We start from the raw sequence: 72089 nt of genomic DNA on the forward strand, positions 1-72089 counted from the left end.
GTCATGAAGTAGAAGAAATCAAGAATATGTTTTGACATGTTCTGTGTTGTTTTTCCGGCAAATTCTTATATGGAATGTGACAAGTTTCTGTAAGATGGAACAGTTGGGAGCATAATCAATGCTACTATCAGGGCATGCAACAGTATTGCAGACTTTGTACAAGATAACCCCTTGCAACACCCCTCGGAACACAGGATGTGTAATTACCTGGGGATGATACTATAATGATGTTTTTATTATGTGATGCATAGTTACGAAGTTATGTGATGCATAGTTAGGAACAATGAGCTGATAGGATATGGACAGGGTATAGAGATATAGAGATGGTAAGGATGGGGAAAGTTAAGTGTACACTCACTGAACACTTAATTAGGAATGCCTGCTTGGTAATACAAATAGCCGGTCCTTCCAAACAGCATACCGTGTGGCTGCAATTCAATACCAAAAGCATGCATGATGAAGAGGTTTATTTGTTGTTCGATTGAACATTAGAATTTTGCAAGACTTGATCTTAGCGACTATGTCCGTGGTATGACTGCTGGCAGCAGATGTAGTGGTTCCAGCATTTCAGAATATATTTTAATATTTGTTACCCTTTATTTATACAGGGCAAGTACTCTTTTGTAGCAACACCCTGTTAATGCCCCCCCAAGTAGCGTGCATGTCTTTGTATGGTAGGAGGAAACTGGAGTACCCGGAGGAAACCCTCTGTGCCAGAATGCCCTCCTGGCTTGATTGAAGATTGAAGATTGCAAAAACATTGCCTGGCCTGATGAATCTTGATTTCTGCTGCAACATGCACATAGAAGGTTTCAGGTCTGCTGTAGGACATTCCCCAAAAATGTGCCAGGTGAGGTCTACTAGTTCTTCTGTGCCTTCATAGATAATTACTATGCAGGTTTCTGCCGTACATTTATTTTGAGCATACATCAAGGTTCCTTCTCTTTGTCTTAGTTTATCCATATTTATTTACGTATAGAATACATAATGCGTACGTAGTGGTCTTTAGTGTCTTGTCCTGTAAATAAATTGTTTACCTTTTCACATACGTAATTAAAACTTCCTATCCTTGGTTATTACCAACTGTCATTACCATACATTACTATTACCGTATTGTCATGATAAATCTTTTTCCATTTTTCAGTGCGTCTAAAGTATGTGGCACACTGACCTGGGGTTCAACTCTATGAGAACCAATCATAGTATTGATCTCATAGACGATATTGGGGTTGCCCATTGGGCATATTCATAGTTTCACCAACTAGATGTGCAGCTCTGTGGGATGGCTGTGGGATAGCTTGTTTCAGTGTACGGAATACAGATATATCCTGGTGTTATTTCATAAAATGTTATGGGGGATTTAGACTTTGTACACACTAGCCATACAAAAAACAGTTTTGGCTCCTTAAAACAGTTCGGGCATCTGATCAGGATGCCTCCCGGGCACCTCCATTTGGAGGTTTTCCGGGCTCGTCCAACTCGGTGGAGACCCCGAGGTAGACCCAGAACCCGCTGGAGAGATTATATATCTCGGGATCCCCAGGAGGAGCTGGAATGCGTTGCTGGGGAGAGGGACGCCTGGAATACCCAGCTTAGCCTACTGCCACTGCGACCCGACTCCGGATAAGCGGGTGAAAATGGATGGATGGATGGATGGACATTTGAATTTACTTTACTATAATAATCATATGTAATCTCTATATTATGGCTCCCATTCACAGCTCAACTTGGATGGAGGTGGGGACCTGTTAGATTTAGTACCCGGATGTACACTTTCTACTGGTTAAAGTTGCTTCTTCGTAGCTCAGAAATGTCAATTACAAGATTCCCATATGAGGCCCATACCTCCTTGGATTGAAGGTCTTAGATCTTACTTATAAGAATACCTGGCAGCAGTAGATAGCCTCGCTCTCCGGGGTAAAGGTTCTTGCTGCTGATTATTTAATGTACTGTTAGCATCTACCCTAATCAATGTCAGTATATGCATGAGTCATATACACACATAAATATTCAGCTTACAGGTTTTGAGATGAATGAATTTGACTGAAGTCAGTTTTCCTTCTGAAGTACCAAATTGTAATTCCAAGTAAGAAATTCTCACAGCTCTGATATCTCTGACCTGTCGGTGAAACGACAAAAGCCGCGTAAATGGAGCAAAAGAAATGGCTTTGAATAGCCAATTCAGCTACTACCTCCGCACACTGTGCATGAATAATTCTGGGGCTACTACCAATTACAACTGGTTTGGTGTAGCTGTTAAGGTAATTTTGTTAGCTAGAAATAGAGGGAGCTGCAGTCAGCTAGCTGACAAACTAGAGCAGCCGACTACATTTTTGGCCAGCCTCAATAATTTAGACGATAGCCGATCAAGCATAATTTCATCCTTTTTTCCCCATTGTGTGTCAGTGTTCATAGATACTGAAATGCAACTGTTTTGGGACCCAATCTAAATGTGAGAACACTACCAAGTCAGAGCAATGGGAAGTCCACCCATCCTTCTGTTTTCTCCCATGTGACGTGAGTGCGTTTCCCAGCCTTCATGTCTCAATTTAGCCGAAGCTCAGAGTTCAAGTGAAAAAATTACACGAGGTCTCTATTTTTAGAAGAGAAGCACACAAACATAAAATAAATAGTTGCTTAGATATCTTAGATATTTGTGGCATATTTTTATTACACTTCATTACATTTTACTTCTAAAATTGTTAGATAAATACAGAAGGTAATGCTGACTGAATTAAATCTTCCATATTTCATTCAGTGAGGCGATTATGAAACATGAAATATTAATTGGCAAAATCATGCATACATTTATCATCCTTTGGGGGTGTTGAGGATAAATAAGAAAATAACTTTAGGAAAGCATAGGAGGCAAGAGCTTATTTCCCCAGGAGCTCTATTCATGAAACACGCACAAACACACACAAAACCTTCAACAGAATGAGCCTTCAATATTGATTTTCAGAATTTTGCTGATGAACAGTGAATCAGTGATTTTATCATAGTGGACGCCTCCTTCAGCGATATGCAGCTATAGCCAGATATTGAAAAAGCATTTATCACTCGAAATGACTGAAGGAAGCAATGTCAAACCAGCGTATTTCTCTTGAACACTCTCTCTCTCTCTCTCTCTCTCTCTCTCTCTCACACACACACACACACACTCACACTGGCACGCACACACAATAATGGCCACCCCTGAGCCATTAACCATTAAACTGAATTAAAGCACGCTTGAACCCGGCTCATTTGGAGCTTTACAAATGACCTTGTTGTGATCCAGATGAACAACTGAACACAGAAAATAGTCACTCAGTCTTAAATCGGTGCTGTCTAATAGCCTCTAATTGGGGGCCAAGCAACGAAGTTGTGTAGGCACACAGTTTGTTTTTACCTTTTCTTATTATTCATCATCTTTTTCTTCTGGCTAGGCAGCTCCTAAAACCGTAAGGTAAAATTTATTTCAATTTGGCACACTGCTTATGGACAGTCCTATGATTATTTTCACCAAGATTCATGTCTCAAAATAACGATAAAAACAACGTGAGTCATTTGACCACTGAGGGGCGCCGCAGAAAGTAAAAACGTGTTTTGGCCAATATTGTTGATGTGTTTGCCTTAAAGTAATATTTGTTTGTGGTTGTATGTGAGAAGATCCCAAGGCAGAGACAAAAGCAGTCCTCCATTACAGTCAATCAAAAATGGAGGCAAAGTTGCCCAACAGGAAGTGAGGTCAAAAATCAGTTACACTTTGATGTATCAAAACCAAACTTACATGGTACTTGGACACGGGACCCCATTTTGAGGAAGCACCGCAAATGGAACATTTGTGGTGTTTGGGGCCGCTGCAACTTGGAGCCGCTGCAATACGCAAAAATGCATTTGGGCTAATAACTGGTGATGTGTTAGCTTAAAAAATATATATCTATATATGTCTGGTGATACCGTTAGAGGTCCCAAGGCTGAGACATGGGAACTTTTCATGTCAACATAGTTGATGTGGCCGCCATATTGGATTTTAAGTAAAAAAAAAAAAAAAAAATCATAGGCCACAAAGTTTGCCTAATCTTCACCAAATCTGGCACAGATGATCTTCCAACCAAGCCTCACAAAATATATGAGATGGATTTTTGATTTTCAAAATAGTTTAAGTGCAACCAATTGAAATCGGTAGCGAAGCCGCCAAACCGGAAGTGAGGGCATATCCCTGCAATGCTTTGATGTATTGATACCAAACATGGCATATAGACTCAGGACTCCTGAGAAAGTGGAGAAAAAATGGTGTCATGTCGACCCTGCCTTGCTGGACTGCTTGACCCCCTTCAACCCTGCTTGCAGGTTTAATTATATCAGGAATTTATATATAACTTCCGGGTACAGTGGTACCCATTGTTCTATGAGTTATTAGCGAGCTTTAAGCTCTATGGGAATTGGATTTTATCCAATCTCGAGACTGAAAACGATCTACGCAACGCCATCTTGATGGCCAATCAGGGCAAAGATGCGCTTTAGCGACCGAATTTACATACGGTGGCTATATAAGCGACATCGCAGGCCGTCATTCTTTCTTCGAGACAAATTTTCAGCGAAGGAAAGAGACAGGGCCTGTGAAGCTTAAAGCTCGCTAATAACTCATAGAACAATGGGTACCACTGTACCCGGAAGTTCTATTTCTTTATTAGCTTCACTTTAAGCTCTATGGGAACCCTATAGCCCACGCCCTGTCGTCAACATCAGCCCCCTGATGCAGAACAACAGGTGATGGCAGTGATAGCCAATCAAGAGGGGCTCCCCTCAATAGCCAGCCCTTTTTTATGCATGAAAAAAAGGGGGACTGTATAAACCGAGGAGCCACAACCATCCCCAGCGCTCGGTTCATGTAAACCAGCTACCGAATACCCAAGCCGGGAGATGGCCAATATAAACATGCACGCCTCTAGCCACCGCGTAGAGGCGTTGCACATAATGTGTTTGAGCAGCAGCTACGTCCGATTGGACGCTGAGCTCAGGACTGCATGCGCCACCGACGGTGTCGATGCATCCAGCAGATAGAAACGCACAAAGGCGCATGGCGAACTCCATGACGCTGCTGTACAAATGTCCTGCACACTGACCCCTTTAAAAAGTGCCCGAGAAGCTGCCATGCTTCGAGTAGAGTGGGCGCGAACCTCCGACAGAGGGGGCAAGCCCATACACTCATACGCCCAGTTGATTGCGTCAGTAAGCCAATGGGAAAATCTCTGTGCCGTAACAGGTTTTCCCTTAGCAGCAGCACCATAACAACATTTGTGGTGTTTGGGGCCGCTGCAACTTGGAGCCGCTGCAATACGCAAAAATGCATTTGGGCTAATAACTGGTGATGTGTTAGCTTAAAAAATATATATCTATATATGTCTGGTGATACCGTTAGAGGTCCCAAGGCTGAGACATGGGAACTTTTCATGTCAACATAGTTGATGTGGCCGCCATATTGGATTTTAAGTAAAAAAAAAAAAAAAAAATCATAGGCCACAAAGTTTGCCTAATCTTCACCAAATCTGGCACAGATGATCTTCCAACCAAGCCTCACAAAATATATGAGATGGATTTTTGATTTTCAAAATAGTTTAAGTGCAACCAATTGAAATCGGTAGCGAAGCCGCCAAACCGGAAGTGAGGGCATATCCCTGCAATGCTTTGATGTATTGATACCAAACATGGCATATAGACTCAGGACTCCTGAGAAAGTGGAGAAAAAATGGTGTCATGTCGACCCTGCCTTGCTGGACTGCTTGACCCCCTTCAACCCTGCTTGCAGGTTTAATTATATCAGGAATTTATATATAACTTCCGGGTACAGTGGTACCCATTGTTCTATGAGTTATTAGCGAGCTTTAAGCTCTATGGGAATTGGATTTTATCCAATCTCGAGACTGAAAACGATCTACGCAACGCCATCTTGATGGCCAATCAGGGCAAAGATGCGCTTTAGCGACCGAATTTACATACGGTGGCTATATAAGCGACATCGCAGGCCGTCATTCTTTCTTCGAGACAAATTTTCAGCGAAGGAAAGAGACAGGGCCTGTGAAGCTTAAAGCTCGCTAATAACTCATAGAACAATGGGTACCACTGTACCCGGAAGTTCTATTTCTTTATTAGCTTCACTTTAAGCTCTATGGGAACCCTATAGCCCACGCCCTGTCGTCAACATCAGCCCCCTGATGCAGAACAACAGGCGATGGCAGTGATAGCCAATCAAGAGGGGCTCCCCTCAATAGCCAGCCCTTTTTTATGCATGAAAAAAAGGGGGACTGTATAAACCGAGGAGCCACAACCATCCCCAGCGCTCGGTTCATGTAAACCAGCTACCGAATACCCAAGCCGGGAGATGGCCAATATAAACATGCACGCCTCTAGCCACCGCGTAGAGGCGTTGCACATAATGTGTTTGAGCAGCAGCTACGTCCGATTGGACGCTGAGCTCAGGACTGCATGCGCCACCGACGGTGTCGATGCATCCAGCAGATAGAAACGCACAAAGGCGCATGGCGAACTCCATGACGCTGCTGTACAAATGTCCTGCACACTGACCCCTTTAAAAAGTGCCCGAGAAGCTGCCATGCTTCGAGTAGAGTGGGCGCGAACCTCCGACAGAGGGGGCAAGCCCATACACTCATACGCCCAGTTGATTGCGTCAGTAAGCCAATGGGAAAATCTCTGTGCCGTAACAGGTTTTCCCTTAGCAGCAGCACCATAACAGACAAACAGCTGATCTGCTTGTCGAATAGGCTGCGAACGTCGTACGTATATCGACAGAGCACGCACTGGGCAAAGTTTATGCAGCATAGCATCCTCCTCATCGTCATGAGGAGGGGGCTTGAAAGCCACCAGGTCCAATACCCGTGAGCGGAAGGACGTGGTGATAACCTTCGGGGTAAACGCAGGGTTCGGTCTCAGCACGACTCTGTCAGATCCTGAAAAGGAGAGACAGTCCGGGTGCACAGACAAGGCGCATAAATCGCTTACTCGCTTAGCAGAAACTAGCGCAGTAAGCAGCGCTACCTTAAGGGACAAAGCTCTCCACTCAACGCTCTCCAGCGGTTCGAAAGGAGGGCTGCACAAGGCTTTTAGTACCACCGTTAAGTCCCACTGCGGAACACGGGGTGGTGCCACGGGTTTCAGACGCCGGACGCCCTGGATAAAAGGCTTTACCAGGGGGTGGGCAGCCACCGTAGAGCCACCATAGCCAGTATGGCATGCAGAAATTGCGAAGACATACCCCCTTAACGTGGACAAAGATAACCCCTTATCAAGTAGGCTCTGCACAAAGTTGAGCACTACGGATACAGGGCACACCAGGGGGTCCTGAGAGCGTTCGAGACACCAAGTCTCGAAGGCCTCCCATCTGCCTTTATAAGCCATTGTAGTTGAGATAGCGCGAGCATGCTGTATAGTATTTACAGCTGCCTCGCTCAATCCCATGTTCACGAGCCTGCTCCTAACAGGGGCCAAGCCGTGAGGCGCAGCCTGCTTGGGTGGGGATGAAAAATGGTCCCCGCCCCCTGAGACAGGAGGTCCCGGCGCTGGGGAAGTCGCCACGGGACGTCGGTCAGCAGCAGGGCTACATCGGCCATCCACTGTTTGTGCGGCCAATCTGGCGCGATCAAAATCAGGGGTTTCCTCTCCTCTCTCGCTTTGGCTAGTACCTGCGGTACCAGACCAAAGGGAGGGAAGGCATAAAGGAGGCCCTTGGGCCAGCAATGAGCTAGCGCGTCCAATCCCAGTGGGGGCGAGCCGGTTGCTGTCATCGCAAACCATAATGGGCAATGCGCATTCTGTCGGGAGGCGAATAAATCCACTCTCGCTTTCCCAAAGCGTGACCACACCTCCGCTACCATGAGTGAGTGAAGACACCACTCTAGGGGGGAGGGACCGCCCCGAGACAAGAGGTCTGCGCCGCAGTTCAGCTGCCCCGGGACGTAGAGCGCCCGTAAGGAGCGAACTCGCGGGTATGCCCAAGTCCAGATCCTCACCGCCAGCCGGTGTAGATGTGGACATCTGGTGCCGCCCTGTCGGTTTACGTAAGCGACTGTCGCTTTGTTGTCGCTTCTGATTAGAACGTGTCTGCCCCGAAGAAGGGGTTCGAAACGTTGTAATGCAAGCCATACTGCTGTGATCTCCAGCACATTGATATGAGGCAGAGGAGGGTTCCACAACCCGCTCGCCATCATTCCATTGCAGACCGCCCCCCACCCCTTGGTGGAGACGTCTGTGTATACAGGGACATGAGTGGAGATAGCGCCCATTGGCACACCGACACTCAGCATTCGCCCATTTCGCCAGTGCGAGAGTGCTCTCACAACCGACTGCGGAATGCGAAACAGCTTTGCGCGGTCTCTCATTGGATCGAAATGCATTCGCTTGAGCCAGAGTTGCACCGGTCTCATGCGTAGCAATCCCAACGGAACCACGGCGATTGCTGCCGCCATTAAACCCAACAGGCGCATAATCGTGATTCCACTGATGCAGCGACCTGGGAGAAATCGGCAAGCGTGGCCTCTCAGGGAAGCAATTCTCTCCTGAGAGAGACGCGCCGTCATTGACAATGAGTTCAGCCGGAGCCCTAGGTACTGAACACACTGGCTCGGGGTGAAAACACTCTTGTCGCGGTTGATGGTGAAACCCAATCCTTCGATGTTGGTTATCAGCATCTCTGTGTGTTTCGCAGCCAACTCCCTGGAAGGGGCTAACACAAGCCAGTCATCCAGATACGTTAAAACACGTATGCCCTGTTGTCGCAACGGGGCGATAGCAGCCCACGCCACCATTTCGAAGGTGCGGGGTGCCAGGGACAGACCGAATGGGAGTTTGGTAAATTCGTACGCTCTTCCCAGAAAAGCGAAACGAAGGTACTGCCAATGGCGCTGTACAATGTTCACATGGAAGTAAGCGTCTTTTAAATCTACGAGCGTGAACCAGTCCCCTTGGCTGATTGAGCTCATTACGCGCTTGTGCGTTAGCATCTGAAAACATCGTTTCACCAAATGACGGTTCAGAGCTCGCAGGTTCAGTATTGGTCTCACACCGCCGTCTTTCTTTGGAACGAGGAAATAAAGGGAATAAAACCCTCGCATTTCGTCGTGTTTGGGGACTAGGCGGATCGCGCTTTTTGCCAAGAGAGTCTCTATCTCTTGGGAAAGTGCGCTGTTTAGATGCAGGGGCATATTCGTTTCCCTTACTCCTACAAAAGAAGGAGGGGGGACAGCGAACTGTAACGCGTAGCCCGCTCTGATTACAGTACTGAGCCATGGCGTCAGCTTGCACTTCCGAGTCCAAGCACAAAGGTTGAACGCGGACCTGGTTGAAAGCAGTGCAGACTGTACCACGGGCTTCTGAATCTGCAGAAGCCCGGCTCTTAAGTGGGGGCGGGGTCGAATTCGAGCCAGCGACCTGGTGCTTATCTGTGATAGGCCGACGTAGAGTCCTGGCCGGCTTCGATTCTGAGCCGGCGAGGACTCCAATACTGCCTGAATGTCGGGGAAAAAGGCCCCTTTTGACTGAGAAATCACCAAGCGCTGATGCCAGCTTTGAGGCAAAGGGCAAGGGAAATGTTTGTGTAACAATAGGGGGAGTGTGCTTCGTGACTGTAAGGGCGAAACTTGCTCCCGAGTAGGCGCTAGTAAAGTCAGTGATACAGGAGGGGTGTCCGATCCACTCGACCGCATCGCCTCTATGACACTCTCCCGCGGAGATTCAGGAACGCTTCTGGGCTTTCGATTGAGGCGGGTGAGCCCTGGGTGCAGCAGGGTTGAACGGCTTCGTCCAAGCCTTGCCGCTAGCAATAGTGGTAGCGTCTCTACGGCCACCGGGCTGCTCCTCAATTGAGCGCCGGGCTGACGACACAGGAGTGTGGCGAGTCTTAGACCACGAACGGCGATCCTGGTGTCTTGCATCTGAAGCAAGAGGCAGGTGCTTCTGCAGAGTGGGTCTCTCCTCATCCAGTCGCTTAAACCTTGCTATCGCTTCGGTCACCGCTGGACCGAAGAGACCGTCGAGAGAGACTGGGGCATCGAGGAGGGGGACCTTGTCCGCTTCAGGGAGTGCCGAGTTCGCTAGCCATAAGTGCCGGAGAGAGGCTACACTCCAGCCCATAATCCGTCCAAAATCCTGTGCCAACCCCTGGGTGAGGTGCAGGATTGCGCCCGCGTTCTTCCTCAGCTCGACAGAAACATCATCTGCGAGGGAGGAAGTAAGGGACTCGATCAAGTTCGTCTGTGCTATCGCTAGGATAGCAAGATTGTTCGTTGCATCGGCGCCTTGGGAACCGCAGATAAACGAACGTTCAGACAAGGCAGCTGATATCTGCCCAGACCGAGTGGGAAGGTTAGGCTTCCTTGCGCTCCACCTTGCTGTGGGGGCGAGGAGATGAGTAGCCAAGGAATCTTCGAGTCGCGGAACCCCCTCCGTCTGAAGCTTTTGTCGGCCTGACACCACCGTGAAAGGCGAAAAAGACACTACCGGGGCTTTCGTAGAGAAAGGCTTATCCCAGGTTAGCTGCACGTAGTGCTGTACAGACGGGCAGACGGGGGTCGGTTGCACACCGTGCCTCGGTGTGTCGCGCCTGTACACTGGAGCCACCAGCTGGTTTACAGGCGCTGCAGGAGGAGGGGGCCAGGGGAGCTCCGCTCTGGTCGCCGCCGCTTTCATCACGACCGGAAAGTCTTTCAACAGGGAGGGGTGGTGCTCCAACTCACCCGTCGCCGTTGGGATAGCGACAGAGCCGGAAGGCTCCAAACTGTCGTCTGGAAGCATCTCCTGGTCACTAGAGTGGAGAAGGAGGTCGTCGTCCTCGTCCCCAGAGCTGTTAGCGAGGGTTAGGAGCGCCTCTTCCAGATGGGCCGTGTCAGACGGAACCCTGCCATCGCGCCCCGAGTGCAGCGCAGGCGGTGCAGGTCACCTTAGTTAAGGCCGCGAGAGCATGGGTCTCGCCGAGACACATAACGCAAGCAGTGTGAGGGTCCGTACCCTCCACGGCTGCGTCGCACCCTTGGCACCGCTTCATGGCGAATCTTCGAGCTCGACGTCGTCTAGCGAGGGCCTTTGAGTCGGGAAAAAAAGCTCCTTCCTCACAGCGGCGCGTTTCTGCTCGCAGACGAAGAACTTCGGCGTGGTAGAAACGTAAGTCTCCAGTTAGGTTGCTAACCTTGCGCTGAAAATTTGAGAAGAAAGAATGACGGCCTGCGATGTCGCTTATATAGCCACCGTATGTAAATTTGGTCGCTAAAGCGCATCTTTGCCCTGATTGGCCATCAAGATGGCGTTGCGTAGATCGTTTTCAGTCTCGAGATTGGATAAAATCCAATTCCCATAGAGCTTAAAGTGAAGCTAATAAAGAAATAGAACTTTTCATAGAACAGTCTCTAGGCCAAAAGTTTTTTTTAATGCTGACTTTCTGGAAAACTAATTTGCACTTGCACTACAACAAAAGCATACTGCCCTATATTGGCAATACATTGAATAATACATGCAGTTGTTCATCATGGGAATTGTTAACCGTCACATAAGTTTGTCTCACAATAACGGGAGTACCAGTTGCGCTTCGGGGGCAAAGCACCTTACAGATCCGGCCCCACTGGGCTTTGGTTATATTTGGTTTTGAATTTTAAATAAAGAAATAAAATAAAATCACAATGACTTGGTTGTGTTCTTATTTGTTGAAAACTCCAATGTAACAACTTACCTCACATAGTGTGACAACTTTCCTACTGATGAGGCAAGATCCTCTACAGCACACCTGTCTATAACTCTGTACTGTACATACAATATGAAAATGTAATGAATACAAAATATGTGCCTGAGACTTAATTCTTTCAATATGACAAAATGCCCCTCTCTCCTCTACTGTACAGTTGTACAGTTTACAATTCATCATTTAGTAAATGCTTCAGCCAAAGTGGCTTGAAGAAGCTGTACATAAAGAGGCTGCAAAAATACCACAATTCATGTCTATTAGCAGAAGGTAGTGATTAACTGCACATCATCCCAGCAGCACTATTCAACCTATCACGTGGTTCCATGCCTCCAATCATTTTACAATGGAAGTGAAACTTTTGACAGATTGATTTAAGACCGTAACTTTTATGGACTAATGAACCAAACACTTGTCCACCTTTATGATCATTTATAGTCATATAATCTGATTGTGTAATACACTATTTAAATAGTCTTTAGTTCTAACTCTGGCTGTGACCTGGGTTATTTCACTAAGGCATCTCATCTTTTCCCAGTGTGCAGATCCAGGCCCATCTGAAGCAGGCAGATAATCTGTTCTAAGCAGGGCAAAAAAAAGGGTCATAGTGTGTTCCTATTTTCTTTCCTTAGAGGAGAATGATACAGAAAAATCAGCTTGTGAATTTTGTGCACTGTTGGGATAATAGGATGAACAAAGGGGACTGTGGACTTCATAGAAGGTTGCATGCACTCTGGAATTGATGGAAAAATATGAATATAAATGTATGGATGGAATATATTCTGAGCCCTGTGAGTAACCATGTTTCATGAATATACTCACTGAGATAAATCATTAAAATATTCATAGATTAAATCTACCTGTCAGTCTATGCTTAATTAATTACGCCAAATGAGAATGGAGTGCTCAGTAGACCAACATGGGTAAATAAAGGTCATATTTCAAATGATAAAAAAGTAGGTCACAGTAAGGAAATAGTCTAACAAATGCCAGCCTTTCTCTTGACTAGGGAGAAATCAAATTTAACGTTAATGTTCTTATCGTTTCGTTTATTTGTTTGTTGATTTCAGCAAACAAAGTTGTGTGATAACAAAATAAGACCTGCTGGCTCAAAATTAGGTTTTTTTCAGTTGATGGGGAAATCCGTGACCAAAAAATACAGTATAACTTCACTTGAACATAGAACTGGCTAATGTTATGGCATTGAAGTAACAACTGAGAAGTATTTATTCCCACGGTCTATAGTTTGTTAGGCTTTCATAAAACGACCCAGCATGTGTAACGAAACGGTAACATTTTCAATATGCATGCTGAGACTGTTACACTTTGGCAAAACCTGTTTTCGAGATTTTATGGCCAAAAAGGTTGACGTTTTACAACAAATTTTCGATGCCTACGTCTAAATAGAGGAATTCCTTTGGGGGTTTGCTAAGGAATCTCTCGTCTCAATATTTCTTGAGTGAATATTTCTGAGGAAGACAGTGAAAACATCTGTGGCTCCACAAGAGGGCATTTTCATCATCATAACCCCATTTTATATCAGTGAGCATCAAAATACATTCTCAAAATATTGTATTATTATTCAGTATGCTTATAAATAAAGAGCAAGCCTGCTTTTGAATAATAAATAGCATGTGAAATTGTGGAGTATGTTTGACTTGTTTATGGGGGTTGGGTATTTGAAAAAAGCCTCAATCAATGGACCTAATCAATGGAGCCAAATATATTAGTATACAAGATGTTATTGTTGTGTTTATTATACTTATTTTATACCATCTTCTCAACCTGTTGTATATGAGGAGAGCACAAGGTGAGGGAGAGGGGGAGGGTGACAGGCAGGGGAAGTGCAAACACCTTTTTTTCTGAATAAAAAGTATATTTTAGTAAGCAAAAAACTTATTTTGTGTACTTTTGGAGTCTCCTAATGACCTTTTTGGAAAATTGCCTAGACGTAGCTTAGAAAAAAACTATGCAGAATGCTCATTTTTGGTGATATTATCATCAAATCTGAAAGTGTTTTGGCTTAGCCACTGTTTCGGCTGTGGTTCCATTGTGTTTTTAAGTGCACCAGGCGCCACCACTTTTCAGTGAGAAAAAAATCTTCCATTTCTACTTTGAGCTTCTGTAAATTTGTTTTAGTAAATTTATAGTAATTATGACTCTTGGAAAACAAGGTCAACAACCACATTCTACGTTGGGAGACAATAGAACATTCACAACTGTTGTGCGATTTCAGTCTAGTGACACTATCACTGGATTATAAACTGGCCTTTACACTGCGTAGATGGCTAATGCATCTCTTCTCCAGCTACAGTTCACTTGAAAGTGATGGTTGCACCTCGAGGTAGCCTAGTGGTATAGGAGGCTGCCGGAGGGCTTGCATAACTTTCATACAATAAGGACACAAACAAAGATACTTTTTTATTACTTTCTGAAGCCAGAACAAAAATCAGCTTTGAAACTCATGAAGACCTGTGTTTACAACTTACACACTGCTACTGCTGCTGTGACTGTTCCATACAATGTCCTCAGTGCGCAATTCAATTTATTGCAAAGAAAATTGACCTCAGAGCTTCCCTGAGGGCACGAACTGCTTTGATTGGCTGGTTATTAGGGGGCAGAGAGAGGTGGGGCTTTCAGTATAGCCTGGTTGCACTTCCAGCCTGGATTGCAACAAAACAAAAGTTTTCCTTCAAAAGTTTTTATTTTTTTATTTTTATGGCAGGGTCTGTTTCGATGTTTTTTTATTCATAGCTGTGTATTTGTGTTCTTAAGGTGCAATATATGCATTTTGTATGTCAGAACATACAATAAACAGCTCTTATTTTTTATACATGTTCATATATGTGATATACACTCAGTGACCACTTTATTAGGTAGACCTGTACACCAGCTTGTTAATGTAAATAGTCAAGCAGCCAATCATGTGGCAGTAACGCAGATGTGGTCATGCGGTCAGGATTCTTGGTGCCGGACAGGGTGGTTTGAGTATCTCAGAAACTGCTGATCTTCTGGGAGTTTCTAGAGTTTGCAGAAAATGGTGCGAAAAACTAAAAACATCCAGTGAGCAGCAGGCAAAAACATGTTTTTAATGAGAGAAGTCAGAGGAGAAGGGACAGACTGGTTGAAGCTGACAGGAAGGTGACAGTAATGCAAATAACCGCGCATTACAAAAGAGCATCTTTGAACACACAACGCATCGCATCAAACCTCTAAGTGGATAGGCCACAGCAGCAGAAGATCAATAAGTCTAATAAAAACCTGATAAAGTGCTCACTGAGTGTGTTATGGTATAAATACAAATCTTTCATACAATTGCATGATACAAAATATATGATGGAATCATTCATGGCATTTATGGACTTATCCTGTTTTATAAATTATAATTCAGTTTCACATTGAATGCTGTTCTGACTCTGCTCTGGCTTTTTATCCAATGGTAGCGGCTCCCCCTCTCACTGGGATCGGTCTTATGTGAGTGAATGTTGCTGAGTGTCTCCCAGTCCAGCTGCTTTGGCAGTGACTGAACTGTTTGCTCATTATAGCGGATTCACTCATGAGTGATTAAGTTCCAAACATGGGGTCTGTGCTCGTTCAACAGAACGGACTGTCACAAACCTGAGGGTGAGGACCACATAGTGAACAAAGCACACAGTATAACTCATTTATAATTAACGGCGTAAAATCTCAAAATGTAAATTTAATTAAATTGGATGTGTCCATTTATTATGAAAAACAATACTCTAGTCTTGCATATGAATATGGTCTAATAAGTTAGCCCTCAAGCAAAGAAAAATAAAGTTATAATTACATTTGGATATTAAACTCTGCTATGTTGATAATGGTTTAGGGATGAGATAATTAAATTGGACATAAACTGGGTCAGTGTGAAATATAGTCCATTTCAGCATCTCATAAGTTAGTTCTCAGCAGTATTCCGCTTTGTGTTTGAGTAGGAACTTGTCTGAGGTAATTGCATCTGTATGAAAAAAGTATCAAACAAAATATTATTAAAGATGGAAAAGTCACCAGATATTGGGCCTCATTTATCAATATTTTCGGAAATCCGTGTGCAAATGTATGTGTGATCTGAGACGAACTAAGAAATCCGGCTGGATTTATCAAACACACTTACAGACAGCTTTTTTTTCATATACGTGTGTATGTTGATAAATACCAAGTAATCGTACATCAAAGACACATTCATGAAATTTGTGATTAGCATAAATTGACGCCCCTAAAATACCGTATATGGAATCTGGCTTATTTAAAGAGCGAACACACTCACTATAATTGCCATGCTTTGATCTCCTGTAAATTAACTTTCAGACTATGGATCTGAATCTTCTTGGGCGGCCTGTACCGTAGTGGTTAAGCCACAATAACATCCGCACAGCCATTGGGCCCTTGAGCAAGACCCTGCATTGCTCCAGGGGAGGATTGTTTCCTGCTTAGTCTAATCAACTGTACAAATGCCATTAATGTAATGTAAATGTAATGGGTTTGAATCGGTAAAAAAAAATTAAAAAATTAAAACCCCGCACATCCTGTAGCACAAGAGTTGCCGACCCCAGATCTAAACCATTCTGCACTGGTTCAAAACTACCATTTCTAAAATAAAATATAGCCAGTATGATTTTACTGTATTGCTACTTGTATAAACCATGGCTCAGATGCAAGTAATTGGGAGTCCAAACATTTAAACTGAACAAATGCAAAATTCATATTGCTTTTATTTGCATTCCAAGGGCTGTGTCTTTCTGCCTCCAGCCAAATGCATGGTGGGATAGGCTTCGGCCCAGTTACACTGTGACCAATAAGTGGGTTAGATAAAGGATGAATGTATTTCATGGTTGCTACAAGGGGAGGGATTCAATTTAATACACTTAAATCCAGTTAAAAGCTTGGATTCATCCAATATTTTCCCATAACAAATTTAAGATAACCCTTACATTTGTTTGTTAGCTAGTTTAAAAAATAAACTGCTTTTCTTGCCGTATTAGCAAACCGCAGTGGAAGTGAGAGGTTCTGGCCAATTAAATGAGATTTCACACACTGATTCAATGGGTTGCATCTGATTTATCAGGTAGTAGTAAACATGTCGTGCCTATGCTAAATGTCTGGCTGCTAGCTAAATGTGATATTCTCACAAAAATATAAGCCTATATAAGCTGAATGCAAGTGATGCAGCCAATAAGTTGATCAATTCATCAAATTCTGCAAATTGTGCAGCAAGCTTTCTCAAGCCCAGCATGGTTTCAAAGTTGTGGATTCCTGCCGTGCGTTTTTGTGAAATACCCTCTCAATAGGCTTAGGTTATTCATGAAGCTGTTGTGCATTAGGATTACCTGCAAACACGCATTGGGCCATGTTAGATGTTGAACAGTGGAGCTTTTATTCAGCTTTCCCCCTGCAACACACATTACTCTGTTTTCCCTCAGAAGGAATTTTAAACCATCACCCTTTCTCGTGTTTCCACGTCTTCAAATTGGCATTTTAAGCATGAATCAGTTTAGTTCTTGCCTAAGTCAGTCAGCTGGCTATAATTCCTTTTATAAGAATAGAATAAGCTTTAGCCTGGAGAGTTGGACATTTTTTTCCATTGTTGTTATTTTCCTTGTTAGTCAATGAACGAGAGGGTAATCTACTCCACAATGTACTATTTGTGTTCTCTTTTGTTTTTTAAATGCTCTTTTCTGTAAATTGAACTGAAAACATCAGTATAACTCTTAACCCAGAACCCATCTAAAAAAGGTAAAAATTTAAACAGGTCATTGTTTAGGGTTTTATGGCATGTACAAGAACAAAACTGATGTGACAAAACCACATATGGAATGAAATTCTAGTTTGCAATCAAGTAACACATACATAGAAATATAGCAGATGGATAGCTTTGTATATGTACAGTTTAGCATAAGAAAGCATAAGAAACCTAAACTGGCATTTCAATGTACTGTACTCAAGAATAAATATCTTCTTTTGTCGTTAACTTTAAGGAGCAGATAATGCCTTAATGTTGTTGAGGAGCCTGAAGAAGTATCGCAAAGTGATGGACAGATGAGGGATGGGCAAAACAATAAATGTAGTATACATTCGTTGAAATCTGTATTTCATGTGCAATATGGACCGTTTGTCGTTTCCTGCAAAGCATCCAACACTCTTGTGATTTTGATATTTCTCTCTTTTGGAGCTACTGTATTGGATATTTTGGAACAAACCTTTGCCCACTCCTGAGACAGATTGAACAGAGAAACTGTAACGTGTTTGGCTAAACAAAAGGCATGTTCGGCAAAGAGAGTACTGACAGTTGTGGCACACTGCAGTGCATTTGGCAGGAACGGGCGTGTCAGAGTGCCATCTCCATCCTCATCATGCTGAGCCTGGCCAGCCTGGTGACCCAGCGGTGCGCGTGCGTGTTGGCGTGGGTGAACGTGTGCTCGAAGCCCAGCTTGCGGTAGAGGCCGAGCGCGGCGGTCTGCGCCGAGCTGGTCTCCAGAACAACGCGGTCGAAGCCGCGCTCCTGGCAGAAAGCCAGCGCGGTCTGAGCCAGTTGCAAGCCCAGGCCCTGGCGTCGCCGCGGGAACGAAACCACGGTCCCGATCACCTCGGCGTAGCTCCCGTCCCCTTCGTCGAATCCGCCGTTAGTGCCGTCGCCCCTCTCCTTCTCCTCCCTCCTCCCCAACACCGCCACCATCCCCACCACCTTGGGCCTGCCCCGGACCTGGGCCTCCGCCACCCAGAAGCAGCTGTCCGGCCTGTCCAGGAAGTGGCCCGGGATGTCGGCCATGACCGTGCGCAAGCGCTCCCTCAGGTGGGCATCGTAGATCTCGAAGCAGCAGTAGTACACCAGCCCCGCCCACGCTCCGCCCGCCAGCAGAGCCATGAAGTACGAGCTGCCCCCCAGCACGTACCCCGCCATGGAGATGCTCAACGTCACCCCCATGTGGTCCGGGTTGGTCATGGCCTGGAAAAACGCTGGGTAGATGTGCTCCATCATGCCGAAGCGAAAGAGGGAGATGACGCCGTCTTTATCTGCTGGCTTGTAGAGCCTGATTTCACACTGGACTGGAAGAGAAGGGGGGAGAAGTTATCAAAAGAATAAAATACATAATTGCCTTAAGTGGAAAATACACGTACATTTCACAATTCACATATTAACAAGGTGAGGTGGTCACTGAGCAAGGCAAGAATAACTTGGGTAAAAGCCTAGGTAAAATGTATTGGAAATTTGAATTAGAATGTTTAATGATTCTTAATACCTTTTACGACCATGAAATGTCCCATATATCAAAAACAAATTCTGATGTAATGTCTGAAATGCTGCTACTTGGTTGAAATCCATGCAAAATAAGATTCTGATCTGATTTGATAGCAATTTGATTTGATAACAATCGGAACAAAACCCAAACAACAATAAACCTGTGACACTGACATAAACTGAGTAAAGGGTGGAAACGCTTTATATTCATATTCACTATTCATCAGAACATTATGTGAATGTGAAGCTCATTGGTACTCCTGATGAGACAACAGTTCAGCTGTGGTTAGCCCAAAATATGAGCGACACACAGTAGCTGAGCCTGTGAAACCTTTTTGGTAAAAAAGGTATTTAAATGAAACACTTACCGTTGCTTTTTGACTCCATTCTGTTACTTCTGTCTTTTCCTCTCCCTTTTCCTGGCTCACGGTCCCCCACCTCTCCCTCTCAAGCTCTCTGTGAACTTTAGCCACAGTAATCTCTAAACCGTTCACAAAGTGCCTCAGAACAAGTACCACACAGACACATGCACACACGCAAGCACACACACAGGAATTTGATCAAACTCATAATCCCCCAGTGCCCATGCCATTAGTTAAGGTTTGAAAACCTTAAACCAATACTGTTATGCAGTGAATATGACTTCCTGGAAATAACTGTGAACAGGTCATTTTTATTTTTCATTTTAGATGTGAATACTTCAATGTCGATAATAAAACATACATAAAACATGTGCAAGCAAGGATATTTCATTTTCCAATCCAGTGACCATCTTGGGTGATTTTATCGGTGACTGAATAACTAGAAGATATAGCATCATACTTCTTAAAACCTTTATGCACAAAATCATTTTTTGAATTCCCACATTCAGCCCTAAGCACTATATAACTCCCATACAAATAAAGTTTGACTGAGCATTTTCTGCTTCTATGCGACACCGAAGTACTTCATTTCAAATAAGAGTCAAAGTCTAAACCCTGCGAAACCAATGGTTTCACTTGCAAAGGTGTCCAGCATTCCAAACTAGAGGTCTGTCTTCAACCTGGATGACCCATAATTTCCTTTCTATGTCCACGGTTCAGTAATATCTCCATTAAGCATATGCTGAAATAGGCAGGTACCTTATTAGCTACTCATACAGATATAGATTTGTGGGAAGGGTAGATTAGGACCATTGAGCTGAGATGATAGTGCTGTCACCCTGTTACTGCATGTGAATGCTCAGGTTTGCTGTGTTGAGTTCTTGTGCAGGATGATATCATAGCACAACAGGGCTTTTCTATATCACACTCATACCTCTACTTGTGCTTTACTTAACATTGTAATTATCTAGTTCCTAATCTATTTGTATTTGTGCTTTCCCTTTTCCCCCAGTTCACAGGCCGACCTGCTCATAGTTGATTCCATGATGCATCCTGGAGGCCTGGATGCATCGTCTCATCCCTCGTGATCTCTATATATTAATATACATTTATTTGGACTTTCCATATTACTTATTTTAGCTTTTATTTAAGGTTACAATTTGTCTAATTCCTCCTACAAATTCCCCATTTCTTGTATATTATCAGTTAACGTATTGTTGACTAATCAGTGTGCTTCCTGAAATTTCTTCTCACCCAGAAGTTTTTTTCTTCTCATCTGTTGGATTATCTGGGGTTAGTCTTGCCACATTTTTCATATTTCCATATTTTCATGTTTTAGTAAAGTATCTCTTAGTGTCTCCCTAAAAACAGAGACAAAAACGGAATTAAATTCAGTTACATATGAACTGATGTACTGTAGCCTTCAAAAGTCAGTCTCGGTCTTATTTTTCATGTTAAATTTTTACTGGCTGTGGGACACAGATTATCACTATGAATTTACAGGCAATATACTGTATTTGAGGCTGAACACAGTCTTGTGACATTCTTTTGAAAATGCCTGAAGGATGAAGTATTAGTGGTAAAATTCTACTTTGAGAGAGAGAAGCTTAATATGTTCTTAAGCAGCAATCTGACACTGTTCTGAGGTGTACTGCGGTGGATGAAATAAATAAATAAAAGTATGTTGGCACTCTTGGCCAAAGGAAAATACACCCAGTGAGCACTTTATTAGGAACACATGTACACCTACTTATTCATGTGACTATCTCATCAGCCAATTATCTGGCAGAAGTGAAACACATAGAATCATGCAGATACGGGTCAGGAGCTTCAGTTAATGTTCATATCAACCGAATGTGGTGCCAGGTGGGCTGGTTTGAGTTTTTCTGTAACTACCGATATACAGTACTGTGCAAAAGTCTTAGGCACCTGTATAACATTCTGTACAGATAAGATTCTTTCAAAAATAATTTAATGAAAGGTCCTAAATAAACATACTATAAATCTTACATTACATTTCAATAATTTGGCAGAATAGCTAAAAACTGAATCCAATCAATATTTTTGGTGACCACCCTTCAGCATTAAAACTGCATCACTTCTCTGAGATGGCCAACACTGTCCTGCAGTTCTATAAGACAATCAGCAGGGAGGTTGTTCCAAGCATGTTGGAGAACTTGGTTGGCTCCTTGCTTCTGATCTCAGACAGCCTTGATCAAGTTTTTATATAAAAAGTAGTCAATTGCTTACAGTAATATGTTACTTTTTAAAATTAAATACAAAAATGTCTCTGTAAGATTAAATCTTTTGGAAAAATCTATATTTGGAAATCTCAAATGTGTTCTTTTATACTAACACACACACACACACACACAAAAAATCAACATATATATAATAAGGTCTAGGGTGCCTAAGACTTCTGCACAGTACTATACTTGCATTTGCATCCGGGAATGGAAATCTTTTGGCCCATGTGTCATTTCTGAGATTCTGGTTTGGTCCACTAATCTCAAACATTAGACATGCCTGGTGTAAACCATGCAAGAAAAGCATGTATATGAAACACGTGCATATGTGTTTGACAGTACAGTGTGAGAAAGTTAGTTAGTGTTTGAAATACTGTCCATCCCTTTGTCCATGCCAGGCAATATCAATATCCTACTACTTATTCCAGACTGTTCTAAAGATTCTTTAGGCATAGACAGCAGACCATCAGATTTAGCTTTTTTTCCCTTAATGATTTGGCCAGCGCTAAGACGTTTTTTTGTGAGCTTGGGCCTTGGGGGTATACGTATTTACTCAGGGTAAATTGCAATGTGAGAGTGAGAGTGAGAGAGAAAGCGAGATAGAGAGCTCACAGCCGGGGGTGAGAAGATTTTGGGAGTCTGAGAGTGACTACTAGCTCTCCTCTTTATCAGCAAAGAGAGACACTGCTTCATAGCCAACCATACAGTATGACTGACCAGGGAGTTGAATAAAGGATGCCGTTATACCCATCCTGGGTTCAACAGTTCATGCTGAGGCTTACAAGTTTGTACTCCAGAAACAGTCCTGTAGCTTTCTTTCAGTTGGCAAGCTAATCCAATAGGAAAGCATGAAAAATGTTCTCGGAAGTAAAATAACATTATTATCCAGTGTGATTCACAATTAGTTAAAAAATGTTTACATAAATTCCACTTCTACAGATATGTTTTTCTTAGAGTAATTAAGTATCTTGCTCAATCGTAATGCAGCAATGATCTAAAGTTCCCAAACCATTATACTGCAGAGTCACCCAGTTTTGCTCAAGTTTTACAAATCGCTCCCAAACTTTCTGCAAACATCGCTTGAAAAATTGATTCCGTTTTACAAGATTCCTCAAGCTTCAGAGTGGTGTGGTAAAAAGTGCAAATCATCTATGATCAATTACCAGAATAAGGGCTTCAGCTTGTTTGGGTACAAGCACATTTTAGCACAGGGAGAGGCTTACATACCTCCCCCACCTGTTGTCCACCGTGGGTAACATTAGGTCCTCTCTCTGGTCATATGATCAATTGACTTATTAATTTACAGTACACAATTCATTTTTTTTTTTTTTCTCAGTTCAGTCATTCTCCCCTACTGTAAGGATTGCCCTTCATAAGACCTAAATAACTACAACTACAAAACTACAACTAGCAATACACAGACATTCATAAATGCTTGCAAATAGGCATATGGTGCTCGCTCTATGTACATCATAGCAATGTCTCCTGCTGCAATCGAGGCTACAAAGAACACAGTGCCATAACGTACTGATGTGTGTTTTGTTTTGGGTTCCAGACTCGTTGCTTTGTACATTTATAACAACATCTGTAATTTCACATGATTCCTTTACAGATTGATTGCTAATTAGTTGGGTAACACACCATTTTGTATGGGCGCACATAATTCAATAACTGCAAACTGATAGGTGCAAATTAATTCCTGATTACTGTGTTTATTGCTTGCAGGTGGCATGCGCTAAAACTGTCTTCCTTACTTGAGGAGAGTGGTAGGATCTTGGCGCTGTACAGGGAAGATGTAGATTGTGAAGGGTATTTTTTATTCCATTCATATGTAAGCCTCTGTGTAATGTATGTAAATCATTGAGTGGATAAGACTGTCAAAGTTTGTGTTTTATATTTGCCCCTGTATGACATGGATCACATTAAAGTGAAATGCATACATCTTTAGATTCTATTATTACAACATAAACATAAATGGTTAAACAGGCCATTCAGCCCAACTTGGCTTATCATGTAGTCAGAGTTCAAATGTCACCCTCTGTGGTCCCGGAGGTTAACTACCTCGGTAGCTGGGCGTTGCAACATATCACACCATACAGAACAATATGCCTATTGGCAATTATTGCCATATGCATTTAATCTCTGAGCTTTTGTAGGTTTTTGCAAATGCCTTACAAAAGAGTTGCAAAGTTTTTATTGGGGAGCGGTTGTGGAAATTGAGCCGTTTTTCTCATTGTCAGAACACTTTATCTGTAATTGTGTATCTAAAAGGCACGTCAGTACAAACCATCCCATTTTATTACCAGTTATCAGCCATTTCTTAGTCAGGACAGTTACAGAAACTTTTCACCATGCCATCGATTATAAACTATGTTATACAAACCGTTTGGCAGGTTCTCTGGGTGAAATGTATTGAACATGATTCCATTGTCATTCAGTGTCTGCTTGATAAAAAGGAAAGTCCCAAAAAGAGCTCTGAAAAAGCATATCATAAAATGAAACCTCAAGCTGCGGAAGTGTGACTGGAGAGAAACCCCATCAGTGTCAGAGGGCTGGCTCCTTTAATATTTGTGCATTTTCAACAGAAATCAAAATGGCTATTACACCACTGGTGCAGAAAAGGATATTTCTACTCGCCGGCACAAAACATTTATGACAGATTCAATTCTAACCAGACCACTATCGCCTTGCTACACCAGATCCCTCCAGACAATAAATCACATGGGAGGAGTGAGGACAATGTACTACAGCCTTCTGCTAGACCGTGGTATTGTCTCGGTCTGATTCGAAGATTAGGGTTTATAAAAGTCCACAAAATTGCAAAGCTTCTGGTTGTGTGTGTGCGTGTATGTGTGTGTGTCTGGTGTAACTGAAGAAATGCTTTTGAACAAAAGTTATCTTCAAAACTGCTATATATTTGTTTCATATAAGTACTGTATGCAGCTTATTGCCATTTTCTCTTCTCCACTGCTGAATAAGTTCTCATTAGTAAAATGTATGGCTGTCACCTCTACTGTGTTGATAGTTTCTGTTAAACAATTTTTTGCTACACTAATTCAGGGAGTGTATTTTTCACTGAAGTTCTGACTTACATTGCTGGTTACAGGTTATGAGCAAAGCATCTGGTTGTGTGTATGTGCGTGGTGTCTGGTGTAGTTGAATAAATGCTTTCGAACAAAAGTTATTTTCAAAACTGCAAATTGTTTGTTTCATAGAACTACTGTATGTAGCTTGGTGCAATTTCCTCTGCTCCACTGCTGAATAAGTTCTCATTAGTAATATTTATGGCACTCTGCTGTCACCTAGTTTCTGTTAAACAATGCCTATATATATCACGGAAATACAATATGAAGCTAGGTATTTTGTGGTCTTTTGCTACACTAATTCAGGGAGTGCATATTTCACTGAATATTTGACTCTTACATTGCTGGTTACAGGTTAAAAGGATGCAGAAATATTACATCACTGAAAACTGGCTTTAAGAACGGTTCTATTTACTTGCTGTTGTGGCCTGCCTCTACATAGGGGCATACTATTGGGAGAGACCTGTAAATCTTCATAAAAAACTAAGAATCGTCTGTTCTGTTCCATTATTCGAGGCCACAATATACAATTAGTGAGCAATTTATTAGATATACCTATACACTAGCTTGTTATCCCCTTAGGTATCGCCCCTATTCTTGACACAAGCTTACAAAATTACATACCCAAAATAAAATAGTTACTATTCTTGAACCCTTCTGACAACAGGCATAATCCTAGTCTCTTCTGAAAGGTAACCCTTTGGGGTTTGTCTAAGAGCAGAGAAGGCAAGGTCCCCACACTTGTTTTGCCACCCACATGTTACAAAATAATGAACTGTTGTTGCTAAAGCATTGACATGTTATACAAATAGAACTGTGAGTTTTAACGCTTTTTAAATGGTATATCCTGTTACCATAGTGATTGAAAATTGCAGGCTGAAAAAAGGAATGAATGCTAAAAAAAACCTCATCAACCCAGTGAGATTTAAGGGGTTAATGCAAGTATTTAACCAGCCAATAATGTGGCAGCAACAAAATGCATAAAAGCATGCAGACAAGAGGTTCAGCCCAAATGTCAAAATGTGGAAGAAATGTGATCTAAGTGACTTTGACCGTGGACTGGTTGTTGGTGCCAGACACTGTGGTTTGAATATCTCAGAACCTGCTGATCTCCTGTGATTTTCACGCACAACAGTCTCTAGAGTTTGCAGAGAATGGTGTGAAAAACAAAAAAACATGCAGTGAGCAGCAGCTCTGCAGGCAAAAACATATTGTTAATGAGAGACGTCAGAGGAGAAAGGTCAGACTGGTCGAAGGTGACAATAACGCAAATACAACAGTGGTATGCAGAAGAGCCTCTCTCAACACAGAATGCAAAAGCAGCAGAAACCAGAAAGTCTAAAAGAAAAGTCTAATAAATACCTAATAAAGTGCTCACTGGGTGTATTTTATAGTGATGAAGCCATAGGCTGACTTTTAACAAGTCTGTGGTGAGAGTTGAGGAAAATGGTGAGAGTAAAAAACAAAACAAATGCTGGGGTTCAATCAGCACTTGTCATTTACTTTGACGTTCAATAAAAACAAATGTTTTTTTTTTTCTGCCTCAAACACAGTTTGACAAGTTCAGCCATCAATAAAACAAAAACTTATCAAACTGGGTTTGTGAAAGAAAGTGTAACACTTGCTTTTAATTTGCAAGTCAAATTTAAGATCAAATGTTGATTGACTATCAGCTTCAGGGTGACTGCTAAATCTCATCCATTAGCTTTAAATCAACAAACAAACATCCTTTCCACAGCTGCAGTCAATAAAGATTCTCACTGTCAGTGAAGACCGATGACCTCATGACACTGAGCCTGGGCTACTGAGCCTACAGTGGCACAACTATCCGGGTAAGTTGGGAGAAATTTTACTTGGAATATTTTCCAATAGGGGCGGCACGGATGGTGCAGTGGGTAGCACTGCCGCCTCACAGCAAGGAGGTCCTGGGTTCGAATCCCCGTTGGCCGGGACCTCTCTGTGTGGAGTTTGCATGTTCTCCCCGTGTCTGTGTGGGTTTCCTCCGGGTACTCCAGTTTCCTCCCATAGTCCAAAGACATGCACGTTAGGCTGATTGGAGAGTCTAAATTGCCCGTAGGTATGAGTGTGTGAGTGAATGGTGTGTGTGCCCTGCGATGGACTGGCGACCTGTCCAGGGTGTATTCCTGCCTTTCGCCCAATGTATGCTGGGATAGGCTCCAGCCCCTCTGCGACCCTGTTCAGGATAAGCGGGTTTAGATAATGGATGGATGGATGGATGGATTTTCCAATAGCATAAAACCCCTGTTCCTACCAGGTACCTACAGGTTACATTACATTACATTTTACTTATTTAGCTGATACTTCTCTCCAAAGTGTCTTACAGTTTATTAGACTAAGCTGGGGGCAATCTCAACTGGAGCAATGTGGGGTTAAGCACCTTGCTTAAGGACCCAACAGCTGAATGGACACCAGTGCTCCAACCGTCTGGGACCCAGTCATGCACCGTAGCCACCAGGCATCCCGCCCCTGTTACAAGTTATCTGTTACAAGCTATTGGCTGTTACAAGTTATCACTAAGAGAAGTGTTTTTCTTTGCACACACAGTTTGATATATTGATTTTGGTTATTGCTGAACATGAATATGCTACAATGCATTTTGTGAGTAGAAAGTGTAAGGCGGAAATTATTAACATCTGGCATTGTCACTCAGGGCTGGTCAGCTTGCTGGCTTCCTCTGGTATTGTGGCAAAATGTGGCTGTAAAGTAATTTAACCCCAGGAGCATGCACCATTAACCCCCACTATCTCCGCACCCATATGGGCAGGAGCCTGTGGGGGAAGACTCAGGCCTCCAGCCGTAAAACTCGTTATGAAGGGGCAACATCCTTTATGGCACGGGAAGGTTTCAGAGGGCACGGTCTGTTGGGCCCATTATTCCCTTCGACCCCCTGTACACATCATTTAGTGACGAGGAGGAGGTGCGGAGAGCCAAGCGCGACTAAGGGTGATCCTCAGTAAGCGAACACACAGAAGTGTCCGCCACCAAGACCCCAGGGGAATAGCAGAGGCCGTGGTACAATAGGAGACAGCTCCAAACAAATAAGAGCCCCAAATAACGGCTCAAAAAATCAAGCTACCCATCAAAACCAGGGCGAAGAAATAACAACAAAAAACATTAACGTGAGCACTCAAACCCCGAACCGGGGGGAAACCCAAAATAAACATACAACCTAGTGTAAAATACTAGGCACCGAAAATAAAACACCAGGAGTCGCAGCTCCAGAAAATAAAAGTACATACCCGGGACACAGTCCCTTACCCACGGACTCACACAAGCCGAAAAATAAAAGTAAACAAAGAAACTCAACCCCAAGGAAGGTGTTCGCATAAGGCACACTGCCAGCGAGCAGAACCCCTTCCTTACCTATATTGATAGTTTTGCGATTTGAGAAAGGCTCAGAAAGAACCGATACCCAGCACAATACCCGACTCAACTACCAGAGTCTACCGTGTGCTATACCAGCTTGGGTGACAGAGCGTAAGTGTACACCGAAGCAAAGACCAATGGAAAATGAGAGCTTTGAATACTCTCCCGAGGTAGGTACCTGGCTGGCACTAATGACTACCAGGTGAAGGTAATAAAGCACCCCCCTGGTGACCACAGCCGGTACTCCCTCCCAACCCTGACAGGACCCCCCTACTAAGGGGCGGCCCCAGATGCACCTTCAGCCCCCCGCCTGCGGAACTCGTGAATGAGCTCCGGGTCCAAAATGTCCCTAGAGGGGACCCAGCAATGCTCCTCAGGACCATAGCCCTCCCAGTCCACGAGGTTCTGTTTACCCCTGCCCGCGCGGCGCTCAGCCAAGATGCGATGCACCGTATAGGCCGGCCCCCCGTCAACTAGTCGTGGTGGCGGCGGAGGGGTCTCCGCCGGGGCCAGCACGCTAGTGAGTACCGGTTTCAGGCGAGAAACCTGGAAGGTGGTGTGAATCCTCATGGACCGGGGTAGTTGGAGTTTCACCGTCACCGGGTTGATTTTCTTAATAATTTTGCGGGGAGCGAGCTTACGGGACTCAACCTGTAATGGTAGATCTCGAGTGGATAGCCACACTCTCTGCCCTACCCTGTAGGAGGGAGCTGACCGGCGCCGCCTGTCGGCCAGCCTCTTCTGGGCGGCCATAGCGCGTAAGAGTGCAGCCCGTACTTTGCTCCAGGTGCTACGACACCGCCTAACAAAGGCCTCCGCGGAGGGCACCTCAGCCCCCCTCTCCAGCTCCGGGAACAGTGGTGGCGCATACCCAACTTGAGCCTCAAAGGGGAGAGCCCAGTGGAGGCATTGCGCAGAGTGTTGTGCGCATACTCGGCCCACGCGAGCTGACGACTCCAGGACGTGGGGTTGGCGGTGGCTAAGCACCGGAGTCTGTTTTCGAGCATGGTTCGTGCGTTCCGTCTGCCCATTGGTCTCGGGGTGAAAGCCCGATGAGAGGCTCACCGTGGCCCCTAGCAAGGAGCAGAATGCACGCCAGAATTAAGACGCGAACTGGGGACCGCGGTCAGACACCACGTCCTGGGGTAGACCATGTAGTCTAAAAACGTGATCGACCACCAACCGTGCGGTCTCAACTGCCGACGGTAATTTGGGTAGTGCCAAAAAATGCGCTGCCTTTGAAAACCGGTCAACCACCACCAAGATCACTGTGTTGCCCTCTGACGGCGGCAACCCCGTAATAAAATCAAGGGCCACGTGACTCTAAGGGCGTCTCGGAACGGGCAATGGCTGTAATAGCCCTGAGGGAGGCTGGTGTGAACCCTTGCTGCGTGCGTAGACCGGACAGGCAGCCACAAACTCGCGGACGTCGCTTTCCATCCCAGGCCACCAGAACCGTCTGGACAAGAAATCCTTGGTGCGGTGAACCCCGGGATGCCCTGCTAGCCGGGACGCATGTCCCCATTGCAACACCTGGGACCGAACCCCAGCTGGCACGAAGAGACGATGCGGTGGACCCCCCCCCCGGGTCCGGCTCAAGGCGCAAAGCCCTCCGGACCGCTGACTCCACCTCCCAGATCACTGGTGCTCCTACTTGTTCCCTCGGATTGATAGGTTGGGGAATGTGCTCCCCGTCAGTGTTGTCAAATACCCGAGAAACTGCATCAGGTTTGGTGTTTTTCGACCCGGGACGGTAGGTCATGATAAAAGAAAAGCGTGTAAAAAACAGTGCCCAGCGGGCTTGACGTGAGTTACGTGTTTTGGCAGTCTGTATGTACTCTAGATTTTTGTGGTCCGTCCACACTGTGAACGGATGCTCCGCCCCCTCCAACCAGTGACGCCACTCCTCCAGAGCTAATTTAACTGCCAGCAGTCTCCCACATCGTAATTTCTCTCGGCCGGGGACAGTGACCGAGAGAAAAACGCACAGGGATGTACCTTTTGATCTAGGGGGGACCGTTGAGACAAAACAGCGCCTACTCCCAGCTCAGAGGCGTCGACCTCCACAATAAATGGCAGCGAGGGGTTGGGGTTTATTAAGATTGGTTCCATACAGAACCTTCTTTTTAACTCCATGAATGCCGCCTCTGCCTGGGGATTCCACACAAAGCGCGCTGAAGCAGTTTTCTTGGTCAGCGCAGTGATGGGCGCGACCACCATGCAAAAATTTCTAATGAACCGGCGGTAAAAATTAACGAATCCTAAGAACCTCTGCACCTGTTTTATAGATGCCGGAGTAGGCCAATCCCTGACGGCCGCTACTTTCGCGGTGTCCATCTCAACTTTTCCCCGAGACACAATAAATCCGAGGAACGAAACAGTATCTGCATGAAAAACACATTTCTCCGCCTTGACAAACAGGCGGGCTCCTAACAGACGCGTGAGGACTAGGTTAACGTGCCGAATATGTTCAGAGAGATTGTTGGAGAATATTAAAATATCATCCAGATATACGAACACAAATTTCTCCAACATCTCCCTGAGCACATCATTTACCAGCGCCTGAAATACTGCAGGGGCGTTAGTGAGACTAAACGGCATGACCCGATATTCATAATGCCCGGTGTGAGTATTAAATGCCGTTTTCCATTCATCGCCCTCACGTATGCGAACAAGATTGTACGCATTACGGAGGTCGAGTTTGGTGAACACGGACGCTGACTGCAGGCGCTCAAATGCGGAGTTCATCAGCGGCAGGGGGTATCTATTCTTGATGGTTATCGCATTTAGACCCCTATAATCAATGCAGGGTCTAAGACTCCCGTCCTTCTTTTTCACAAAAAAGAATCCTGCCCCTGCCGGTGACGTAGATGGTGTAATAAACCCGTTAGCCAATGCGTCGTGAATATATTCATTCATGGCCTCGCTCCCCGGCGCCGACAACGAATATAGCGACCCCCTAGGCGGAGTGGTACCAGAGAGTAGCTCAATGGCGCAGTCGTATGAGCGGTGCGGAGGTAACGTAGTGGCCCGTTGTTTACTAAATACCTCCGCTACCTCCCTATATTCCCTGGGTACGTTAGGGGGAAGAGGTAATGTAATGGCCCCTATCATCCGACCCTCATCCCCACTGTCGGAAACACATCTTTCGGAGTCCCGGTCAGTGAAGTCACTGCCGTCCTCCTCGTCCACGGGCGGGTACCAATCGCAGCTAGAATCCCATGCCAGACTCTCCGCCTGCTCCGCCGTGTCCCGAGGACTAATCTGAGAGCTGGGGAACCCCCTAGCCTCCCCTTCGTCTACCTCGGAGCCTATGTCAGTCTCTACAGGGGGAACTGCGGGGGTGTGCGTCTGTTCTGAGTGGTTGGTGCAATACGGACCCCACCGGGACACCGGATGACTCCGGTCTCCCCAGTTTATTCAGGGTTGATGTTTAGCTAACCACCCGTGACCTAAAACGATCGGGTACGCTGGAGACTCCACCAAAAAAAAAAAAAAGCGTTCCCGGTGCCCCCGAAACGGAATCCGCATAACCACCCGCTCAGTCATCTGACGAGCAACCCCGGACCCCAGCGGACGACCGTCAAGCGCCGTGATGGCCTGGGTCTTCTGCAAAAGAATCACAACCCTTCTTTCCAGGGACGCCTCTTAGGACGCGTCAGGTTAGCCTCGTCTAGCTGCATCGGCTCCTCCCCCGTATGTGTGCCTTGACGGCCCTCCGTACTGACAGCCCTGCCCGGAGAAGGCGGAATCGGCCAGTTGAACCCGCCCCTTCTGCCCGCTCTCTCCCTCTCTCGTTCTCGAACTAGGTTATCTATGCGGATAGCCGCCGATATCAGGGAGCCTAAACTCCCCGGTGGCTCCATGGTGGCCAGAGCATCCCTGACCGTGTCTGATAACGCGCTCGAGAACCAGGTAATGAGCGGTTCGTCCTCCCACCCAGTCTCTCCTGCCAGGGCCTGGAACTCCACAGAGAACTCGGCAACACTCCGAGTACCCTGTTTGATCCAAAGGCCAGATTTTGGATTTAAGGACAGTAAACTAAGCAATCTGGGAGAATGCAATCAGACTCCCGTGCACACAGTGCACGTAATTTCTATGTACAGGGTCTGTACCTGCCTGGTAAAATAAATTGTTAAAACTTGATCTGTGTGGTTTCGCTTACTGACACTCAATGTTATACAGGGAATGCTTGGTTTACCCCCTCAAACTGGTCTAGGGAGGATGAATATTTACGCTTAATGTATCACAGCGGATAGCACCCGTAGACCTATGATGGTAAATCCCTCGCCTCTGTAAGGCCGACATCTGGCATTATCACTCAGGGCTGGTCAGCTTGCTGGCTTCCTCTGGTATTGTGGAATATGTGGCTGTAAAGTAATTTAGGAGAATGCATCATTAACCCCCCCTTATCTCCACACCCATAAGGGCAGGAGCCTGTGGGGGAAGACTCAGGCCTCCAGCTGTAAAACTCGTTACGACGGGGCAACATCCTTTACGTCACGGGAAGGTTTCAGAGGGCACGGCCTGTTAGGCCCTGACCTTCTCCTGAACTCCCCTTCATTGCTCTCTCCCTCTTTACTCAGTCACTAAATGATGTGTACAGCATTGGATGTTTCATGACAAAGTCAGTTTAGATAATATTCATGTTTGGTATTATTCTGATTGTTTCAGTGTGACTGGTGCAATGGTTTTATTTCTGCAACAGCAAATCCTGTACATCATAACCAACCAGGAGAAGCTGTGTGGAGCTCTACCCCAGTGAAAGCCATGTGCCTCAACCCCCCTGTGCTTCCTGGGGAGGCGTGGCAGATGGGTTGACATCAAAGGCCAGATTTTGGATTTAAGGACAGCAAACTAAGCAATCTGGGAGAATGCAATCAGCCTCCCGTGCACTCCGTGCACATAATTTCTACGTACAGGGTGTCTGTAGCCAGACTCCCGTATGTAGCTTTTATTACCAGGTATGACTTTTAAGACTCCGTAATTTGGTTTCCGTTGTGATGTTTTTTGATTTGGAACTAGAATGTAATTACGTGTATGTAACCTGCCTGGTAAAATAAACTGTTAAAACTTGATCTGTTTGGGTTTCGCTTACTGACACTCAAAGTTATATAGGGAATGCGTGGTTTACCCCCTCGAACTGCTCTAGGGAGGATGAATATTTCCACTTAATGTATCACGGCGTATAGCACCCGTAGACCTATGTTGGTAAATCCCTCGCCTCCGCATGGTAGTTCATTCATGTCGAGCACAGCCGTAGCTAGGTTGGTCTGCTTGGGTCCCTAGGCTGTAAACAGATATACCCAAGAGTAGCTATTCCTGCGACCTCTGATGACTACAGATAGCTAGTCAGTTCGTGAGACGTGCACATAACACGCGATGTGACATTCGGTGGTACCAGCAGAGGATTGTTCAGATGAGTAAATCTCAGTACAGGATATAGCGATCAAGTCTAAATTATCAATAAGAAATCTACCTAATATGGATAACTAATCTAAATTATTATTCTAAAATATAGTCAGATAAACAAAGGTGAATGTATTGGCCCTATTGTGGAGATTCTTCGTCAGCCCGGACCAGTAAAGAGCGGAAGGCAGAGTGGTACTACTGCTTTTGTATCATGGTTTATTTATTGGCTGATCTAGAATCTCCACATAGGGGCCACTAATTTTTAACCCTATTAGTATTCTTTCAGCAACACCAGAAGGACAAGCACGCTGATACCTTCAGCCCTCGCTAAATTCCGTCGTTGGGTTAGCGTGGGGTTTTACAAAAGAAATGCATGCATGCATTTAATTGTAATTCAAGGTTAAGGACATACTGTACTGTATATTCAATTCAGGCTTATCTGCTGTTAACCTCTTATTGGTCTATATTGCTCTCTTCAACTTGAAGGTTTTTTTTTTGTGTGTCAGCTAAAGGGTTATGACAGTGTTGAGACAAAACCAACCTGATTCAAAAGAGTGTAAAGTTATTTGAATATAAATTTCATGCTGCAAAGAAAACATTTGTCAGTAAAGGGGTAAGATCAACTTAACCTTTTCATAGGACAGAAAACACTTTCTTCCCCAGATAGCCCTGTTCTCTAGCTGCCTCAGTTAAGTGCTGCTGGGGGACCTGAGTCTGTTTCTTTAGTTTACCTTGCACTGAATGAGATGCTATGAATAAAACCCTGCACTCTTCACCAGTGGCTGAGGGGTTCAGTCCTTGGATGAAATAACTGCTATTGTACCTTTTAGCCATGAATGAGAGCCTCACTGGTCAAGAAAAATACCACTGTATTTTACACAAAAATACACAAAACGGTCACGTGATGTGAAATACTTGGTCCACCAGCAGAATGGCAGCTGCAATGTGTGTGGCTCCCAAGGAGGGATAAACCGCCGTTAGGTGATCGGTTTTTAGTTTTCCTTGACCAAATAATCACCAAAATTGAACATTCACTTCTGAAACTGAAGATGCTATGCAAATATGAAATGCGCCTCCTGGCCAACCACCTGCCTTAACTCTGACTACAATGACATCTACAAAAAGCAACTTTTAGAGGGCGTTCTGGTGATTTTTCTTCTCTGAATGGGTTGAAACATTCACAGCAACACAAGAGGATTTCAGAGGGTAAGGAAGGCAAAGCCTGAGTCATAGTCTTGGATCACCGCCACAACTAATCTCTGAGAGGTGTCTGGGAGGGCTTTGCTTCAGCGCTGTGTCAGGAAGGTGTAAATGCGTGTAGGGACATAATTAGCTTCTGTTACAGTCACAGGGTCAGGACAGCCCAAAGCCGGCAGCTAAAAGCCACAGCCAGCCTAGAGCTGATCCTGAATAATGCAGCGAATCAGTACTTAGTGCCTCAGGAAGCGCATCGCTAGACGTGAATTAGCCATGTTATTATTTTTCAGAAAACATGCACACAGACTGAAGTAAGACAGAAAATGCTCAGAGGCAATAACAACAGGCTTTGTTAATAGGGCTTGGCGGTGTGTGCTCTTCACATGCCAGAATGTTCTTGTAGAGATGGTGGGGATTCAGGTTTGGCATCTGCAGTGGCTGCAGTGACCATATTAGTCGGACTATGTCTGGCTGTGTTCAGTAAAATGAAAAAAGGCTGGGTGTATAATGCCTGTTCCCTGGGCTTTCCAGCTCCTGTGGCCTCTCACCGAGTGTCTTCTGCAATAACCTGGGAGCCCTGTGACAAGATTAGATTTTCCCCTGCCAGCCCAGACCCTGTACACCTGCTTAAATCAATAGAAACAGCTCATGAATTGTGTAGCGATGGAAGGTCAACGAACTTTGAAACTTTGGAGAAGGCCTGAAAGTGCTGGCTGAATTTGAATTCCTAATCAGTGACCCCACCCACCTCTACCACTTAATCAAGTCTGATAGGAGGCAGCACTGTTTATAAAGGGACACAACACAAGGGGTGAGTACTCAGAGACACTGCCCCGACTACCTCGTTGTGCCAATATAGAAGCAAACCTTCAAATTTCATGGCAGGGTATATGTTTTATTCTAACTTACTGCATATTCATGTTGAAACAATTTGCTATTGGTAGCTGAGTACACTGTATGCATTTGATTTGTGACAGTGGTCCCTTTGATTGGATTAAAATGTGACTACTCTTCTTTGCATGCATTTTTACCAAATGTCTTAGAGTGGGGCATGCATGAAAGATGTTTTTAAGAGTTACAATTACTGGGGGCATTATCAGAGATACAGGAATAAGCAAGGAGGGTAAATGTGGGGGGAACAAAGACCCCTTGTTCCCCCCCTCTTTCTGCTTTCTGGCACTCCTGGTACAGAACCAAAACAACAGGAATTGTGTCATTGCCCAAATACTTTCATGCATATAAAGTTTTGTATTAATTCTCAGAGACCTAAGCATATTTTGGCTGATTTTACCCTCCTCTTAGTTTTGTACTCATAACGTTAGTATGCCTTTACCTTCACCATTGCTCTTTTTTTTCCAGAACAGGCTCACCTACGTACATGAATAAACCAGTCATTTCATTATGTGTGTGTGAACTGCGAAGAAAAATGTACGTGAATGTTATGTTATATCACGCAGCCAACATAATGTGTTCCAAGGCCTTTTAATTCATATTTTTGTCACTCCAAGGTCTTGGCATGAGAAAACAACCAAAAATAATATCACACATCACAGAAAGCATAAAATATTCATAATAATTCTGCTTAGAATAATTATAAGCAGAAATAAGAAGGCAAAACTGTGCCCAGTATTAAACGCCATACATCTAGGGTAACTTTACAAATATATGCGCAATAGCACTATACACACAATACACTGTGAGTGAGCACTTTATTAGGTATTAGGACTTATTTTTTAGACTTATGTCTTCTGCTGCTGTAACCTATCCACTTAAGAGTTTGGCGCATTGTGAGTTCAGAGATGCTCTTCTGCATACCACTGTTGTAATGCGTGATTATTTATGTTACTGTCACCGTCCTGTCAGCGGATTACGCTGGATTAATTTTTCAACGGAACTCTCCGATTGGCGCTATGGCGATGACGGGCAGTGACCCGGCTGGTCTCAGTGGGTTAAGACCTGCATGCGGTACATTACGAACCTGGAACCCTTCGACACTAAACTGTGTTTTCATTGTGAAATCTCACAAAAACACAAGTCATTTCTGTTCAAGAAATTGTCAAACGGAGAAGTCGCTCTGGCATAAACATTCATCTTCCCGCAGTAGTTAGCTCTATCTGTGAATACCAACACGGGACAGCTTTCATATTTTGAATAATTTAACAGGGGTGGGGGTGGGGGGGGGGTAGGGCTGGGGGAGTAAAATTTCAATTACACGGCCAACAGCGTGCATGAGATCCAGACTGGATAAACAGCCTCAGATGAGCCAGTGGTGAACGGTGGTACAAGGTGATGCGTATCAAAGTGTTTAATAGGTTTTTCTTTTCCATCTGACTTCTATCTGTTACTCATCACTGGCTGTGTTTACCTGTAGCCTGTAGGCTGTGGCTGGTCTAGCTGTGGTCTGTGGAAAGGTCACGTCTTTGCTCTCAAAGTTGCTACCTATATTATGGAAAAGAGTCACACTGAATCAGTTAAATATTTTATTGTTTTTGCCTTGGTGACTGACTGTCTTTCACTGTTAAGTGACTCAACCGGATATGCTTCTATTCTTCTTCTTCTTCATCACATCTTCACTGGGATTTTTGATGAAGCCATATTTTCATCAGGCCCACTCTCATGTCTTGATTCTACAGGTGAGTTGCCATTAAAGGCACATCTAAAACACTTCACAGACTCTTCTAACCTTGGTATCTTCATAATTTTGCCACAATATCTAATTTACATAATTTAACCAGAATTTGAGCCAGTTCCTCTAAAAGGGGGTGGCTACAGTTGATGGACTGGCCCTGTGTACTACGGTATTTCTTTTGCCGACATGAGAAGAATTGATTATTTGAAGTTTTCCGCGATCCTGGAAATGTACAAATATTAAAGTTTAATACAGCTCCTCCAAGGCGACCTTGTTGAACAAAACGGTGAGCGACTATAAATAATTCAGCGCAGTCCCTTAATAACCACATTACACATTCTCTGCCAAGCCAGCATGGCCCCGTGCTCACTTTTTGCCAAAAATAAATAAATAAAAACATCATAGGACACCCCGGTTCACCTTTATGGTGTCTCCGACTTCTGTGAACTTATGATAAGGCTTCCTTGTGCTGCTTGTTTGGCATCGTGGTGCAGTGGGTAGCGCTGCTGCCTCACAGCAAATAGGAAGCCCTGGCCATGAGCCCTGCCCAGGCCTTTCTATGTGGAGCCATGTTCTCCCCGTGTCTGTGTGGGTTTCCTCCGAGTATTCCTGGTTCCTCCCACATGAAAGTTAGGTTAATTGGAGACTCTAAATTACCCTTTGGTGTGCTCCTGCCATTGCCATTGACCAAGGCGCTGGCCTCAGAAGTGGAGTTGGTCCCCAGCTGCTACACTATGGCTGCCCACTGCTCCTTAGTCATTAAGTAATTAGGATGGGTCAAATACCGAGGACACATTTTGTTCCTAAGAAGGCAATGACAATTACGAATAAATAAACACTTGCCTACTGTGATTGCAATTTATACACCAGACAGTAATCAACAGCATATGGACCCCTCTGCTTGTGAAATCACCCTAAAATATGGACGACCTCACACTTTGTGCTCAGAAAGGAAGAGCATCCGTGTGTCCGCATATTCAGCCACGCTGATTGTTCACAGGCGAGAAGAAAATGTATTTATAATACTCCGTGTCTGGCTACCCAGCTAAGAGTGCACAATCCAATTACCACAGGCAAAAGACTGGATCTCCAAAGTTTCAGCCAAGTATTATTAGCTTCTAAAATCTTTTTTTTATTTTTTTTTATAGCTTTTCAAGTCCATTTTGTGAATATTACAGTTTAATTCCTAGGCTCACTGATCCATTCTTCTGAGAGAATCACCCACATGTGCCAATTGTACCCTGGTCCATTCATAAAGACAATCAAGTCTCCAAGAGACCAATTTCACTGGCTGCATGAATCTAATTAAATTTCACTTAATTCAATTTCACTTTTTTCAGAATTATAATTAAATACATTTTGTCATAGATGGGCAACTCCACAGTAATGCCAACCTAACCATGAAGAAATAAATGTAGTAACTTGGCCAATTCAATATATTATGTCCAAAACAGTCGATTGTGACAATTTTGAAATCTGATGAAATGTAGGCTAACAACAGGAAAATGCTTAAACATTCACCCAGTAAGAAAGTGCATAGTCTCCCCAAAATACCTGCGTCACATCCACAACGCAAATTATGTCACATTTCTTCTGGCTTAAAAAACTGTGAGGGATTTTGTTTCCAAATGTCGCATCCATAACACTGGGATTGCCCAGATATATTTCCCTCGGAACAGTCAGTTTTAATAATTCTATACAATTACAGTAAATAAATAAAATAAATTACATGAATGGCATTTGGCAGACGGTCTTATCCAGAGCGATATACAGTTGATTAGACTAAGCAGGAGATAATCCTCCCCTGAAGCAATGCAGGGTTAAGGGCCTTGCTCAGGGGCCCAACAGCTGTGTGGATCTTGTGGCTACACCGGGGGTCAAACCATCAACCTTGCGGGTCACAGTCATGTACCTTAACCACTACGCTACAGGCCTCCCTAAATGTAACAAAAAAACACCTGCTGTCTGTTTGCCTTGTCTTACTGTATCTGATCATGTTACTGAAAACAAGCATAACTTTTATTTCAATGACAGCTTTATTTTAATGCATGCAGCTGACTGCACAATGCATCATTGTTTTTATTTCAGAATACTGTTCACTGTGTGACTTTACATTGGAATATGATCAATTTGTATTTCGTGACATAACAGATATTGGAATGCTTCTTGGAAGCACTTTGCACCCGAACTCTGAGAACTATCCACGGTGTGCGTCTCCTGGCGATGGACATGCATCCAGAGGCCATGATCTCGGTTTCATGGTACAGTGCTGTACAGCGATGGGCAGCGATGGTCACCCACAGAATTCAGACTCAATACAAATCCACAATTTATTAAAACATCCAACAAACTCGCTGCAATTTCAACCCTCGTAGCCTTCAAGAGACTAACCTGCAGCTAGCAACACCACTTCTATCCTTATAGCTCTTCCTTAAGATCAGGACAATCAAGCATAGAGCCTCCTCGCCCACACCGTCATTATGCCTTAAGCTACATCATAAACTTTTTTCCACTTTCTACAGTATTCTAGTCTTGTCTAATATATCTTTCTTTGAAAAAAAAAAAACCATACCCTTTCAGTTTTCAAGACAGCACTTCAGATTGCCCAATAAATCATGCTGAAACAAGTTTTAAATGTCCATATACATGCTGTATTACTGTACTTGCACTGCATTGCTGTTGTCAATGTAAGTGTGATTGTAATTCAAAATGGCTCCATTCATATTCAACCTGTAGTTGTTTTCTTCCTCTGATGGAGTTTTATAGTCAATCTGATATGGCTTCACTCGACTGGGCTCAAATTATATGGCCAACAAAATTAATGCTGCAGCACAGACAGGCGTCACTAACTACAGAAGTCTTCACTGAATTTTGGTTGTCACCACTGAATTACTTGCCACCTCAATTCAATTTGGTTGTGATAACAGAGCAAAGAAGGCAATTGTGTCGTTGCTGGATTTCAACCAGTCTCACTTCCATCTCATGCATCAATGCAGAACACTGTGCTGTTTTTTTCCAGGGCTGTGATGCTACTAGTGTGCTGAGTTTCTTCCAGCTTCCTCCACATTGCTTTCTTGTCAGCTCAATGGCTGATATTGATCACCAGTCACAAAGCTTTTTTTACAAGCTGAAAGTACAAGAGTGGTACGAATTTCATGTTGAGAAAATTAATTAAAATATTCACAGGGATTTGTCCAAGACAGCAAAATAATGGGTCCTGATCTGACTTAACTTACACCAAGTGACAACCTGTGGAGGTTTGGGTAAAAAGTTAAATGGGTCGATGGGAACACAAATGTTTATACGTTGTCTTGTCCTCTTATCAGCAAGGCCAGGATAGCAGGGTGCCCTAGCAAGGCAGCAACTGATTACTGATCTACTATGTATTATTTACATTAAAATTTATAACATATACATTTATTTAAGGGTATAAAACCTGAGAACATGTGAATTGTCTGATTACAAATCTAAAATTGCGGAGTACAGAGCCAAATCCATAAATAAATGTGTTTTTTGTCCCAAACATTATGGAGCTCACTGTATATTTAATATATGGTTTTATATATATATATATATATTTTATAAATGACGTGCGATGCTTCCTGGCCAGGCTGTGCATGATGCATGCGCTGTGACAATTACTGGATTAGGAGACAGCCTCCTCAAGGTGGAGCATCATCAAAGGCACATACTGTACAATCATTCATAAGAAAATCAAGCTATGGCATTGATACACTCCTTTAGTCGATAATGCAGCTACCACATAAAATGAGAGTACATACTGAGAACAGGACATTTTGCTCGACTCCTGCCTACTGGTTTTCATTCATTCATTCATTCATTATCCAAACCCACTTATCCTGAATCGCAGGGGGGCTGGAGCCTATCCCAGCATACATTGGGCGAAAGGCAGGAATACACCCTGGACAGGTCGCCAGTCCATCGCAGGGCACACACATCATTCACTCACACTCATACCTACGGGCAATTTAGACTCTCCAATCAGCCTAACCTGCATGTCTTTGGACTGTCGGAGGAAACCGGAGTACCCAGAGGAAACCCACGCAGACACTTGCAGTCTGTGGTTATGATTGCTGCTTGTGCAAATGGCATATCGATATGATGAAGCTACCCTGTTTCAACCCCAGCTGTGCACCCCTGCGACATCACCTAGCCAGCCTTCCCTCACACTCCCAACTCCGCTTGAGAAAAAGACTTCCTGATATGATTACATGAAATGCATCATTTTTACCACATTTCTGACAGGATCCCTCAAGTTAATATCGTCTTAAACTGATTGATTCAGATCTGATTCAGTCAGAGTAACATATGCTGGACATACCTGCTGCGACCCTTATGAAAAATATACAGTATATGGCCATTAGATTGCACAAATGTATTTCAATAAGTGGCTGACAAAGAAAAGTAGCCTAGGCATCTAGTTTCCAGAACTAAGTGGAATAATGGTGTCCCACTATACATATGAAATTCAAGTTCTGGTATGAAGCTCATTTCTCTGGAAATAAATTGCTCAGATTAAACTTCCATGGGCCTATCCTATACTTACTGTTCTGTTTATTCTTGAAACGGTTCACCTTGCAGTTAGAGACCAGATAAATAAAATTGTTGACAGGAAGCAAATAGTATTTAGAGTCCCTAGCCCAGCGTACTGTTCGTCCTCTGATTATTATTATCAAACATACTGTGGGGTTTGAAATATCCATAAGTATTGACGCGCCTTCCAAATGCCTCCGCTTTCCCACACGCAGCAGTCAGGCAAGTGCGGAAATACAGCCTGCAGCGGATCCAGGAATAAGAGTCAAATAAATGAGCAGATCGCTCGCGCAGATTGAAAGGCGACAATAGTTTTTCTCTTTTTTTTTTCGGTGAGGATTGTGAACAATATTGCAATTTAGACCGATGCCATCCTCCTCGGGGAGTGCTGGTGCAGAAATTGGGGCAGCAGCACAGATCTAAACTCCATCCATCACACTTAAAAGCTGCCCACCTCCACCTATCTACCGATATTGCTGGGCTTGCCAACGATTAAGCTGAAGCGCGGAAAGTTCCGGTGCTAAAAACGATCGAGGCTGCTGCAGAGGCGGTCAGTTTCACGTGGTAAGTCTCAGCTCTGAACAATCCTTGTCCTCCCACCATATTGGTTCATTATTAGCCGACTGCCCGCTATTACTTAAGGTAATTATTGACTGGAGAATGCTGTCAAGAGGATTTTTAAAATAAACTCTCCCTCATTAGTCATGTATTATCTAGCGAAACTACCAGCCACTGCGCAAGCCTGGCTGAGCCTTTTTTTCTACTAATCCACGCATTAAAATGAGTAGCTATCGGACCTTGCTTGCAATATATTGTAATGTGTAAACTCTAATTAGAAGAATCCCCAGAAAATGGGCACTCAACCCTTGAGCCAATAAACCACCCATCGGCATCAGATTAGGCTAATTCCCTCCAATTAGCAATATGAAGCCTCACTTTAATGAGTTTCATGTTTTGCACTTAAACTGACCTTTGGTTTTATTTAAAGCATTCATCAACAGAAAACAAATGGAGGACATGGGCCGGATTACACACCTTCCAATTATTTAAGTGTGGGGATTTTCTTTCAAAATGCAAAAGTGTATTTATGCAGAGTGCATTGAAAAATGCATTTAGTTGTTAAACAAAAGATTGTTTTGAAGAGGTTGAATCTCTTTAATGACTTTACTTAATGACTTTACCAAATTGAGCATCCAAATGACACATTTTTGCATGCCTCTATATTTTATTGAGATAGTACTGATTAAAACCAAGAAGGAATAAAGTAATTAAGGGCCCTGTAAAAAGGTGCTCTTACACAGTGGATTCAGTCTTTACTGTACAGTGTTTGATGTACAACACAAGAACGCATTTTTCACTTCTGCACTATACAGCTGGAGCTCAGTGCTTATTGACAGCCATTTCTCATAATGGGACAGTCATGCAAAGCATGGTTTTCACTGAGACAAATTTCATAAGTTTGAAATATTATCTACATGTTTCTGCATGGTCTGTATTACATGTTCAACACCACGTTGCATCACACAGTGCAGGGCCAATTAAGGTGACTAAGTGCCACTTCTCATATAAAACTTATTCTCAAGATTGCTGAGAACTCACTCAGTTCATTGCGCTAAGGGGAAGCGGAATATGCTAACTACAGTTTAGTGCAGCTTCTTTGTCTAGACAAATTAATTATTCTTTTTGAATCAAACAATGTGTTTTCTGACAATTTCTAGATTAGACTATTCTAAAATATTTAACTGTCAAATAGATTGCTTGCATGTTTCTATAAGTTTACCTATGATCATCAGAAGAAATATATTTCCCCACTTTCAATGCCGAAAGTACTTCATCAGCATGTTCGTCAAGTTCTGCTGTCCCTCGTTCTTCTCAGCAACAACAGAAAAGGCAGGTATGCTTTTTTATTTTTCCATACACCTCTGTCTCCTGCTTTTGCATGGATGTAGGGACTTGTGAAATGAAACTTGGAAAGCTGTGGCAAACTGAAATAGACATCACACCATTTGCCTTTGTCACATTCTGTGCAGCTGAAGTCAGAAAATATTTATTCACCAATACGTGCTGCTGCTGCCCAAGCAAGCATCTTTTCCTCTCCCTAACCTCCACCCCCACCGCCACCATACAAAATAATAAAACACCCCCCTAGAAAAGAAAGACAAAAATAGAAATTGTAGTGTTCTCAATGAATGCTATGTTAATAAGTGCTCGGGTGCTGACACTGTTGGCAAGTCGTCATGGTGATGGCAAACAGCAGATGTATTACACAGAAATCTATGTAGTGGCATATCTTTGGGGTATGTGAACTAATTTAATCCAATTCCCCTTTCACATTGCCTGTTTACAAGATTGTCAATTGCCGGTTTTAAAATAAGAAGAGTAAAACAGATTTAACGAAGTGAGAAAAATGGCGCTGTATTATACAGGTATGCAAATTCAAGGAAAGCATTGAGCATGCCATATTACAAAGAAGGAAATGTATGGGAATATTACATTACATTACATTAATGGAATTTGGCAGACGCTGTTATCCAGAGTGGCGTACAGTTGATTAGACTAAGCAGGAGACAATCCTCCATTGGAGCAATGCAGGGTCAAGGGCCTTGCTCAAGGGCCCAACGGCTGTGCGGATCTTATTGTGGCTACACTGGGGATCGTACCACCGACCTTGCAGGTCCCACTCATGTACCTTAACCACTATGCTACAGGCCGCCCTGTATAATATGAATTGTTACAAACTATGGGCTGTTTTACAGTATATGTATTTTCATATATACTCTGTTAAAATTAAATTAACAAAGGACATTTGACTGTGTAGAGAAGTTAAGAAATGCAAGTTATCACAGTCCTCTACGTAATGTGATGTGGCCCCGGGGGAAGTGATACAAGAGCGGTTAGTTGTTTTGGTGAGGGACCCTGGTCTTGAGCCCAGCGGGCTCTAACCCGCAGCAAGTGAGAGCACGCTGAGAGCACAGCCAGCGGACGGGAACTATCCGTGCAGAGTGTGTTCACTTTACAGCGACGGTTCCTATTAGCGGATGGAAATTATCTGTGCCGAGTGTGTTCAATTTATAGCAACGGTTCCTACGAGCGGATGGGAACTATCTGTGCAGGGTGTGTTCACTTTACAGCGGCGGTTCCTATTAGTGGACAGAAACTATCTGTTCAGGGTGTGCTGGTTTTCAGAGACAGTTCCTATTAGCGGACAGAAGCTATCTGTTCAGGGTGTGTTCACTTTACAGTGACTGTTCCTGTTTGCAGACGGAAACTATCCGTGCAGTCTGTGCTCACTTAACAGCGGCAGCTCCTGTTAGCTGCGCTCTGTCGCGTGCCAGAGTTCACTCTGATGGTTGAGTTTGGTGTGCCACGGCGCTGCGCCTGAACGACGCACGCCTGTCAAACATGGAAGGTCCAATTATGGCCTCTTTTGTTTGCAGATTGTCAGTTAAAAGGACTGCAATCTGTTTGCAGATGTTTAATTATTCCCTCTAAAGATACCTGTCTCCGACGTGTCAGTTGGTCTTATTCGGGTGTCTTTGTCCAGCTGTTAACGCTGTAATTATCCAATCTGAGAGCTCCCATAAGACAGCACAGCCGTGTTTGGGTGAAAGGCTTCCTCTGGGGCTACTGTCAGATGGGCACAGCAAGAGGAGGAAAAGGAGGACGAAGGGAAAAAGTAGTAGACCGATGGTATAAAAGAGTGGCAACCAACGTACGACCCACAGGCCAATAATAGCGCATCGAGTTCTTTGATCTGACCTTGAAAGTGTGGTAATGAAAAAAGAAATCATTTGAAAAAGAAATGCTGTAATGTTGATTGCAAAAAAAAAAGACTCAGTAAGCCTCAAGTCAAACCATAGCATATATATATATATATATATATATATATATATATATATATATATATATATATGTATGTATATATATATAAAGTAAGCTCAAGTCCAGCTAAATACACTAGTAATATATAGTACTGTCTGAAGCACTGTTCACATAAAGATAATTGTGTTTGCAAGGCCAAACTGTAACGACACATTTAGTATCTTTGTAATTGGGGAAATTTATTAAACAGATTTACTTGAAAACTGCAGTGTCTTGTTGTTAACATAAGTGCTGAAACAAACGATCTTGCAAAATTATGTACTTACATTTGCATCTGGGAATTTCAATATTTTGGTGGGTGATTATAGAGATTATGGTTTGGCCTGATATAGAAGATCATTCAGCAGTCTGTTTGAGGATCTGTATGGGTGCATTTTGCAGTGCCTGTAATGTCCTCACCTCTCCCAGACATAAAACTATCATCACTAACACACAAGCATTATGTTATTGCGCTTGTATTTTGCAAAGATGAATGCCTCCTGTTCTGTATTGTACTGTAATGGTCAAGTAACAGGGCCATGCGCAGACATTCTGCAGGGCATATTCCCTTAAAGTCAGGCCTGGCTTTAGCCTTTATGCCACCGTAGGGGAGAGTATAGATGAGGAGGGGTGGGGGGCACTGCAAAAAAGTCTGTCTTCAGAAGTGTTTGTCTTGAAATGAAATTTAATTTTCTACTTTTTTTCAAGCAGAAAATATTATCTTGTTTTAAGTTATTTTTTGGGGGTGTGAAACAAATGGAATTGTTTCACCTCATTGGCAAATCTTGAAATTAGTAAAACTGTCTCACCTCATTGGCAATGTTTTTGTCTTGTTTAGCACAAAAGTTATAGAAATTTAAAGTGTAAATATAGCACTAAAATACTTGTAAAGATGAACTGCACCCAAGACAACGCCTCACCTAAGCCTAGACTGAAAAAAAAGTGCTGCAGCCAAAAGGCCATCTTTGCTGTATCGGGGCTGGGGGCATATGCTCTGGCATGTGTTGGGGTCAAACTGTGCACGTGCCAGTCAACCAACTTCTAGCAGCATTTGATGTTTTGAAGAAGTTCATAATTTTGGCTTCTGTTCATTTTTACTTTGGCCTTGCGCTATAAATTTTCAGCTTGGGCCACTTTGCATTTTAAAGAAACCCGCTTTCATGGTAAAACAAAGCTGAACTCTGTGTTATGAGGAGTGTGGCTGAAAACTGTAACGGTACTGTCTGTGGACTGGCCTCATCTCCCTGGACACTGCAGGAAATTGCTAAGACATTGCTCCTGGGAAATCCAATTCTCCTTGTAGACTGGCTTGTAATAGCTTCACACTGTGGATCCGGGCATTTTTCACCCCCACATCTCTCCTTCCACCATTCCGGAAAAATCTTGTGTGTTGCGGGAAGTCACTTTGCCAACTGTCTCTCGTCCCTGAACTAAAGTCCTGACTTTTTCTCAACTGCATTTTAATCTTATGTCCGCCGGGCACCGATGGTTGCCAGAGAGCTTTGCCATGCTGCGTAATTACGGATGGCTGGCACTGATAACTGGGCATGCTTTGCTGGATAATTGTCAGGTTCTTTTAGCGTGATGCCAGCTGTCAGCATGTCACCTGTGCCAAGCATCCAGTCAGGTGGGTCATAATAAAAACTAAACAGAGAAAAACAGAGACGAGAGAAAGCTCCAGTGCTAACATTTAATGTAGTACCGACACATTTAACATAGGCAGTACAAACACATAAAACAGACACTGCTAATATTGACATACAGTACGTGATATTCACGTGATATAAACGCATACAATACAGACTTGTGTAGTAGAAGCACAGGCAATATAGATACAGCTACAGACACCGGTAGTATAGACACATGTAGACGTAGTACAGGCGCATGTAATCCAGATGCAGGAAATCCATATGTAATCCATACTGACAGGGGGAGTACAGACACAGGTAATAAAGATAACTTTTGCTGTAGTTAATTTTCAGGTATGTGTTGACTTATCCAGAGAGAGGTCAAATCTGTTTTGGTTTCACTTTGACATACAAGGCGCAACATGTTGCCTAGTGGCTAAGATGCATGACCCTTAGGTCGGTGGTTCAAGCCCCAGTGGAGCCACGATAAGATCCGTGCAGCTGTTGGGCCCTTGTGCAAGGCCCTTAACTGTACATTGCTCCAGGGGGGATTGTCCCCTGCTTAGTCTAATCAACTGTAAGTCACTTTGGATAAACGTGTCAGCTAAATAAGTGTAGTGTAATGGCAGCTAAATAACTATAATACAGTATATATTATAGTTAACCATTGACTTGTACAGGGAACATCCTTTGGTTGTCCTGAACACTGGGTTTGTATCTGAAGAGAGGCTGCAGCAGGGGCCTTCCAGCAAACCTACGTCCGTGTGGAGCATCTGGATCGAGCCATGGCTCACACACCTGCCCAGCTGTGTGGAGATCACGTCTCTTACACTCTCTCTCCCTTTCTCAGCCTCAGCCCCACCCTTTAAGGGGCATGTCGGTTACCATGGAAACCCCACCGCCTTCCTCACAGGTTCGCGGGAAACGTCCCACTGGCGGTGCGCCGACTGCCCCCGCAAGACCTCGTCTGCGAGGCGGAAACGCCGCTCCACTCCTGCAACCACGCCGCATCGCACGGGGCCTGTTTAACCGCTCTCTCTCTCTCTCTCTCTGTGCGCGCTTTCCCCCCCTAAGGCCCCTCAAGCAGTTATTCAGAGTGACAGCGAGGTAGCATGGGCTCGTCACCTGACGCCTCCAGTTCAGACCCTCCCCTACCCTTTCCCTGTCTGGAAGACCACTGCGCTCGCTTCGGAACTGCAAGTGATTCTCTCACTCTACTGGAGCTCCCAGAAAAGAGAGAACCCGGAGTGCTGCATCCTGTTGGCACTCTGGCGCCATCTCAAGCCGCTGCCTGGAAGGCCCTCCTGGGTCCTCACACCAGCAGGTGAGCACTGGGGCTGCCTGCCCTTAGGGTCCGCTGGCCTCGCTGCCTGCTGGAGGGCACATTCCTCCACGTTCCACGGAGACCAGTCTGTGGAGGTTCCACTGCACTCCACCCCACCCTCGTTGTAAGGCTAGGTAGCCAACTAGTGAGGTAGTTAGTGAGAGAAAGAGAGAGATCTAGGCAGCTATCTGGTAGCTAGCTAGATTGATATTGAATTAAATAGAGAGATATAGATGTATTGCGAGACAATAGTAATACATAATAATCATGTGTCATGACATAACTATAGAAACTTGATAGGCTACAGTGTGTAATGCCTTTATATTTCTCCTCAGAAGATTGTAGTTTTCTTGCACGAGACAATAGACGACCCAACGGGAACCTCTGCCCCCTCCCTCAGCCTTGTACACTTGAATCACCATCAACCAAATCGCTCACTTTGTAGACAGCGGGAGTTGTTTTTCATTTGATACTCTGATAAATAACTCGCATATGATTCAAAACAGAAAAGGACCCATTTCCATAGTGCAAGGGCAGGGCAGGGCATTGTGGGGAAAAATCATACAGAATAGCTCAATTAAGACATAAAATACTTTTTAGGAAGTAATTTAAGAAATGTGGAATAGTAATATAAATAAATAAATAAATTCTGCACTGACTAAGAATGATGGACACCATTCGTTCAGCATCACTGATTAAAAACCTCTTAACCAAGCACAAAACATTTTAGACTGATTTTTCTGCAGTTTAACTGAAAACTCCATGGAAAAACATTGTCAGCTATGTCACTTGCTAAGTACAGAACAGCAACTTGCTACTTTTGGTTTGGCGTAACACACCTGTGGGAGGGCAGAGGAGATAGGTAGGTAGAAAAAAATGTCGGTTTTCACCTGAGTTTTATTTTGGTCACAGGAGTAAGGAAGGGAGAGAGAGAGAGAGAGCGAGAGCAAACTATAAATAAGCAAGAAGGTCTTTGCCGTCACCCTCACGGGATCGGGATCGGGATCGGGATCAAAACAACAAACGAAAATAACGAAGGCAAGCCAGCCCAAACGGTAGCATTCGCTTTGTTGCTTTCACTCTGTCGCTTGTCAGCGCGTCTGTCTCCCATCATGACTCCTGGGTGTCAGACGCCTACTGCGGGAAAGAGCACAAATTTAGCAGCGCGGACTAATTCCTCATGTAGCCCAGGTGTGTGCCTACTTAACCAGTAGCCGTGGTCCTTGGCTTGCCACCTTCCCGCAAACCGAGCCCCACCTGCCACACACACATTCATGCCAACCACATCACTCCACCAATCCATTCTCCGCCGGAATGTTACAATTATGCAATCAATATCAATCAGACATTGACAATCCCTCAACTTGAAACTGAATTAGATACAGAGCATGAAAAATAATAGTATACATCTGTATTAGCAGAGAACAAAACACTTTTTTTTTTTTCACATTTATTAGTCCTGTGAACTTTGTAGCAGGGCAACTTTGGAAACTTCAGTGTTATCTTATAACAACTGTCGAAGTAAACATTATTTTGATCAATACCTTTAGCCTGCCAGCATAAAATCTATTTTCACATCTTTTATTGGCTACATTTAATGTGCAAACGCATTTGCAGTTATAAACACAGGCACTCTGCTATTCCTTGGGGTTTACGGAATTATGCCACTGAGTTGCAATGCACTGATAAACTCACCCACACTTGGGACAAAATTTGGAAATTCTGTGATTTCTCAGCAATGTCAATAGAACCTTCTTGTCAGTCAGTTATCACATTGCTCTTCTTACTTACATGTCTGTTTAAAAATACATGCTATTTAAGATTTGCCGGAATGTTTGCTCTGAAAAATGTATCTGTCAAATCTCAGATGACATCATGTCTGTAAGGTCTCTTTTTTCTTCCGCTGACGGGATATCCCCGGTTGTTTATTTCAGACTGCGATTGATTTTTTTTGTCTGTCTGTACAAGCCCGTCTTTTGTTGCTCGTCTTGTAACTGTATGGATTCATCACGAGCATTTCAAAATAAAGTTACTTTATTGGTGCGGTGTACCTGGAGTGTATTGTTACGCTCATCCTTTTTTTGTCTTTGGCTGTTGTAATACACTTTAATAAATAGTATATTTGTTCTTACCTTGGAAAAAAAATAAATTATAATAATCCACAGATAAGCAACGAATCACCTAGCTGGAATTGTTAAATCTAAGTCGCAACTAAATGAAATGTTCATTTAAATTGTTCAGCAGTAACTAACGCTGCAAGCATAGCCGTGAACGTTCGCTGTCTTGAATGCACGTCTGGTGTATAAGTTCAAATAATTGGCTTCATGATGGTCATAATTCACAGCAAATCTAAATAATTAGTCAGATGATGCTGCAGTGAGTGCTGTTTGCATTAGGCAAGGAGAGTGTTACATTGTCATTACGAAGTACACCATTTCACACGGCCAAGTGAAAAATGTAGACTTTCTTTTCCACCTTGCCTTACATAGTACCACATTGTTTCATTCCTGTATTTGGTTTCCAGAGTGGCAAATCTCTGTTAAAAGATATTACACACGAATCCGGCTTGATTGTTGCATCATGGCAAAATGCATTGTAATTATAAACAGCAGAAATTGTCCTGTGGTTCCAGACAGGTGTTCAGCCTCGAATCGAAGAATAAATAAATAAAAAAACTGAACTGCCATCGACAAAAGCAACAAAACAATGAAAGCTTTTACTTTTATTCAGGAATAAATGAGGCCCTACCAAAATCATATGTCTGTGCTGAATTAGACTAAGTTTTCTTTTGGGAATGGTGTTTTAATCTGGATCCTGCTGCGATTAGCAAATGAGATGGTAGGATTATGATAGATGAAGTCCCCTCCCCTTTCCAACTCTATCTTAAACATACATCGCAGGGGGTCCCATAATTACTATGCATCTTAATTGACTGCAGTGCACCATTTGCTGACGTACATTTGATAAACAAAATATACAGTCACATGCGAAACTGCCAAAAAAATGGCATTTATTCTATTAGGAAGTGTTCTTCGCTTAAATAACCACTTAAATGCAACGGCAGTTTGGCAGACTGATATCAAATTATAAGAAGTGTTTGGTTGCAAATTATTGCTGCTAAAGGTGGTGGAACCAGTTATTGCATTTCATGGGCGTTTGGTAACTTCATTGAATTAAATAATTTTTAAAAAGTATTTTGTGTTCACTCAGGGTCCCTTTGAAATCATTCAGCTTGACAAATATGCAATATTAGAGGAAATTAAAGGGCAATGCTTTTTCATGGCCCAGTAGATTTACAAGTAACATATTGCATAGGTTTAGTTACAGTACACTGTCATTGTACATGAACAGCACTATAGTATATTGTACAGGTAACAGATAACAGAAACAGGTAAATTATGACTGCTTCTACAACTGCCATCACCACAGCAACCTCCACTACTGCCACAAGTCCTGTTATCAGCACTACTACCACAGGCACCACTGCATCTACTACTATCACCATTACTACCATATAAAATCAAGTACTTACGATACTTACTGGAAACAGGACTATTTTAGCTAACACTTATGTAACCCACATATTCCTTTGGCAAGCAAAGCATTTCCTCTGGATTTGAGGCCAACAAACTTTAAGTGCTTTACAATCTATGGACAATATACTGTATATTCTCTCAGCTGCTTTTAGAAAATATATATTACTCTAGCAATATTTAAAATTAATGTTTCATAAAACACGTTTTCATGAACAGAATTTCTCTCTGTGTAACAGGGTATACAGTATTAGTTAGTTATATAGTTAGTATGAGCCAAGCTTATTTCCTGGTCAGTGTGTTCCAGTCTTACTCTCTATCTTTGTTGCATATACTACACAAATCACAAAACATATTTTTTTGCCCTCCCGTAATCCGATCTGAGCTGAAATGTGCAATAGCAGGATTGTCAAAAGTGAAATAAAATGAAGTGAAATGAAATAAATAAATAATAACTATGTATGAAATGTATAGATATATTTCCCTGCAACTAGTAGCCTGAGCTAAAATCTAAATGCAAAAGTTATTTATTTTCTAATAATGTCCATGCGTAGTTTAAAATGGGCTTCTGACAGAAAGCAAAGATGACATTTTAAATAGAGCTGCCTCTCAATGCCCCGCCATGGGCTGGAATGGAAGGACCCAGGATTAAATGTTTCAGGCTATCAAGCCATTAATCTCTCCAGATGCGCACAACAAACACCAGGCCCACACCGGAGAAGGCAAATAAAACGCAATTACTTACCTTTTCCCTCCTAAAACTGCATAGTATTTTATATTGGTTATTACTGGAATTACATTTCAAAAAGGTTTGCACCTCCTCCAGGGAGTGGGAGCCCGCATTTCCAAACCCTGCATAGATTGTTTTCCTCGAAGCGAGATAAGTTCTTCATATCTTAGGCATTTATTTAATTTCACACGTCACATGTTTTTAGCAGAGATGGGATGTCTCCACCAGCTCACCCCTTGATGGGCAGCCTGTGTTCGAGCCATGAATGCGCGTCAGTCTTGTGGGACTTGGCCCTCCGATATGTGGGTTCAAAGCCAAACAGCATCACCAATGCCTAATGAAGCTTTCAACAAAACACAAGAAAGTGTGTAATATTTCAGTTCTGGCACTGTGAAGGAGTGAGTGTGTGTGTGAGTATGTTAGTGCATGTGTGTATGTGTGCACATATGTATACTGCATTTCAGCACTATTTACTTATTTCTATGTCTTAAATTCTGGTATTTCTTAAATCTTTTGAGATTTATTTTATTTGTATTTTGTGTATGTGCTCTCTTTTATAAAAAAGAAAAAAGTATTTAAGCCAATTAGAACAGTGTCCCTCTTTCTTATTTAAATTGGAATTAAAATTAGAATAACAAATGAGGCGGCAGCTGTTACAGCAGCCCATCAGATGCTCAGTAATATTGAGGTTACAAGCCACTTGACATTCTCGCTTGGTCACTTGTGGGTTTTGGATATGAATATGCAATCTGTTGATTTGAGCTGGTAATAACAGCCATAAAGCCATGGAGCTGCAGCTTTGGCTTTGTCTGACGCAATTGGAACATACAGTCCATAGATATTGAAATGTATTTTAAAAGAGGTAGTTTTTCTTGTGTTTGGGAAAAAAAATAGTTTTCCAATACCTGTATCTGTATAACATCCCAGGCTTGTGAACCTGAATGCAGCCTTGACAAATGAGCATTTTAATACATTTCACATCTGTGCTGTTTCAGTAAGCCTTCCCAATGTCTGCACTAGTAAAAGAAAATTAAGGACAGTATTTTTGTTGTTTTAGTGGCAAAAACCATTGAAATCACATTTATCCCTAGGCGTCACATGTCTAAAGAAGCATTAGCTGTGCAGGAGATGCCTGATTTGTAGACTGGGGGTTCAATATGAGAGACAAGGCATTCAGCTACCGGCCAGCGTGTCTCCCATGGCATTCCTAGGTACCGCAGTTGCCCTCCTATTTTGCGACTGCTTCCTAGTAGCAGTGACCACACCAGAAAAGGGGGGGGGGGGGAGTCCTGGGTGATCAGAGACCCCCATGTCTTCCACCCCCACCAGCCTCACCAGCTTGGCTGAATGAGGCAGAATGATTCAGTTCCAAGCTAATGCCTGTCTGCGGCGCACCAGAGGCATGCAGGTCACCATTCACGGCTCTCCGCTGCCTGCAGGGGAGCCTTGCCCCTGGCACGACACTGCTGCCATCCTGCAGCAGTGGCACCGTGGTAAAACTACTAATTCACCACATCAGCAACAGAAAGTATCTGCACCATGCTGCTAGCTGACTAATCACTGACCTTTAGGCGGTGGTTACGGAACTGCAACTGGGACAGTGGAAATGCTGTTCCCAGTTTGTGGTCTCTTTAGTTAAGATCAGCAGCTGTTAGTAGCAATCGCTACCGAACTGCAGCTGGTTTAGAGCAGAAGCTCTGATCCTGTGTGTAGTCTTTGCTCAGCTCAGCAGCTTTTAGTAGCAATAGCTATGGAAGTTGCAACTGCTTTCCAGCGCACGCATTGACCCCAGTATGTAGCCTTGTTAAGATCAGCAGCTTTTACTAGCAATAGCTACGGAAGCAGTCATGGTCACACTGGATTATAATCTGGTGCTGTGGGCTATTGCCAATAAGTGAAAATAAACATCCACAGGAAAACGCTTACCGGCGTTGGCTACCAGAGGATTGGCTACCACCAGTGAGAAAAATTTGTGACCTGCTTACCATTGTCTGCAATTGCAATTTGTAACAGACGGGCAGATGGTACTTATGAGCCCTGTCACAGGTGACTCCGTTATGTTAAGGTCTCAACCTGCTCACACATGAGACAGAAATAATCCACTGCTAAAGCACCATTCTCTGACAATGAGAAGCAATGAAATAGAACTATGATTTCATGGTTTTACAATTTTCAATTTACAATTTGGTTGGATTATTTTCAGTCAATGAGTTTATCATAGCAAGACAGTTGTTTCTTAGTTGAAATATTGCCAATCAATTGGAACTGTCAAGCTCTTTATTGCAGGTGGCACGGATGGTGCAGTGGGTAGCACTGCTGCCTCACAGCAAGGAGGTCCTGGGTTCGAATCCCCATCGGCCGGGGCCTCTCTGTGTGGAGTTTGCGTGGGTTTCCTCCGGGTCCTCCGGTTTCCTCCCACAGTCCAAAGACATGCAGGTTAGGCTGATTGGAGAGTCTAACTTGCCCGTAGGTATGAGTGTGTGTGCCCTGCGATGGACTGGCGACCTGTCCAGGGTGTATTCCTGCCTTTCGCCCAATGTATGCTGGGATAGGCTCCAGCCCCCCTGCGACCCTGTTCAGGATAAGCGGGTTAGGATAATGAATGAATGAAGCTCTTTATTGCAACTGATGAAAAAAGTTCAAGTTAAAACAAGTCACACTTTCTACTGATAACACAAAAACAATTGAACAAAGGTACATGTTTTAGTGCTATTTCTAAATAACACAACGTGGTAATGTCAATAGAGTTTGATATAAAGGAGAACCTGCACAAATCTGTTTGTAAAAGATGGTAAAAGGTAATGGCTCAATTTCAATGGAGATACAAATAACAAATATGCCAAGGACCTCCTGACTACCAACCGGTTCAACTGATTGTCAACCTGAACTAAATATTCCAATGACAAACGAGAGCAGACTCCTTAGAACAAAGGCTGGTGTGATCAAAGCATATCACTCAAGGTGATGTATTTTCACTACAGGGAGGGAGGCCTGAGGTGTACATGTAGAATCTGGCCAAGATGCAACCCATAATCTCCTAAAATCCTGATCCTGGCAACACTGACGATGGGAGCTATCTGTTTGTGCAAGAAACCTATTGCATAGTCATGAAGCGTACTCTTCTCTGGAGCAAACCTGCAAAGAAAATGATTGTAACAGTTTTTGAAGTGTAAAATGTGCTTTTCCCAGTGTGCTATCGATTTGGGACTAAAAGTGTGAATCTTAACAGGCTGTACATCCTGTATTTTCTTTCTAAATGTCCTTTTTTCCATACTTGTCCTTCAGAATAATGCAATTCCATGTAACGAGGTGGTCTTCATTCCTTGTCTTGGGCAGGTACTAGCTCTCCCTCAGTGAATACATTCCAGGGCTTTTGTTTCCTAAAGTGGTTTCAGAATGAGTCACCCATCCGGGAAGAGTAATGCATCTTTGAAATGTTTTTGAGTGCAGAAATTAATGTTAGGAGCATCCGTGCATGGCTTACCTGAGGAAGCAAATGTAGATTTCGTTTTTCGGGCAAAAAGAGCGGTTTTATCAAGTAATTTCACACATTTCTGGCCTGTACACATTTTCACAATTTATTTACCGGGACATGATTTACACTTAAAGAAATAATGTACAGTAATTTTCTGACATAAATTCATTTCCTTTTTCATACCTTTTATCATCGGCACTTTTTTGGCAATAGTAAATACATTATAATTACCTTATAAATATCACCGCATTAGCTATTATCAGCCTCAGGACTAGGTTGGTGCCAGAGACCGACCCTTCCACCCAAATTGAAGCGCCGCATAGGAGGTCATGTGGTTTACATATTTGGTGCAGCATTCATATGGAAGAAGGCAGCAGATTGCAGGCTGTAGTAAATTACTTACATTTTTGCAAATTACAAAATTACTTGGGCTTACTAGAGTTTTGGGAAGTGAAGCCAAATGTCTGAGCTACTGAAGGAAAGGCCAGTGCCCTGTTTCACAAAGCAGGATAAATGTGTTAGCTGGATAACTGCACTGAGTAAAACCCAGAACCCATGAAATCTCGAACATGGACTGAAGTGAAGAGAGATGTTCCAGGTGTAGTTATCCAACTAGCAAACTCCGTAATACGGTAGAAAACAGATATTGTATAGTTTTGTTTAGTTTTGTGTTCTGAGCCGCATAAGCCCTATTTTTAATTTGCTGTCAAACATGAATGGAGTCCAATGGGACAATAGGCTTTTTGAGCAAAAACATAGGTAGAAGCCTATGACTTCATATCATTAGGCAAAACTGGTAGCCCCAAACTTGGCCCTTTGCATGGGATATCCAGTGTTCACTTCCACTGTAATTACCACCTACCAATGCTGATGTCACTAAAACAACCAAAAATGTGAATCTTACATATTGCCACTTTTAGTTCGGATGATATTTACAGTAGCTTAGGAAAAAAAGATAATTTGCATTTTGAAAACATGTAAGGTGTACATTATGGGGAAAAAGTAAGAATTCTACATTAAAAAACTCCAGGAATCCGCCCTGAACAAAATGATCCCCTGAACCGGTGCCCGTGCTAAAAGTGTGGTCATCCCTGGGGAGTCTTTTGTGACAGCTCTAGGAGTTACTGGGAGTAATTTGCACAGCAATGGATTTTATTTAATATTCCACTCTCCAGTTAATTTTTTCCGCTTTGTGTTAGAACATGCTTTTCACAGCATTAAAGAACCTCACTCTCCCTTTGTGAATAGATTTAAATTACCCACATATGCATTACCATCACTTAAGGATGCTTTTGCTTGTGTGACTGGCATTCAAAGGGATGAGAAATTTCTCTCCTGTCTTTCAATTCCTTGACGTAGGGAAACATTAAACTGCAGTTCAAATTGGAGGGACAGAGAAATCTACTTCACTTCAAGAGGAGGCTTTCCACTGCAATTACAACCACAAAAACAGCCAGGAAGACTGCTCCTTTGTTGTGTGTGCATTGTGCAAGCTTAATAGCACCATAAATAACCTTTTTAATAACCGTTGTCCTGCTCATTTCATGCTGTTCATTTGTAGCCGGCACGCCGTACAGATCCGCTAATCCTTGAGTTATATAGATGTATTAATCCATTTGTGCTAATGATTCAGAAATCAGTCAACCAGCTCAACGTGCCACATATTAACTATTCTATCCGTGAGAACAACCGTCTTGAAAAAATAGAAGCAAAAAATCAGCCAGTGTGGTAAGGAAAGGAAAGAAGAAGGGGTTATTATATTTTGGTAGAGGAAAAAAATGGAAAAGAAGGACTGAATGTAATGCAGCACTGACAAGATGTCCCCCCTCAGCTCTGCCTGTACCGAGCTGGAGGCTCTCTTCAAGCTACTCACTTAATGAACGAGGGGGGGGGGGCAGTGATTCATCAACACACTGGAACAAAGTACGCAACTCCATTTCTTTAAATGACTACTGTTCTTCCAATTTGGCACCATTGTGTGGATATATTACTGTTTGTCCTGACGCTGTTTCATGAAACTTCATAGTAACTTGCAAGTGGATGATGTGCACTTCTTAGCTGACAACTGTGCTGAGTGGTTCTAATGGTGAAAAGATTGCCATTTGCACTGCAGGACCTCTGCTCAATGCATCGCAGATGAATGGCAGGCAGCTCGGCCAACCATAGATCCCAAAGGAAGCTTTCAAACATCCATAGCTACAATACTTCTTTCTGTATGTGAAAGAGCAACACAGCCAGATACTGTACTGCAACCACAGATTCATCTTTACAGAGGGAACTCAGAAGACAAGGCATTCAGCTACTGATAATGCGGTTCCTAGGTACTTCAGTTGCCCTAATATGTCACAAGCAGACACCCCCCCCCCCCAATTATATCACCACTGAGACAGAAACAAAAACTTTTTCATTCATTTACTTTCAGTTTCATGCACGTTTTTTTTTTTACTCATGCAACTTAGCCCTTGATTTTCAAATGCCAATACTGTATAATGAGGGAGACCAGTAATCACGTTGTGATCACTTTGTCTTTTAGAGTGACACTCTTTACACAATTTTTACGAAATCTCTTTTGAGGGCTCATGAATGGCTCGTCCTGGTTGAACACTGTTTAAGAGGGAGGGTGGGTGAGCCCATCGGAGGGTTCCTTTCGTGTTTGTAGTGAGAGGGCTTTCTGAAGTTTGGTGTTCACTCACATTACAGCTTGAATCTCAAGCCCCAGACTATGTTGATAATCGGCAACATTTGAAACAAAGAGCAGGAGTGTTTTTCACCCGTTCTATACAATGCAAAGACATGAGTTTCATATCTGTACCTTGAAGTGAATTGAAACTCCCCCAGTGCATATGCATCAGTGCTAAATCAATGCATGCTGACAGGAGTATGCTGACCAAATGTTTGAATGCCAGTACAATGCTTTGCGTTATTTTTGTATAGATTTGTTTTATATTTTACTGTATCATTATACCGTATATGAATATATTGAACTGTTCAATACCACTAATAATAATAATGCTCCACCATCAATTCTTCATTTGTAATATATTTTAAAAAGATATAAAAAATCACCTGTACTTACAGGAATAATTAACATTAATCATACTGCTCTAGCTTTCTACACTGTTCTCTGTGATTGTACTGTGATTGGGGTTGAGGCTAAAGCCAGTCTCCAGTTGGACATAGACTATATTAAATCGAAAAAACATGGTGTTCTATTCTTTGGTACAAGTAATCTTTTATTAATCCAAATAGAGCCATCCTGTCACATGCTGGTCCCCAGCCTACACCATCACAGACCTGGGTAGATTGGAACCAGCAGCCAAAAGATCATGGACGGAAGCCATCTTTGTTGGGCAAACCAATAAATGTCCCTTGGCACCGGCGAGTGCAACCATAAATGCAGAAAAGCAAAGGTGTTATAAACCTTTTCTATATCACCTAGGGAGGGGAACAAAACAAAATGCTGAATAACCTGAATAAAGAGTTTGCACCCAGATTGGATTCTGTAGCGTGCAAAAAAATAATAAAAAATCATGTTTGCTTCGACAAAGAAAATAATTGTCTTCTATTCTTAGGTTCTTATTCATGAAAACAATTGACAGCATTGATATATATTTTGTTTAGGACCATTCTATACATTGTGCTCAAGGTAGGAACTATTGTTTGTGATGCAAAGCATTAGCCTGAGTATATTGAAGACTTCTGACTTGAATGAATTGCCAATTTGTGTAATATGGTTATGTGCTCTTCTCCCGTTACATTGAATCAGCCTTGCTCATTCATGCAATCCTCTGGCTGACAGAAAGATATTATCGAATTTCAAATGTGAAACTGCTGCTAAATAAACATAACAGTGTAGCAGTCTGTTAAATACATAAATGCTCCAAGCTCACCGGTTTCTACCTGCCTGTTCCTTCTGTTGTTTGTTTTAGTTTTTCATTTATTCTAATTTAATTGAATGTATTTCATTAATGTCGTAAATCTCAATGAATCAACTAGTTTTTTTTGTATCGAATGGCACATTGTGATGATAAGAAATGCAGTGTAAAAACAGAGCTTTAAGTAACAAGTACTAAAGCACCTTCTAAGGAATGAGGTCACACCGTATTTACACGCCCAGCTGAGAATTCAAAATCCGGGAGGCAAATGGAAAAAAATGTTCAAGAAAATTTAGTGTGACTTTTCTTTTTAAAATATGACACTTGCTGACTGTGAACAGTACAGTTATATTATTATCATATAATGCCAGCAAAGAACAACAAAAAAAGCTTTTGAATATCAGTGAGCTTCCAGGCAATACTTAATGAACATAATGAAGAATGCTGAATGCTTATGAATGCTTAGTTTTATTCTTACATGTAAACATTTGCATTTAACACAGCACATCATTGTCACATTCCGTGTTTGCGCTGTTTTTGCGTTTTCTATTTTCATGTCACGTCAATGTTTTGTCTGCACTCCCATTTTGTAGGGCGACCTGTAGTGGAGTGGTTAAGGTACATGACTGGGACACGCAAGGTCGGTGGTTCGCTCCCTGGTGTAGCCACGATAAGATCCGCACAGCCGTTGGGCCCTTGAGCAAGGCCCTTAACCCTGCATTGCTCCAGGGAAGGATTGTCTCCTGCTTATTCTAATCAACTGTACGTCGCTCTGGATGAGAGCATCTGCTAAATGCCATTGATGTAATGTAGCTCCCTCACCTCATTTGGCTTGCTCTCAAGTGTTATTCTGACTATCTGCTCTGTACTGTGACCCGTGTCTGTGTATTTAGACTTCTGATCCCTGAACTCCCATTCTGTACCTTTGCCTCTTTGGATTGTTACTTGTGTATGAACTTTGCTTGCGAGTATGACCTCCCCATTGCTTACCCCTGCTGTAAATGTCTGCTGGTGATCGAACTCTGCTTGTCTGGACTACATATGAAAAACTCTTGTTTTGGCTACTTCTGGGTGCGCTTGGTTTCTCTTTCCCGAACTTTGGCAAACAACGTGTGACCAATTCTGGGTTTGGCCATTCTAATTAACAAATCTCTAACATACAACCGCACATTTCATCATTTGTCACTGCCGTTGAAGGCAATTGACATCTGGTTGGGCATGCCAAAAGTTAGCCAGATGGAACTGTGAATGGAACTTATAAAAATGCCAAGATTGGCGACTGACTGATGTGATGTTGCTGGGTGAATTGGGTAGGTACATTACTGGAATAACACAGGCTCCTGATAGGTTCATGAAACCAGATTACATCACATAGAGATTTGCCTGAATCTAAGGTGAGATTTGAACCCTGGCCCCTCACTCATACACATACAGTACTGTGCATAATTCTTAGGCAGCTGTATAACATTCTGTACAGATAAGACTCTTTCAAAAATAATTCAATGAAAGGTCCTAAATAAACATACTATACATTTTACATTACATTTTAGTCATTTGGCAGAATAGTTAAAAACTGAATCAAATCAATATTTTTTGAGACCACCCTTCGGCATTACAACTGCATCACTTCTTTGAGAACGTTGTCCTGCAGTTCTATAAGACAATCAGCAGGGATGTTGGAGAACTTGCCACAGTTCTTCTGCAGACTTTGGTTGGGTCCTTGCTTCTGATCTCAGACAGCCTTGATCAAGTTTTTATTTAAAAAGTAGTCAATTGCTTACAGTAATATGTTACTTTTTACAAAATTAAATATTTTGGAAAATTAATATTTGGAAATCTCAAATGTGTTATTTCATACTTACACACACAAAAAAATAAACATATATATATATAATAAAGTTGAGGGTGCCTAAGACCTCTGCACAGTACTGTATTTCTTAAACAAATGTGTTACAAGCCAGCTAAAGGCTAAATCACCCCTAGTTGCGTTGTTACGGTAACCTGCTATGAGCTTTCACTGTACTTCTCTGAGGATGAGTGTATCAAACCATGTCAAGAAAGCGCACTCCACACCATTACAGGCTTTAATCTCTCCACTGCGTGTACTCCCAAACATGCATCGCCAAGTGTAATGAGTAGCAGTGCAGCCTGACTGTGGTTTCACGCTCTGTAGAATTCTCAACAGACCATTTTACCAGCATGTTCATTATATTGAAATTGAACAGTCACCTGACTGAAGTTGCTCCTCTGTTCAGCCTTGCACCTCACCCTAAGGCAGGGACACCATGATCTGGGAGTTTGTTTGTCTGTCCACAGTTGCACTTTGTTGACAAAGTTCTTCCCCCAGATTGCCTTGCTGACACATCACTGTTCTTCCTGAAACAAGTTTAAAGGTTTAAAGGTACAACAGGTAAGATTTTTGTGTTAAAACATTGTTACAAGACCATTGTAAATCCCTTCCTATCATTGAAAAAGGCTCACTGACATGGTGACTCACCCTCTGCCCGTGTTTACAGCCCTTAAATTCTGGTTTCAAAATATGCAGTTGACAGGCCGGCACTCTGTACCAAAACATCGTATAGCTGTACAATAATTCAAGCATTGGTTGAAAATTGGTTATAATTGCCTCAGCCAATGGTATTTCAACATCAGCGCATTCACAGAGAAGGGGTGGGATAAACAGTGTTGTTGTTTGAGAGCGTTTGTTGCTGCAATTCCTCGCTTGACCGTTAGAAGTCCAAAATGACCTCTAGGTCTCCTCTCCTAGCCTTCATTACAGGCAATCAGGCCTGGCCGACATTTTGCACATGACCCTGAGCATGCTCAGCCATAAACTGTTAACTGTTGAAATAACTGAAGAATCACACATATATGGAAGCATCTGCTTCCCCTATACTTCCAGTCCCTCATTTACCCATGTGTTTCTTTTCTTTTTGGCCACTATCTCTGTATGTTATTTATGAGGAAAAAAATGCTTTGTATTAGTACTCACATTTCAATAACAGAAACCTTCTGCCAAAAGTGAAGATTGCAGAGTGAACATTGCACATTGCATATTATCTTTGCATGTAAAGAGCACATTCTGTTGCTATGACTAGATGAGGAAACACAGGGCCACGTTCCTTGAATACATTTAGGAAGTTTTGCATAGCAGTTTAGGGATATGGCTTGTTTAGTTTCTGTGAATCATTGGACTTGTTGAAACTACTAAATTTAAATGCTTGAATGAAGATCATTTAATCACAATGAAGTGCCCATGTAATCATTTTTTGCACTAACAGTTGTCAAGTAGGGAAACCCAGTCGAATTCTTCTGTAGGTGTTACACCGATATTAGATTAAAGATTCAATTGCATTTTGCATGCTTGAAAGGTGTCACCAAGTAGAGATAGAACACTGAATTAAACATTTTTGTTCATTTTCATATGTCCTTAAACAGAGCAATTGATTGACTCAGATCAGTTGAAAGGTAATCTCTTGTTCAACCACAATTGCCCAGATTTCTAATACAATATTACTGTCTCAATTGGATGCTTTGCGTTATCATTTGCTATGCCTTTCAGTAGTGGCCACGTGCCCACTCTTTCACCATTTAGGAGCCTATTCAATCTAAAATGACATATTTAAAAAAAAATGTAATTGTTTGCAACGTAGCACAATATGCACACTGTGAATATGGCACTTTAATTCTATGTGTCATGCATAGCGTGATGACATCATGCGGTTTAAGATGGTAAATAATCCCTCTAAACATGAAAAAACAGCTTGTTGGGATCCCAATTGTAGTTGGAACAAAAACCAGCATACACAGCCCTCCTCCCTCTGTGTGCTGTATCTCAGAGTGAGAGATACAGGGCCCCTCCCTCTGTGTGCTGTATCTCAGAGTGAGAGATACAGGGGCCGGGCCCCTCCCTCTGTGTGCTGTATCTCAGAGTGAGAGATACAGGGCCCCTCCCTCTGTGTGCTGTATCTCAGAGTGAGAGATACAGGGGCCGGGCCCCTCCTTCTGTGTGCTGTATCTCAGAGTGAGAGATACAGGGGCCGGGCCCCTCCCTCTGAGTGCTGTATCTCAGAGTGAGATGGTCCTTCAGCACCATGGGCGTTTCAGTGACCCGGGTGAGCTGCAGCGCTGTGGAGAGCCTTGGCCCCTCTCCCAGGCGTGGTGGAGGCTGTGGCTCATTGCCAATCATCACAGCTGCTCCCCGGTCCCTAATTATTTGGCTCTATAAAAGGCCGAGCCGACAGGCTCGAAAGAAAGAGCCCTTTTCAACGGCGTGGCGCATTTGTCAGCCTGTGTTTGGAGCTTGCTGGTGCCCTGTTTCAACAGCAGTAGTTTTCAAGTTTTTCTTTTTTAAGGAGAGGCCAGTCTGCCCTGCTTTCTTGCTCCCTGTCTGAATAAAGAAAAGAAAAAGCCAGCCACAATGGCTAGAGAGGGATGAAGGGTTATACGGACTTCAGTTGGCTGTCTTACAGACCACATGTTTTGTGTCTTTATATTTCTCTTTTTAATTTTCTTTTGACCATTCATTTGTGTTCAAGGAGTGACTAGGATACATTAAGCTACTATTTCCTTGTGGCAGTACACCATTTACTTGTGTCTGTCTTGTCTGTGTAACGTGGCACATGGTGGCTGCCCCCAGAACTGTGTCTCAAGGCTTAATAAAATATGGGAAAGGCAGACTGATGGATGGATGTAGTGGTGCTAAAGTAAAAGTAAACTAGATAACAAAAACTGAGCGGCTAGGTTATGGTTTGGCACCAATATGTGGCGATCAGTCACATCTGTACCCTGCCTGTAAAATAAGGCAGGGACTACAGTCAGGGAGCAGAGACAAGGCCAATTTTCCATACCACCAGGCTTTCTAAGCCACTGCAATGCTCTCAGTTATCAGCATACAGGGTGCAGATCAGGGACAGGCAACCCTGGTCACAGAGTGCCAGTGCTGTTCCTGATTTTTTAATTTATTTTTTGCTGCGCAATTAAAAGTCTGAGCTGAATATTCTGAAAGGTGAAACACCGAGTGCTCCAGAATGTGGTCGCCTGCTTTCATTAAACTTGATTAAAATAAAGGTATTTATAATGCACACTTAAGACCATAGTTACACCAAAGTGGCATAAAAATATATGCATATGAAATGCATCCATATATACATGAACACACAAGACAAAACAAACATTTAAAGACACATTTGAAAATGCTCAGGTAAAGTGGTGTGTTTTAAGTCTAAAATTAATGCAGTTACTGGTTTGGATGGAGCAAAAACCAGGGGCATCTCTGGCATTCCAGGACCAGGTCTGCTGACCCCTGGTATAGACAATGTAATGGTTCTGAAAGCACTTAGACCAGGGGTATTCAGTCAGTCCTGGGGGAACATGTGTATGCTGGTTTTCGTTGCAACCACATTTGTAATTCCAGAACTTTAACAACCTAAGGTGAACCAATAGACTCCTTATTGGTGAAGGCATGGACACATGGCCACTAAAACTAACAATTTGGTAGATAGGAGCTAAACCTAGCCTATGAAAGAGCTTAAAACGCATATGTTTGAGAACCCAATTAGGAGCCTCTTTTTATGCCGTTGTTGGCCATATAGCACAATAATCACAACGTGAACATGGGACTTTTCTTAATGGCCTGCCAAACTATTTCTGACACAATATGGCTTAAAAGGGTAAATACTCCCTCTAAACTCTAAAAGCAGCCAATTAAGAAAATGTAACATCGCGTAAAAAATTCTGGGATTGCAATTGCGGGTGGAACGGAAACCAGCGTATACAGGGGTCCCCCAGGACCGACGCTGAACACCCCTGATTTAGACATCTTCAGGGAACATTTCATGTGTTATGCGCTGAGCGCGGAGCAAATGCGCCTGTCAGCGGCAGTGTACTCGATCTCTCTCGGATAGCTTCAACAGACCGCTAAGTGCCTCAGCAACTGCAGAGAGACTCAATCAAATCTGCCCCTCAAGGCCACGAGCACTGCTCGATTTCATTCCCCCGCTCTAATCGGGGACCAATTTAAACCCGGGACACCAAGTTAAAGTTAAATCTCTGGCCAATCAGTGGCATTAATTGATCAATTAACTTTCAGGTAGAAAAGAAACCCGGCATTACTGCTGGCCTCAAAGGCCAGATTTTCAGTATCTCAGCTCCAGCCCGTCAAATACTCTAAGCAGGCCAGCAGAGCAGAAGTGTGGCATGTGCTGTCAGGATGCTAAGCTGCGGGTTGTCAGAGAGCTATCACAAAGCAGTGGCAGTAATGAGAAGGATTCATCACACCGCATTAAACAGGACTAACTTAAAAGCAGCGGGGGAGAGGAAGGCTCCGAGGGGCAGTCTCAAGAAACGTGTCTGGTTGAAAACATCTGCTTTTCGTCAGCATTGTCTGGGTTGGGCAATTACTGTTTTGTTTTGGTTTGAGCAACTACTGTAAAAACTTTCACAAACAATCTTTTCTTACCTTTTTTCGACAGTTTGACCTTTTCTGGCAAGCGTACAACTGACACGGAGCTCCAATTAGACGTGATGTATAATTGTCAGGTACTGTGACGTGATACTTTTTCAATCATCCGGCCTAGACCAGGCACCTCTAAATTAAGAAATGTTTCGTTGCCGTTTTTGTCACCTGTGCATCCTGTTTATTCTAATTCACTCTGAAATTGAAGCTGTAACAAGATGTGGAAAAAACGACAGTTCTTGCATATTATTTGAAGCTGAAGTCACATTCCCCAGAGGCAGTTATGGTGCGAATTCTTTCATCAAGTAAGCCTCTGAAGGCCACTCAATGTGTTCTGGCCAATTTCTGTGTTGCATATATTATTCAAACAGAATTGCAGGTCATTGTTGAAAATATGCAAAATTTGCATGTGCTGCAAAAAGGACTGAGGAGGGCAACTGCAAATGTGATGTGTGTGTGTGTGTGTGTGTGTGTGTGTGTGTGTGCACATATGAATCAGGATAACTAAATGATGTGTGTATAAGGGCAGTTGGGTGGCGGTTGAAAGGCATAGACCCTGAGAACTACTACCCCCCCCCCCCCCCCCCCCCCCCGGTGAATTCTACTACTGATCAGTGTATCCCAATCACAACAATAATCCCTACCTTTATTTAATTAAATTATTTTTCTCATCTAAATGCTAAATTATTGGGGCACGGGTTTGGCCTGTTTTGTAATACTAGGGGGGTTGTAACTCCTATCCCCCCAATAAAGTACACCCTTGGGTGGGTGGGCTTATGCATACAGGAACGTTCATGCTTGTGCGTGTGCATAGGCATACATCAATCTGCTAGTGAAGTGTGTGTTTTCCCTTGCATCAGATTCAACCTGTGAATATAAATAAAAGATCCCAGGAGAACAAATGTAGGCTTGGTAAAGCAGAAGCATGTTGACTATGTTTAATACCATATGTCTCTCTCCTGGTGGGTTAAATCACACAAAAGTCATACACTCCACTACTGTGGGCCTACCTGCCTCAACTGTAATTGGGCAGCGATCTAAGTAGGTGCAGACTTTGATTAAATGAATGCCTTGGACTACTTGAAAATCATCAGAAGGGGCTGTGTTTTGCAAGGCAATATATTTATGCCTACTGCTGCTTATTTCGCCCTTGTTGAAGGCTGCCCATGTCCCATCTCAAAGGTCCGTGCTCTTGACTCCTTCGTTCTACATTACCATGCCGCCTGCAGTGTCTTGTTGCTGCTCTTTTGCTCCCATCTTCAGTCATTCAGAAAGAAAACACCTGAGATGAATTAAAGGGATTGGAGACTGAAAAAAGATTGTATCTTCCCTCTAATTTAGCTATTATTTTCATTAACATGTCAATTTAATTAGGATCTTGATTGTATTAATGTCGGCGTTAACGCTGAATTTTTATTATTTTCCAGGACTTACCTTTTTATTCCACAGAACAGATGGTGTGAAGCTAATGCGTGGCAGTAAACGATAGGCTATAATAAAGACAAATTGTTACTGAAATAAATTGATATTGAGTGATATAGACGTAGAACCACACCGTATTCCAACCTAGCTAATAACTTCTCACTGAATCAGGTGACAGTCTAACCAACTGTCAGTGGTGGCCTGGAAATGAAAGAGATGTAATTATCGGTACATTAATTAATCTCAACAAATCTTAGCCAGTTAAATGGAACATCAAACTCCTGGTCCTTCAGGAATAAAAAAAGGCTTCCATTTCCTTCGCATCATAAACTATGCTGACAACATGCTGATATTTATATTTTTAAGCAATATAATTTCTGCTTCCATCTGGCTTTTGTTTTTTCCACCGGCTGCCAAATGTTTGCTATGTCATCCTAATACAGTGGCTTCAGAAAGCATTCAGTCCCCTTCACTTTTCTGCACACTTTATGTTGTAGATTTCATTTGAAATGGATAAAAAATTTTCCCATCGATCTACACTCAATGTACCCATAATGACAATGTGAAAAAGTTTTTATCATTTTTTAAAATTATATTAAAAATCAAAAACTGAAAAATATATATAAGTATTCAGATCCTTAATTCAGTACTTTGGAACGCCTTTGGGTTCTTGGTCACCTCCCTGACCAAGGCCCTTCTTGCCCGGTTACTCAATTTGGTTGGACGGCCAACTCTAAGAAGAGTCCTGGTGGTACCAAACTTCTTCTATTTCACAATTATTGAGGCCACTCTGCTCCTGGGAACACTCAAAGCTTTAGAAGTGGTTTCATACCCTTGCCCTGATCTATGTCTCGCCACCATTTTATCATGGATGTCTAGAGAGAGTTCCTTGGAGAGTTGGCTTGGTTTTTGCCCTTACATGCAGTGTGAATTGTTGGACCTTTCTAAACTATGCCCAACCAATTAAATTTGCCACAGGTGGACAAATACAAGTACTAGACACATCTCAAGGATAATTGAATGAAACAGGATGCACCTAACCACAATTTGGAGTGCCACAGAGAGGGTCTGAATTGAATCAACTACCCAGGAAAGTGTGCAAAAAGTGAAGGGGTTTGAATACTTTCTGAAGCCACTGTATGTGGGAACTTTTTTTACCCTGTTCTCACCAATTAGGCTAACCAATGATTTCCTGAAAGTCCAAAAAGTAAAGTTAGCACAAGGTGTTCATTGCTAGCAGACGATCGTGTTTAAATATTGCAGCATTATCACAGTGTCAGCACCCCTTGCAAACACCTAGGTTTTTAATTACCACTCATAATGCATAATAGTGTCATCACATAGCAGTATGTAAAGGGAGAATCTCTAACCCAGCATACAGTAGTTTTAAAAACACTGGGTATATCACAGTTGCTCGATTGCTCACGCACATTTCCTGAAACTATTTTCCATTTTCTCAAAACTATAAACACAAAACTCTAAACAAGTTTAGCAAAACTTGAGAAATCTCTGTCAATGTGTTTCAGATCATTGTCTTACTGAATAACCAAATTACACGTCAGCTTTAGCGCACGGATAAATGGCTGGCCATTCTTCTAAAGAACTTTCTGGAATAGAGCAGACTTCATGGTTCCTTCAATGGTAAGTTGTCCAGGTCCGGAGGCAGCGAAGCATACCCACACCATCACAATACCATCACCGTATTTGACTGTTGGTATGATGTTCTTGCTGTGAAATGCTGTCCTTGCTTTATGCCAGACATAATGAGACCTGTGTCATCCCAAAAGTTCCTCTTTTGACTCACTCCAAAAGGTTGCGGATCATCCTGGTGCTCTTTTGCAAATGTGAGATGAGTGTTAATAAATGAGGAAATGAAGGCTGTGGAAGTAGAATCATAATTTGTGAATCACTGGGAGCTGTGAAGCAGTGAGCAGGTATTTATTCTTCTGCTTTTCAAGTACAGCACAGCTTATTTTGTTGAATGAGGCATAAGGAGGTGAAGGTTGTGTTTCATTGACTCCCTTGAGTGAATGTTGTAATAAAAACATACTTCAATTAAATCTGTTGACTGTAATTCTCCAGACGCTCTGAGAGTTTGAGAAATTCCCAAATACATCCATGAAATTAAATAGGGGAAACCAGGTGGGGTACAACACATTCCGGTTTTCGCTTAATTAAAAAATATATAAACATATTACTGCAAATATTTTTCATCCATAAGATATATGTGCTATGAGTATAGACCATCAGTGCAGTTTTAGGACATACCTGGTCATTACAGTTAAACCAAAAGTAGCAGAAATATAATTACAGTATATTGTTAGAACTTTTCCTGACTGTGCTACAAGTTGTAACAGCTCTGAGGCACGAATGTCAGGACAGCATGTCGGAAACCGAACTAGAAAGTGCTTTGTTTCAATAGTCAAAGGTACAGTAGGTTACTCCAACATTTCTTACTGGTTCCACTTTTCTGATGCATGTCTTGTCTTTTGGGGCAACATTGGCTCAGGTGGTAAGAGCAGTTATCTGGTAGTCGGACGGTTGCCGGTTCAATTCCCACCCTGGGCATGCTGAAGTGTCCCAGAGCAAAACACCTAACCCCCAAATGCTCTGGATGAGCTGGTTGATGCCTTGCATGGCAGCCAATCTCTGTTGGTGGGTGTGTGAATGAGAAGCATCAATTGTACAGCACCTTGGATGAAGCTATATAAAATGCCAATTGTTTACCCTTTGTAAGACCGGTCTACATTTTGTTAAACCACATATGACACCATTAATATGTGATGAATGTCTTGGAAGACATGGATAAGTGTGAGTACTATACAGGATCGATTAAGTGCATGATATATATGAAATATAAAACCTTACTTAAGATGTTATTGTGTGTGTTCATAATAGACAAGGGCATGTTTTAACACCACATTACAACATGCCCCACTCTGTGCTAGTTGTACTCCTGCATGGCTAACAGTTTCTGCCCTGCTAGTATCATGTGTCAAAACTATGCTATCTTATAACCCATATGACAGTGATTTAAATTATGCATATTTAGCGTGTGTGGCATTCACACATCATTAATTAATTTTAAGAAATACCTGCATGGTGATAAAGCACTGATTTGTGAATAACTTTTGATCAAACCGCCTGCCACTCTCACATGAGAAATGTTGCAATACATAAATGAAGACAAACACATCTTTCTTGTACCAATACAACTACACAAAATCCCAACATGCTCTCCTTATTTCAACACTACAAAATCTTACAACATTTTCATGACAGATGTTTTCAAATATTTCACATATATTCAAACATATTTCCAAACACATTTTGTAGGCACTGTAGGCACTGTACTGTGATTGAGCTTTTATGGCCTAAGCTCGCCCAACCAATCTCACCAGACTTTTGTTAGTCAGCTTCCCTGTCTGATGATAATGAAGATAATGAACCACAAAGTTTTATCATTTCAATGATAAACTAATTATGTATTTTTGATGTCATGTAAAAATCTTGATTCTATTTATTTGTAAGTAACTCCAGTTTAGAAGATCACTCATAACTCAACATCCAGAATTATTGGCACCCTTAATAAAAATGGAAAAAAAATGTTGCTTATAATAAACAACTTGGATAATTATCTATATTTTTTGTGCATACATATGGAAAAACAAGCTTTTATTTCAATAAATAAACTCTCATGTTTCAATGTTTTATTATTTAGTTAAGTTTCTATTTAGTTTTATCTAAACTATCTGATTGGTTGTATCTCGGGGTCACCTAAAATAAAATAAAATAAAAATAAAAATAAAATGGCAGCTCCATGCCAACAAACTTTTTGGAAGGGTGGCACAAAGACAGTCCTTACTGAGCACAATAAACAAAACCAAGCATCTTGAGTTTTCCAAACCTCATTGGAATTATGATGAGA

The 72089-nt window shown here is 42.8% G+C and overlaps 1 protein-coding gene across 1 annotated transcript; it reads right to left on the reverse strand.

Annotated features, from left to right (window-relative positions):
- Window positions 1–18074: 18074 nt before the first annotated feature.
- On the reverse strand, window positions 18075–19373 carry LOC133139490 (N-acetyltransferase family 8 member 3). Its single transcript, XM_061259069.1, has 2 exons — window positions 19355–19373; window positions 18075–18793 (listed from the first exon to the last, which is right to left on the reverse strand). The coding sequence occupies exons 1-2, from the start codon at window positions 19371–19373 to the stop codon at window positions 18075–18077; spliced, it is 738 nt and encodes a 245-aa protein (XP_061115053.1).
- Between the last annotated feature and the right edge of the window lie 52716 nt (window positions 19374–72089).

This window comes from Conger conger, chromosome 10 (assembly GCF_963514075.1).
Source record: "Conger conger chromosome 10, fConCon1.1, whole genome shotgun sequence".
NCBI lineage: Eukaryota > Metazoa > Chordata > Actinopteri > Anguilliformes > Congridae > Conger > Conger conger.